Genomic DNA, 72,089 nt, shown 5'->3' on the forward strand with positions numbered 1-72,089 from the left:
CGCCTCTGTAGCGATCGCCATGCGGCACATCAGCTTATGTTTCAAGACATAACACTTTCCCTTTATTTTATTCCTTTCTCCCAAACTTTTACATAACTCTCCATTCATTCCTCTCATTCTTTCTCTGTATTTGTCTTTTTTTTCATTCTGTTTATCTTCCTTCTCTTCTCTCACAGGCCTCATTTTGGGCAGGAGCTCATAGGATTGGAGTTCCAGAACCTCCAAATTTTATTGTGCTCTTTTTTCTTAACCCCTGCCCCCAAATACTTGCTTCTGGGCTCCATAGTTCAAACCCCCCTTGAGAATTTTGCTGTACTCTAAGATTTGACAAACTTTCTAATATTTTCCCCCACAAAAAATGGGGAAATAATTGAAACATATAAAGCAGACAGATGGAAATCTTTATCATGCTACTATGGCCACATAGGAGAAGGTAATTTTAGCTCCATTATTTCAACATAATACCTAGTGCAACATAGATATTGGGAGAAAATATTCCCCACAGCTGGTTTTCAGAAAAACCTGCTTTTTCAATGATGGGAGTAAGATGACAATTAAAATTCAAGAAGCATGTTAAAGTAGATGCTGAGCTGATATAATTTAGTACACCTTCCAGAGATGTCAGGGGTGTGTGGCATATGCAAAGAGTTATGGAAATGAGTTGTGCTAATGAGCTCTGGCACCTCTTCTTCTACAAAATGACCCCTGCTGTCACTCCTCCCCTCACATTTCTACTTTCCTTCTGTTCTCTTTCTCATTCTTTCTCTGTATCTTTGTATCTCTGTTTTTTTTTTATTTCATTTTGGCTGTGATCACACACACTAAATAATGCACTTTCAATTAGGGTTTCCAGGTCCAATTCAAGAAATATCTGGGGACTTTGGAAATAAGGACAGGGGACTTTGGAGGTGGAGCCAGGAGGCATTGGGGTGGGGCCAGGAGCAAAGGTGTGACAACAAGCATAATTGAACTGCGAAGGGAGTTCTGGCCATCACATTTAAAGGGACCATACACCTTTTAAATGCCTTTCCTCCATTGGAAATAATGAAAAATAGGAGCACCTTTTGGGAGGGCTCAGAGAATTGGATCCCCAGGTCAAATCTTTTCGAAACGTGGGCTCTTTTTTCAGGCGAGGCACCAGATGCTACACTGCAAATTTGGTGCTTCTACCTACAAAAACCCCTCCCCTATAGCCCCAGATACCCACAGATCAATTCTCCATTATACCCTATGAGAATTGGTCTCTACAGGGAATAATGGAGTACCCAGCAGACATTCTTCTCCTCCCCACGCACTTTCTGATGACCCTAAAGCAGGGGGAGGGCCTCCAAACTGGGCGATCCCCTGCTTCCACCTGGGGATTTGCAACCCTACTTTCAATACACTTCCAGTGAACTTTTCAACTGGATTACTGTGTAAACTGGCAAAATCCAGATGGAAAGTGCTTTGAAACTGGATTGAAACTGCATTATTTAATGTGTGTGATTGCAGCCTCTGTCTGTCTACCTTCTTTCCTTCCATTTCTCTTTGGCTGTTTCTACACTTGGCAGAAAATCCTGTCTGTGTCTATTTAAAGTAATTGTTTACACTCCATATCGCTGTCACTTCTGTCTTGCTTTGCAATTTCTTAAGACTTCTACATTTTTTAAAAAAAGCAATGAAAACAATTTCATCCTGAAATCAAGTCTGTCTGTCTGTCTGTCTGTCTATCTATCTAACGTATATTCTGCCCTCCCCTAATGGGCTCAGAGCAGCTAACAACATTTAAAAACTGCATAGATTATTAAAAACAATATAAGGTAAAAACAATATACAGTTGACCTGCAGTTCTCAAGAGTACTTTTGAGGAGTTTTCCTGAACATGTGGATCTAAGTTTGTAATTGTAGAACTTTCCTTCCGAGTTTTAAAACTCCTCTCCCCATTTCCCCCTCCCTAAAGCCCCATCCATTGTTCACTTGTGAGAGCACTGATTCAGGAAGTCACTAGGTGTGCTGCTCACAACTGCGTTGACATGTGCTCTCCTCCAAACAGGGCTTCTCTCCCAAGGAAAGCCCAGCTCAGAGGAGAATGCACCCTGCCTGGCTGTTGTCACCTTCAAGGCGAAGGCAGCCAGGAGGGGTGTCGGTGCAGCTTCACTGAGCTGGGCTTCCCTTGCAAGGGAGACCCAACTCAGAGAAGAACATGCCCCACCTGGCTGCTCTTGCCTTCAAGGTGAATGCAGCCAGGTGGGGCATCAGCACAGTTTCTCTGAGCATGACTTGGAGGAGAACGCTTCCACAGTGCATTCTCAGAGGTGCTCTGCACCTCTGAGAGGCACTATGCAGACCCGGCTCAGCCAGAGCCTGTCCATTCCTCCTTCCACACTGCTGCGTCTGCTCTCCACGTGGGCAGGGGTGCAGTGGCAGGGCAGGCTCAGTTGCGGGGCACAGAACACGTGCTGGCCTGGGGTGCCTGAGGCCCTCACACCAGACCTGCCAGGGTCTCAGGCAGGTGAAAGAGGTGATGGCAAAGGAAGGCAGCCTCCAAGTGATAGAGAGGTGCCCCACCATCCCCTTCAGCTGCCTGGGTCCCAGGCAGGTGAAAGATGCAGCTCATGGCAGTAATGTGTGCACTGCCATGTGGGGGGCCAAGAATTCTTGCCTGGGCCTTCTTTATAGAAGTAAAATTCCATAAAAGGTGAGGAGCATAATTTTAAATGTAGAAGCATTGTGAATGATGCAAGTTTGTGGTAGGTGAATTCAGTGCTCAGTAGATCTGGAGCAAAGTTGAATGGAGAAAGGGCCTTTCACTCTTTTCTACCCATCTTTTCCCTATCATTCTTTCTCTCTCTCTTTCATTCTGTTTGTCTATCTTCCTTCCTTCCTGTCACCTACACATTTATTACCCTGCTCCTGAATATTTTTTCTAGGACCCATTGTATTTCTTCCTACAACGGGCTTTACTGCTAGAACATATATATAAATAAATGTCTGTTGTTTGGAGGGGTGTTTAATGTGATCCCTTTCAAGAATAATTATGGCATGTATGAGAATGTACATACCATAATCTCCTTCCATGGAGATTTTTAAACAGAGGCTAGATGGCCATCTGACAGCAATTAAGATCCTGTGAATTTAGGAGGAGGTGTTTGTGAGTTTCCTGCATTGTGCAGGGGTTAGACTAGATGACCCTGGAGGTCTCTTCCAACTCTATGATTCTATGAGAATGCTTAAAACAGTTAATACAGATGCTTGAGGCACAGTGAAATTCTGCATGTCCACATCCATGAGCTCCTTACAATGCCTTGGCTTTCTAACTGAACACTAATACACTATCACCTGTCAGCTGAATTATCTTGAGTACCAGCAATGACTTCCATTATCAACAATTAAACTTAATTAGGCCTGCTTTAAGGGATTTTTATAGTAGGCAGTTTGCAAAAAGAACAAATTTATTTCAAGCCTTGGAAATGTTCCATGTTGAAAAAGCAGGTTTTTCTGAAAACCAGCTGTGGGGAAGGCTCGGCACTTCCCAGCCAAGCCGGCTCGCTGGCGTTTAGGCTGGGGGCCGCATTTGCCCGTCCGGAAGAAGAGGAACAGGTGTAGACAGCACTAGCCCATCCGGGGCTTGAGTGGGGCGCGGCGCCGGGGCTATATAAGCCCTGGCCCCTGTCGGAGCGGGAGTAGCAGAGTGAGGGAGATGACTTGCCCGACACAGGGCTTCAGGAAAGAAAATCAGGCAGACACGTGCAACTAGTGCCAAAAGGTGTATTAACATATATACACAACAAGTGCTCTCTTGTGCAGTCTATACAATATCACCTCCACGGACAAAGTGCTTCGCCTAACCACCATCTCACAGGGAGAGACCTGTGTGATGCACACACAGATCATATATAGTCCAAGCAGCCAATCCTGGCCGTGCTGACTCAGCAGATTGCATCACTTGGCTTCTGCCGGCTCAAGCCGGTCTGCTGATCAGGTCACTGTGACCTAGCCTGGCAGCTAGATCACCAGCTGTCATACTGTAGCTGTCAGACTGGGTTTATGTAGATTCTTGCTCCAACACACCTCCTAATCTATTTAAACCCAGTGCACCAAAACACTTCACACAGTTTACATACATGTCCACCAGCAACATTACAGTTCATATTTACGTAGCTCGGAACCCTTTCCGGAATTCGTTCAGGAACTCATCATGATTGTAAAACACATCATCGTGTTCCTGTTCAGCCAGCTCTTTCAGACGCTTGGCTTCAGCCTCCTTCTCCCTTGCCTCGCACTCTGCCACCCAGGCTTTCCATTTCTTAGCCTTTTCTTTTAACATTTCCTCAAATCCGGGTGGGTCTGGATTGACAGTCAGAGTGACATAGGGGCACTTGTACCTAGCGGGACGTTGGCCTTTGGTGGACCTGGCAGACACCCGTGGCCCTGTGCTTGGACCAGCTTTGTCTTCTTCGGGTTGCTCTGTTCCCACCTCCTGGGCTGGTTGCTCTGCCCCTGTAATTGGGTGTTGAACCTCCTGACTCTCACACTTTACCTCCAGTTCCTGCATTTGAGGCTCTGCCTCCTGACTCTGCTCGTCAGGCTCTGTGCCAGCATTCGGCTCACCTTCTCCAGCCCCACTGGGTGCCACCTCCTGGGCTGGAGTTCTGGGCTGCGCTCCAACATCGTTATCGCTACTTGGCAGCAGGACAAATTGTTTCTGCAAGGAGTGCAACCTTGGCCAGCTGCTTTCTTCATTGAACTGGGCACTCTTATTAAGTGTTATCTTGCTTTTGCTATTGCAGAAACGATAACACCTGGCCCTTGGCTTGTAGCCCAGAAAAATTAGGCTCTCTGCCCGGACATCCCCCTCCCCGCTACTCGTGGAGTGGATGCCAACCCGAGCCCGTGACCCAAAGACTTTTAAAGAACTCAAATCTGGGGTCTTGTTCAACAGTAACCTGTAAGGCACATTTTTCACAGTATTACACCAAACCCTATTTTGCAAAAAAACAGCTGCATGTATGGTTTCTGCCCAATAGGTCATTGGCAGTTGTGCATCCTCTAACATGCAATACATCACATTCTGCAATACAGCCCCATGCCCATTTTCTCGGGGCGTTGCCGGGTTCGTCAGACGGTGGGCAATGCCCTTGTTCTCCAGCCAACGTTTCATCTGGTTAGATAAGAATTCCCCCCCTCTGTCGGTTTGTACAGCTAGGAGATTAACCCCTAATTGTCTCTCCACTGTTTTGACCCACTTGGTGAATGTCTTATACACCTCAGACTTATGCACCATGGTGAAAACCCACGCGTACCTCGTGTGGTCGTCGGTGGCCACCAAGCAGTATCTCCTCCCCGACAGACTCTTTGGCAATGGGCCAATAACGTCTAAATGGACTAGTTCCAGGGCTCGTGTGCTTTCCCTTGAGCTTTCTTTAGCAACAGCACACGCCTTGCTTTTGGTCTTCTTGCAGACCTGGCAATCCAAGTAACATTTGCAAGGATTTATTTTCAAACTAGGCACAAGCTCCAGGGTTTTCTTTAACGCCCTAAATCCGCAGTGCCCAAGTCTCCTATGGAGCAAATGTATACAATTATTGTGCACAGGCTCATTCGACACCTGAGCCACCTGGGCACAATCACTCTGGATCACATACAGTTTACCTTCCCTCTTTCCTGTCACAAGCAACTTTCCCCCACCTCCCAGGATTTTGCAGCAGGTTTTCTCAAATCTCACCTGGTATCCCTGGTCAAACAGTGTGCTAACACTCAACAGGTTAGACTGCAGTGAGGGTACATACAACACATTTTGCAACATACATTTCAGTGCAGGAAATTCCACATTGCCTGAGCAAACAGAATTGGCAGTGGTCCCATCAGCCAATCTCACATACTTATGCTCAGGACTGTCAATGTTTTTCAACAACTCCTTCTCGCAGCAGAGATGGCTCGTTGCCCCGGAGTCTAAAATCCAAGCAGACCCTGTGCTCTCTACTGCAGACGTGACCAGCCGGGTTGCTTCCTCACACGGGCTGGCGGTCCTCCGCTCTCGCCGCACACGCCCCCGCCTCTTCTCCCTCTCAGGGCAAGCTCGGAGCAGGTGCTGCGACGACCCGCATCCATAGCAGCGACGGACTGCAAGCGCAGTCGGCTCCACTTCCTCCACCTTCGGACGCCTGCCAGCAGCAAAAGCTGGCTCATTCTTGGCTGTCTTCCCGGACACACCGATAACAGCACGCTGCCTGGCCGACACCCCCGGACAGCTCACGGCCGCAATTCTCTCTTGGAAGTCAAGCAGGTGGGCACAGACGTATTCCATGGTCAGGGTCGCTACGTCCACCGTCTCCAGAGAAGTTATCAGGGGAGTGTACTCAGGTGGCAACGACGACAGCAAAATGTACACTCTGTCGTCTGGAGCTACAGTCTTGCCTCTTCCCTCCAGCTCAACGAAACAGTCCGTTAGCCGTTTGATGTGATCTTTCACACACCCTCCAGCCGGCATAACGGTGCGGAACATCCTCCTTGTCAAGGCCATGAGGGAACCAGCAGTGGTGCTAACATGCACCGCACTCAACGCGTCCCAGGCAGCCTTGGGAGTGTCCTTCCCTCGCACATAAACCAGCTGGTCATCTCCTATAGACAGCACTATGTTGGCCAGTGCCTTATCCGATAACACAGTCTCGGCAGGAGATAAGTCAGCAGGGGGGTTACTCACGAACAGCCATTGCCCTTCACGCTTGAGGTAGTGTTGCATTCTCAGGCTCCACACCGCGTAGTTGGCTGAGGTGAGCTTCTCAACGGCTACTCCAAGCTGTTGCTGAGCCATCGTGCCGACTCCTCCTCACAGCTGGCTGCCGACGTCCCTCTGGCTCTCAAACAGAGAACGGTGGTGCTTCTGTGTCCTTCACCGGCGTTCCTCGCCTCCGGCTCTTTCCAAACTCACAGTCAGCTCAACTCTCAACTCTCTCCTCCGCGCAGCGGAACCGCCCTGGGCCCATAACCCTGTCGGAGCGGGAGTAGCAGAGTGAGGGAGATGACTTGCCCGACACAGGGCTTCAGGAAAGAAAATCAGGCAGACACGTGCAACTAGTGCCAAAAGGTGTATTAACATATATACACAACAAGTGCTCTCTTGTGCAGTCTATACAATATCACCTCCACGGACAAAGTGCTTCGCCTAACCACCATCTCACAGGGAGAGACCTGTGTGATGCACACACAGATCATATATAGTCCAAGCAGCCAATCCTGGCCGTGCTGACTCAGCAGATTGCATCACTTGGCTTCTGCCGGCTCAAGCCGGTCTGCTGATCAGGTCACTGTGACCTAGCCTGGCAGCTAGATCACCAGCTGTCATACTGTAGCTGTCAGACTGGGTTTATGTAGATTCTTGCTCCAACAGCCCCGCCCCACTCAGTGCGGCTGTCTTCTTGGCTCTCTGAGGGAGAGCCTCTTGCACAGCGTCATCCAGGCCGTGGGGATCGTCGATCGAGGCGGCGGGGTGCTGGATCGGCAGCGCAAGCGTTGAGGCAGCGCGAGCGGCCGGTGTTGATCTGGAGCGCGTGCGGCCGGTGGTGGTTTGGAGCGCGGTTTGTTGGTGGAGCGGGGGCTGGAAGGGCAAGCTATAGGCTTGGTGGAGTTGCTTAAGGCCTGAGGGGACTGTTTAGGCGGGGTACGGCCGGGCTTGGGCTACAGCTTATGCGGCGGGCCATTTGGGGGGGTCGAGCTGTCTTGGGAGAGAGGCGAGCCACGTAGCAGTCATTGGAGGGGCGGCCCCTCCTGATCGGGCCCTGAATACCCCGTGCGGAGCACGAGGAGCATGCGGCGGCCATTTTGAGGCAACGGTCGTCCCGTTCGGCTGTTAGGCGCGGGCGGCGGCCATCTTTTTGGGACTATTTGGGCGGAAAATTTATATTAAAAAAAAAGAAAAAAAAAAGAAGAGGCGCATGCGTCGGCAGAGTGAAGGCGCGCGCGGGGCATATTATACAGGCGGGCGCCTCCCGCCCCCCCCTTACACCCCCCCCTTCTTTTTTCGAGGCTCCTTTGGCAGTGCGGCCTGCGCAAGCGGCGGCCATTTTCTAGTCCTGTCTCAGCGGCCATTTTGAGCACTATTGGCATTATAAGTAGGCTCTGGAATAAGCCCTTGTTTAGGGAGCCATCCAGCCCCCTGGGGTTCCAAGTGTTTTCTTTCACTGTATACCTAGGCAGGGGAAGTGCTGGAAAGCAGTCTTCTAAAACTGAGTTCTTCAGTAAGGGTTGAATCGGTCACTATGGCACCCAAGAAGGGTCAGGACAAAGGCAAGGGCAAGCAGCCCGCACGGCCACCTCGCGTGCGTCCAGGTGGGGAGCACGGTCAGGGGGAACAGGTCCGTTTGGCCCTTCTTAGGCAGGTGGAGGCATTAGAGCAACAGAGGATGGCAGTGGGGGCTCCTATTTGGCAGGGGCGTCGCCGCGCTTCTGGGCGGTCGACGCGCCTTACATTTGAGGCGGAGATGCTGGCACGATTGTCTGCATTGCAGGGCGGTGTGTCGGCGCCTGAACCACAGCCTGAGCCTGAGGACGAGGAGGACCCTGGCGAAGGACCATCAGGCGGACAGCCGAGTGGAGGCGGAACTGGAGGCGGTCCTCTTCAGACTACGGAAGTAGGCGGAGCTTCTGGTGATGTTGGGGGTAAGTCCTTGGGTCAGCAAAACCCAGGGTGGCCTTGGGGACCCATCTAGAATCCAGTTCACCCCCCAAGTTTGGGGAGTGGGAATTGGGGCACAGGGCAGCCTGCGGTACCCGCTATTCAGTGGGGGGCGGGGTTACCCTGGCCTTGGGCCATACAGAGCCCTGTTGCACCTGGATCTGGGGAAAGTAGTGCTGGTTGGCAGGCTGCTGGTTTACAGGTTGTGGCGCCAACTACTGTGGCACCAACTCCAGCAGTTCCCGCTGCACCTCCCCCCCAAGGGGTGCTGCCCTGGGGGGGGACTGCAAGCGGCCCAAATGTTTGGAATGAGTCCCAGTAGTCTGGGAGGGGGTGGTTTTATCCACCTAACCCTTATATGAATGTCCCTCTCCACGCGTTCCCATATGGTGACACCTCGTTGCCTCTGGGGGACCACTTAACGGCAGCTACCCGGGAGAAGATTTTCCGTGGGGAATATGTGGACGTTTTCGGCCTTCTCTACAGAGAGCTCGAGAAGAAAAACAAAGACGAGCTTGATGAGAAGGATAAGGAGAAGATGAAGCGTAGGAAGGTCGATAGGACCTGGGCGAATTGGCTGCCAGGTTTTTTGATCTATGCTGGGGTTATTGCCAGGGCACAGCCTGCCCGGGCGGCCGCTTTTTTTCAATACATAGATATTATTTATAGAGCATCTTCGGATTTCGTCGGTGCAGCCTGGCTGCAGCTGATGTCCCCAGCGAAGCCCAATGCTAGAGACAGGTCGGACAGCGGGCATCTAGTGCAAAAGCATCAGCAGCAGCTCATGACAGATGCCCGCCAGTTGGCGGGCCAGCCGGTTCAATCCCGGCTGCTATGTTGGGAGTTTGCTTCCAAGGGGGTGTGCCCCAGGAAGCAATGTAAGTTCAAGCACGAGTGCCCGCTTTGCAGCGGGCCTCATGCCCAATCCGCCTGCAGCAGGTCTAAGCCTAAACCGTGGGGTAAACGCCCCGGGGGGGGGCAGCGGCCAGCAGCCTCCTGGAAAAGGGGCCCAGCCCCATTCGGCTGAGGGTCCTCAATAATTTATTGAGGAATTACCTGCGTAAGGCCGATGGGCAGTATCTGTGGGAAGGGTTTTCCGTTGGGTTTAGGATTCCTTACCAGGGGCCCAGGGGCCCTTGTTTGTCTCCTAACCTTAAATCAGTGGTGGGTCTTGAACATATCGTTCGAGCGAAGATCGCCAAGGAGTGCCAGGAGGGCAGGGTCCTCGGACCCTTTGATGCGCCTTCGGTCCCAACATTGCGGGTATCCCCATTGGGGGTTGTGCCTAAGAAGGCTCCAGGAGAGTTTCGTCTCATTCATCACCTGTCTTATCCTAAAGGTGCATCGGGTAATGACGCCATCCCTGATGAACTTTGTTCTGTGCGCTACACTTCATTTGACCAGGCGGTCATGGTAGTGCGGGGGTGCGGTATTGGGGCAGAGATGGTGAAATGTGACATCAAGTCAGCATTTCGCCTCTTGCCGGTGCATCCACAGGATTTCGAGCTTCTGGGTTTTTGCTTCGAGGGCAAATTCTATATGGACCATGCCCTCCCTATGGGTTGCTCGGTATCCTGCGTGGCATTCGAGCGCTTTAGCTCCTTCATGGAATGGGTGCTGCGGGATAGGACAGGGTGCAATGACACGGCACATTACCTGGATGACTACCTTCTGGTTGGTCCTTCAGGCACTGGCCAATGCGCTAGGTTGTTGAGGGCCTTCCAAGACTTGGCCGCGGAGCTCGGGGTCCCGCTGGCGCAGGAAAAGACTGAGGGACCCAGTTCGGTACTCACCTTTTTGGGTATTGAGCTGGACGCCCACGAACAGTCTTCTCGGCTGCCAGAAGCTAAGGTACGGGATCTCAGAGCCCAGTTGGCTACATCGAGAGGCCGGCGCAAGGTTTCGTTGCTGGAGTTGCAACAGTTGGTGGGTCACCTTAACTTTGCATGCAAAGTGGTGGCACCAGGTAGGGCTTTCTTACGGCGTCTCTGTGACGCTATGCGCCAGTTGCGTTCCCCCCATCATCGGGTCCGCGTGACCGCTGGAATGCGGGCGGACCTAGAAGTATGGGAGTTGTTTTTGGAGGCTTTCAATGGGGTCTCTTTTTGGAGGGAGGAGTTGAAGATCGAGGCCGAACTTCAGATCTCCTCGGATGCCTCTGGATCTACCGGGTTTGGTGTGTACTTCAGGGGGCATTGGTGTGCAGAGCAATGGCCTACAGAGTGGCTGGATAGTGGGCTCAATAGGGACCTGACCTTTTTGGAATTTTTCCCTATCTTAGTTGCGGTTTGGCTCTGGGGGGAGCAGCTAGCCAACCATTCTGTACGCTTTTGGTGCGATAACATGGCAGTAGTACATGTTATCAACTCCTTAACATCAAAGTCTCTGCTGGTCATGAACCTGGTTAGATGTTTTACGCTGCATTGCCTCCGGTTGAACATTTTGTTCACGGCCAGGCATGTACCTGGGGTCTGCAACGAGGTGGCGGACGCTCTATCTCGCCAACAGATGGAGCGTTTTCGGCAGCTCGCCCCAGAAGCGGACTTGCGGTGGGAGCGGATGCCCTTGGATCTATGGCGGCTTGGGAAGCTGAAGCCGGTAGGGCCATTCAGTTGGCTTTAGCGCCTAGCACGAGAAGGGCTTATGATAGGGTGGCCTCTCAGTTTCGGGAATTTAGGAGGGCTGCCGCGCTGAAGGATTGCTGGCCGATTCCCACGGCCCATATTATGCAATTCAGCGTTTATCAGAAACAGAGGGGCCTTGGGTTAAAGACTATTAGAGGCCAGCTAGCGGCGTTGGCCTTTATTAGCAAAGCCCAGGGGTTTCAGGACAGCACGGCTGATTTTAGGATCAGGAAGATGCTGGAGGGTTGGGCCAGGGAGCGCGGCCCGCGTGTGGATGACCGGCAGCCCATCTCCCCGTCTGTTTTGAAGGGGTTGTTTGGCAGCTGGCCGGCCATTTGTTCTTCCCCCTTCGAAGCCGCTTTGTTTCACGTGGCTTCGTTGGTGGCTTTTTTCGGTGCCCTAAGGATTAGTGAGCTGGTGATGCAGTCCAAGATGGACACGTCAATGCGGGCGCTCCAGGTGGGAGACGTCAAACTTGGTCAGGAGCAGGTAGTTCTGGCGATACGGCGGTCCAAGACTGATCAAGGGAGTAAGGGGTCCGTCATCACTCTGGGACAGTGTACGGTTCATGAGTGGTGCCCGGTTTTGGCTGTTAGGCAGTATATGCAGTATATGCAGTTTAGGGGCTCTGGGGATGGACCCTTTTTCCGGCATGAGGACGCCTCACCCCTCACCCCTCACCAAGTACCAGTTCTGGGCGGTGACGAGTCGGGCGCTGGTCGTGATCGGCCTGAAAGGAGTCAAATTCGGTACCCATTCGTTCCGCATTGGAGCTGCCTCCACTGCTGCTGCAATGGGTTACACACCAGCGTCTATACAGCGCATTGGGCGCTGGCGGTCGGCGGCCTTTAAGGCGTATGTTCGCCCATTGGGGCCATAAAAGGTGGAGGGTCAGGCGTGGTTGTTATTGTTGTTGTTGTTAAGTTCACCGGCCTGACTCTTTTTTTTTGTCTTACAGGTGCTGTGGCTCGTGGTGAGAGGCGGCGTATTCTCATCTGCGGGCACAGCATGGTGTTCTGGGCCGCCCATCAGGCTCGGCGGTCGTCAGTTGGCACCCAGTTGGGCCTCAGTGCATGGGCGGTCGTGGAATGGCTTGGTCGGCGAGGCCTGCGGTGGCCTGGTTTTATGCCCTTATTGTTCAGGGAAAGGGCTGCTCCGCCTCCACACATACTGGTTGTTCACTTGGGAGGTAACGACCTGGGGTTGCTGCGAGGGAAGGCTCTCTCACAGCAGGCGCTGGCTGATCTCCGTGAAATTAAACGGAGATGGCCTGGGGTAACCCTGGTGTGGTCGGCAATTCTGCCACGCAGGGTGTGGAGGCATGCCCTTTCTCCTGGTGGGATTGAGCGCGCTAGGCGCAAAGCTAATAGGGCACTACAAAAAGCCATGGAAGATGGCTTGGGAATTTTCCTCCCTCATCCGGCCATACGGGTCGATGATGCTGACCTGTATCGGTCGGATGGGGTCCATCTGTCTGAATTGGGCAACCGGGCCTTTTTGGACGAGATTCGGCAGGGTTTGCGGTCGGCTCTGGGCCGCCCGGTGGGGCGCTAATGCCTAAGCAGAGGCTTGGCATTGGCGGTGGCCGGGGATGGGTTGGCCACAGTGTTTCAGGGGAGCACCTATGGCCTAGCACTTTTGGTGCGTGTGGTCTGTATGAACCGCAGATGGGCTAAACGGCTCAGTGCGGGGAATGCAGATCACGGGGAGCCTCACCTGGGGCGGATCTTTCCATGGGGGATCGATGCTAGCCCAGGTGGAGAAAGGCTGGAGGCCTGGCCGCTCAGTTACAACCCGAATACGGCGGGTTTGTGCTGGGGGCAGGGTTGCTCGCCCTTTGGACAAGGCGGGGTCCGTGGGTGACCCCAGGGGCTTGTCTGGTTAGGCCTTATCCCTGCCGAGTTCACAAGTTAATTGAGTTCAATAAAGCGGCCCGGTTTAAACCCAATATTTTGTGTCTGTGTCTTATTTCGACTGGGGGGCAAGGCTCGTCACTTCCCAGCCAAGCCGGCTCGCCGGCGTTTAGGCTGGGGGCCGCATTTGCCCGTCCGGAAGAAGAGGAACAGGCGTAGACAGCACTAGCCCATCCGGGGCTTGAGCGGGGCGCGGCGCCGGGGCTATATGAGCCCTGGCCCCGCCCCACTCAGTGCGGCTGTCTTCTTGGCTCTCTGCCCACCCACCTTCCCTTGGCAGTACAGGTTTCAACCGGTCGCCTTGTTGGGGGCCAGGTTGGAATTTTTTCAGCTCCGCATAATTGGCTCATGTGGAGTTGTTTTTCACCTACCTTGTACTGCCTTATAGTGATAGGTTGTGGTATGGATTGTAGTTGGTCGCTGGCCGGGGATGGGTTGGCCACAGTGTTTCAGGGGAGCACCTATGGCCTAGCACCTTTGGTGCGTGTGGTCTGTATGAACCGCAGATGGGCTAAACGGCTCAGTGCGAAGAATACAGATCACGGGGAGCCTCACCTGGGGCGGATCTTTCCATGGGGGATCGATGCTAGCCCAGGTGGAGAAAGGCTGGAGGCCTGGCTGCTCAGTTACAACCCGAATATGGCGGGTTTGTGCTGGGGGCAGGGTTGCTCGCCCTTTGGACAAGGCGGGGTCTGTGGGTGACCCCAGGGGCTTGTCTGGTTAGGCCTTATCCCTGCCGAGTTCACAAGTTAATTGAGTTCAATAAAGCGGCCCGGTTTAAACCCAATATTTTGTGTCTGTGTCTTATTTCGACTGGGGGGGCAATATTTCCTCCCAATGTCTATGTTGCACTAGGTATTACGTTGAAATAATGGGGCTAAATACAAATGAAGAACCATTCACAAAACATAACTCTATGACAATATGAATGACATCTCTAAAGTATATTCAGTGCTGTCCCAGCACCATCCCCAAATGAAGATTCAGGACAACTATACTTTGATTTAATTAGTTTATTTAACTGACTGATTTTTGTCATAGCTTATTATAATACTGGGTTGTGTTAGGTAGCATTCCATGGCTACCATTATTTGAACAACTCTACCCTGACTCCAAATGCAACCAGCATTTGGTGCCAGGGTGTAGTTGTCTAAATGATAATAGCCATCATTTTGCTTATTCCCACCAGCACATGAGCTGTGCTGACAACTGCCAAGATTCATCTTTCTTCCCCATCATGCCATACAGACCACAGATTTGACTGATGCTGCTCAATCTGAAATGGAAAAATGATGGGCAGGAAAAATGTTAATTTCTTTTCCATCTTATTTCCTCCTCCATCCAATATACAACCTCTTTTGCCCATATGCCAGTTTGCCTCCACTACCCCTGTCTTTTCATCATGAAGAACTGAGCACATGTGCAGCATTCCAGCATGGTCTATCTATAGAATGCTGTAAAGTCCATTTTGGTTCTATGCCAGCACACTGATATCAGCACCAGAGTTCTGGTCCTAAGTAGGCAGGACAAAAATTAATGAGCATTGATACTTGCTGTAGAGTTGTTTTCTGCACCTTAATGTGATGGTTCAGGAACCTATACATATTGAATAAAAACCTGTTCTTAGCAAAAGTTTTGGGAAAACTTTTCCTACTACCACTGGTCTATTTTTATGCACAGTTGCTGGTAATGTACAGGTTGGGCCTTTGAGGCATTGACATGTGAAAGTGGGGGATAATGCTAGAACTAGATCTAATTCCACACATTTGTTCAGTCTTAGCCTTCTATTATTTACTTGCCAACAGATATAGTCCTAGGAAAGATTAAGCTTTAACCCCAAAGAAATTTCAGACTCCAGGAAATAAAGGTGTTGACAAATCTCTTAAGTGCTGCAGAACCTCTGGGTTTTGCTAATCCATTAATTTGTCATTTCACATCATCATATAGATCCTCTTTTGGTACTTCTCTAATGGCCTAATTGTAGTCTCTTACTTTTTCCTTGGTATCACATTTGCTTTACCGATTAATATTTACCCATCAAATTCTGCCTGCAAAGGTGGTAAAAAAAATCTTTAAAGCCCTTTTAAAATATTCAATTGCAGGAATACTGCTTAAGGCAAACTCTTTAAAGTGAAGACTGTTTACTAAAAGCTGTTAATAGAAGTGGCTTCAGTTAATAAAGAGTAAAAAAAACCTAAATTTCATCCAGTTTGCAGCTCAATTTTTAGCCGACATTGCTATTAAGATTAGGAATTAGAACGTGGCAGCACTGTGATATGTACTGTTGACTTCTCCTTCTGGATAGTTTTGTGGTTTTCCTTATTAAAGTGAACAAATGTCTTCACTCAATGTGTTTTTTTTTTATGTTGGAAGTCAGAAGTTTGGTAATCAACAGAAATCCTATTCTGTTGTGTCACTGAACAACACAGTTAACATTTGTCATACGTTATGATAACCCCTTTTCATCTGTATTGTCCTGAAGGAAGTGAGGATACTGCTGATGTGTTATACATTGTGTTGGAATGTGTGGTACAATGTTTGGTTGGCTGTGTGGACTGGAACTATTCAGTGTCTGGAACCTAGAGTCCAGGGGCAGGAGGTTGTCCTATAGTCAAAGTGGATTTGCACTTGCAGCTATGATAGGCTGTTTGTTAGCAGCAACTCACACTAACTCAAAGATGTTTTTAAAAAGTAAAGGTGTTTAAAATGTTTTTAAAAAGTAAAGCACCAGTCATTTCCTACTCTAGGATGATGTCGCATCATGACATTTTCACAGCAGACTTTTTTACGGGGTGGTTTGCCATTGCCTTCCCCAGTCATCCACACTTTCCCCGCAGTGAGCTGGGTACTCATTTTACTGACCTCGGAAGGATGAAAGTTTGTGTCAACCTTGAGCCAGCTACCTGAACCCAGCTTCTGCCGGAATCGAACTCAGTTCATGAGCAGAGAGCTCGAACTGCAGCACTACAGCTTTATCACTCTGTGCCATGGGGCTCTTAGATATTTAGGTGATGCAAATTAGACATTCTCTCTCTCGGCTTGACTTCGCGAACAAAGATTTAGGAAGGGTGCAGTAGTCCACGTCTGCTGCAGGCTCGCTGGTGGCTGACAAGACCAATGCGGGACAGGCAGATCCAGCCACAGTGGCTGCAGGGAAAAGTCTGATTTGGGGTTGATGCTGTAGCAGTGCGATTCTTCCTCAATCTCCTTTTGTCCTCAAGACCAGCTATGCGTGCGTTCTCAAAGGAAGAGACAGCATGGTGGATGGTGTGCCTCCATGCTTTGCGATCTGAGGCTAGGTCAGACCACTGGTGATGGTTGATGCAACAGGTGCCAAGGGATTTCTTCAAGGAGTCCTTGTACCTCTTCTTTGGTGCCCCTCTATTTCGATGGCCGGTGGAAAGTTCGCCATACAGAGCAATCTTGGGAAGGCGGTGGTTTTCCATCCTAGAAATATGCCCTGCCCAGCGCAGCTGCGTCTTCAACAGCAGTGCTTCGATGCTTGTAACCTCCGCCCTCTTGAGGACTTCAGGAAATTAGCCATTAATAAATTAGTTAATCCACACATTGGTGTCTTGTGTCCTTATCTGAGGGCACTGGTACAACAGGAAATATTGAGAACAAGGAACTTTGGGAGGAAAACCCACAAAAACAAACACAAACACCAGGTCTGGATTGTGTGGTGATATCTATGGGCTTACAAGTGTTCATGCACAGAAACCTGATATAGATGTTTGGGTCAATGTATGGATGTTGTGAGGTAAAACCAATGGGTGTGATCCACTCCCCTCTACAAGAAATACATGGACAAAACTTTTGCAGAAGGCTTAATTTCCTAAATATTATTGAGTTTTTCCAAATAAAAGTGTGCATAAATTTCTTTGTATTATTATGCCCAGTGGGGCTGTAGTCAAATACTATTCCCTTGCTAGCCTCAGGTATTTTGACATACTTGCACTTGCAAAAAAAAAAGGAACTAGAAAGTAGGGTTGCCTGGTCTGACTCAAGAAATATCTGAGGACTTTAGGGGTGGAGCCAGGAGACTCTGGGGGATGGAGCTGGGAGCAAGGGTGTGACAAGCACAACTGAACTCTGAAAGGAGTTCTGGCAATCACATTCGAAGGGACCACATACCTTTTAAACGCCTTCCCTCCTTTTGGAAATAATGAAGGATAGGGGCACCTTCTTTCGGGGTTCATAGAATTGGACCCCCTGGTCCAATCATTTTGAAACCTGGGGAACTTTTTGAGGAGAGGCACTAGATGCTATGCTGAAAATTTGGTTTCTCTGCTTCAAACAACAGCCTCTCCAAAGCCCCAGATACCCATAGAACAATTCTCCATTATACCCTCTGGGAATTGGTCTCCATAGGGCTTAATGGTGTACCCAGCAGACATTCCCCCCTCCACATTCTGATGACTCTGAAGTAGGGGTAGGTTCTCCAAACTGGGGGATCCCTTGCCCCTAACTGGGGACTGGCAAATCTACTAGAAAGTGATGGTCTGAGTTGGTTATAACTACCAGAAAAGAGATTTTGGGATTATGGTGAATCACTCAGTAAACACATTAATTCAGTCTGCAGTCCTAAAGGCACTTAAGCCCACTGAATGACATGAGACTCACTTATATGTAGACTTTCTTAGAATCACTCTCAGCGTGTATCTGCAATGGGAAAAAGTCATACTCATTGCTGGGAATAGATATATATATCTATATATATCTGTGTATGTGAAGGGTGTGTGTGTGCACCAGGAAATCATGTCATGAACACACACCAGGAAATTATGTCAACCTCTGGTGACTGATCCCTACTGAAGGCATAAAGTCAGAGTTCATTTTGTAGTGGAGTTTCTTTGCATATTAGGGCACACACCCCTGATATAGCTAATCTTCCAAGATCTTACAGTAGGGCCTGTAACAACAGCCCTGTAAACTCTTGGAAGATTGGCTATATCAGGGGTGTGTGGCCTAATATGCAAAGGAGCTCCTGCTACAAAATGAGCCCTGAATAAAGAGGCAGCTGAATAAAGCCTGCCCCTGCCTTCCTGACTTCTGGCATTCTAAGGAGGTCTCCCATCCAAATACTTGCTCAGAAGGGAAAAAAAAAAGAATTACTGTTTCATGCAATAGAAATAAAATTATCTGCTGCAAGATATAGTGAGGCCCTCAAGCTTCCTTCCTGTGTGTCACAGTGATCCCCCCAGCTGATATTTGAGGCTGGGGTAGCCTCATGTCTAAATTACTATGTGGCATATGTGGGAGTGTGGAGGCCAGAGAAAAGAGTTAGGGGAAGCCGACCTCTCTCCTCTTACATGAATGAAAAACTTGTTCTGCTATGCTTACTCTTGAGGATGGATTTTAGAAAAGGTTAGATTTTGCCCAATTCAGCCCCCTCAGTACAGCTCTTCTACCTCATGAGATGTCCTCATCCTTGGTATCAGCTGGTCAGGAGAATGTGGTAGTAGGAAAGATGAAGGGTCACTTGGTTTGTGATTTGTAGTCTAGCCATTGTATTGCATACTAACAGTTTGAAGTTACCAAAAATACACTCAATTGTTATGGAAATAAACCCTCATTATTCTGGATTCTCACCCATCATAATTTACAGTTGTCTTGCAATTTGCTTGATCTTTGATCTTGACAAGGATTGGAAGCCCAACCATTTAGGAAACTACAAGTCTTTGCTAAAGGTCAGATGTTCCTGATAATATGAGGGGCAGCTACATGGTATTGCTGTAAGCAGTACAGCAAGTTCAAGAGCTTTGATGAATAGTTGATAAGAGTAGATTAATTATTGATCTTTGTTCACCCATTTGTCATAGGCCCTTTTCACACTTACCAGTGCAAACCGGAAGGGAGTCGGTATTGTGCCGCTTGCAGTAATCCGAGACAGGGATGGGAGTTTTCAGACACATGTTTTTTTTTCCGGTAGGGTTCCGTGATTGAAGCGAGCCATTTCACACTGTTCCGCTCTTATCTCGCTTCCACCAGCGCCAGCCGTTTTTGCCTGCCAGCTCGCGATCTCCAGCTTATTTTTTGGGGGGGGAACGTCGGGCTAAGATCGCTATAGCGCTATAGCGCTATAGCGACGTATCACAACAGCAACACCATAGAGATGGCTAGGCTCTATTGAGATAAGTTACCAGGTTTCAGCCGTGGCAATATCTGGCATCTTAATGGAGCCCAGGCATCCCTATGGTGATGCTGTTGTGATACGTCGCTATAGCGCTATAGCGATCTTAGCCCGACGTTCCAAAAAAAAAAAAAAAGCCGGAGATCGCGCATGCCGGCGGGCGAAAAAGGGCGCGAAAACTGCTCCCGGGTTAGATACTGGACATTTCACACAGCACCCCATAGCGATTTCAACCCGGAAGGAGGGGTTGAAAAGTGGAAGAAGCTGCTCTTTGTTTGTAACGACTCAGGCACGCCTCACTACCGGGACAGCCGCGGGAGTGTGTGAAAAGGTGAGAGTATTCCGGTAGCAGCCAGTTACTGAATCGGGTCTGTCTGAAATGCCAGCAGAAACCCGTTACTGTTCAGTAACTGACCAGCTTCCATACCGGAATACATAGACTGTGTGAAAAAGCCCATAGGTATGTTACTGTTGTTACTCTGGGGACCTGTATAAGCAATTACATGAACTCTATTTTTAAGACATTCATCAGTTGTGAATATGTAACTCTTAAAATTTATTAAAAATAATTTATTTAAAATAATACTATGAATGTTCCAGATTCTTGTTATAATCAAGTTCTTTCAAATATATAAAGTATTTGCTCCACTGGGCTCAAGGTTATAGCTTTTAGTCATATGAATATTCCTGCCAGAAGTAACATAGAATAAGCTCTTAATTGCTTGTTAGATAATATATATTTGTGCATTATATATATTTGTGCATTTACAATGTGTTTAAACATTAACTAGGCCATTATGTAAATTATTAAAAGCAAAAATGTATACCATAAGCTTGCAAAGAGTCATATTTACCATAAGGAAGAAAAGTCAGTAAAATTCATTGCAACATCAAGGCTGCATTGAACAACGACAGCTGTTTTCTATGCTGCCACAAGAACTTTACTTTGAATACTGCAAACTGGCAGATGTTTATGAGCAATTGGGGGGCTTGCATATTTATTGCACATTTCTCTGAACAGCATTACCTGCTATTAGCTGAGTTTCATACAGAACTGTTTCCTCTGGATCGCACAGCAACTGTTGTTAAAAATAATAAACCAGCCTGTCTGCTATTAGCTAATATATTTAGTCAAAGCTTTGAGAAATCAAGGACATTGTCATAAAATGACAATTGTCATGCTTCTCCATGTTGCTTTCTGCTGCTTATTCCAAAGGTATCAGGACATGGAGGTTATTTTTTTATGCAAACATTTGACTCTAAACTAAAGCACAATTTTTTTAAAAAAAATAAAAGCTGCTAGTGTAAACTGTTCTTCTGAGCAGAAAACAAGCACATTGAATGAACTTTTTATTACGGTCATAGACCAATATAAAAATTATAACACATCATGTAAAACCCCTCCTAAAATATATAAAATACATAAAATACAATACAATACTTAAAACTTTTCCGCACCTATACGGGGATAACTAAAATATAATTTAACCAATTTTAAAATCCAGAATCAGTTCAAATTAATATAAAATCCTTTAAATCCGAATATATAAAATCATTTATAACCTAAAATTCAAACAGATCATACAAAACCTATCATTTCTTGTTTCTTAGTATGGAACTTCACCAGGTAATGGCAGAATTTAGCTATCTGTCTAGAGATAGATGGACTTGCATCCACCAAAAGTTTCTCCAAACACGCCCCGTCGGCATCTGCTATTGGTTTGACTACAAACGGGGGAACAAACCTGTCCCTATATGCTTGGTGGAATGGGCATCGAAAAAACATATGAATCATCGACTCCACCTCTCCCATAGCACAAGAACAGTGTCGATCTTCATACGGAACTTTTCTATATTTCCCTTCTAACACTTTTGAGGGCATGGCTGCACATCGAGCCAATGTAAAGGCTCTTCTGTGAGCTGGTACCTCCAAATAAGAGAAGTACTTGGCCACCCTCATAACATATTTGGTTTCGGTAGACGCCAAGAAAGAAGGGGCCTATTCTAGATCCCTTTGTCTCTCTATATCACAGATTCTTTGTTTGTTAATACTTTTTTGCTTTGGCATTACTCTGCCAAAGCACATTAAGTATCCATACCTAATCGTAGCCTCAATGAATTTTAGACATCAATTACAAAAGTCTGGCATTGTTGGTCAATACACTCACCTCTCGGCACTGAGGTCATGTGAGAATAGAACTGTGTGCTTTGCATCCTTTCTACCATGTGTTTAATGTCATGTCTGACAAAGACACTCAACACAAAAACTACTATACACAATGAGTTGCTTCATATAGTCCTTTTGTATGGGGACCTTCTGGAGGAGTTATTTATCATTTATTGTATTCTGTAGGGAAGTGTCACATAAATCATGCAAGCATATGTTGATCCTCCATGACACACACTGGAATGACACCCAGTGATACCCATAAGCAGAGTATTCCATGACTGTGAAACAATTACAAAAACATTCTACACTATGCTGCTACTAATTATACTTCTTAAAAAGGAGAACCATGGAAAAGCATTCCTGTTGAATACCTTCAGGGTTCTGTATTACATTAATTTTGACTGGATTCACAAATCCCTATAATAGCTTTGTCACTGTGAAAACAGTTCAACAGCATAAATGAAATCAAGTCCTATGTACCCTTCACAGCCTTTACCCCTTCTTTAATCAATCAGTCCTGTGGCTTAATAATGAAAAGGAGAGACCTATACTTTTCACACAAAGACCCTTGGGGGTAACCTTAGCCCATGTTAATTGTATGGGGCGAGCTAAAAATGATCTATTTCATACACACACACACATTATTTCCGTTCTCTTGGCAGTTTTTCAAATGTCATTATGGGCTTTTTCACACAGTCTATGTATTCCGGTATGGAAGCTGGTCACTTACTGAACAGTAACGGGTTTCTGCTGGCATTTCAGACAGACCCGATTCAGTAACTGGCTGCTACCGGAATACTCTCACCTTTTCACACACTCCCGCGGCTGTCCCGGTAGTGAGGCGTGCCTGAGTCGTTACAAACAAAGAGCAGCTTCTTCCACTTTTCAACCCCTCCTTCCGGGTTGAAATCACTATGGGGTGCTGTGTGAAATGTCCAGTATCTAACCCGGGAGCAGTTTTCGCGCCCTTTTTTGCCTGCCGGTGCGCGCGATCTCCGGGTTTTTTTTGGAACGTCGGGCTAAAATCGCTATAGCGCTTTTATCACAACAGCATCACCATAGGGATGCCTGGGCTCCATTAAGATGCCAGATATTGCCACGGCTGAAACCTGGTAACTTATCACAATAGAGCCTAGCCATCTCTATGGTGTTGCTGTTGTGATACGTCGCTATAGCGCTATAGCGATCTTAGCCCGACGTTCCAAAAAAAAAAATAAGCTGGAGATCGCGAGCCGGCAGGCAAAAACGGCTGGCGCTGGTGGAAGCGAGATAAGAGCGGAACAGTGTGAAATGGCTCGCTTCAATCACGGAACCCTACCGGAAAAAAAAACATGTGTCTGAAAACTCCCGTCCCTGTCTCGGATTACTGCAAGCGGCACAATACCGACTCCCTTCCGGTTTGCACTGGTAAGTGTGAAAAGGGCCTATGAAAGGCCTCTGATTTTTAGAGATGATTCTGATTGGCTAGGAGCAGTGTTCCCTCTAAGCTGAGTTAGCATGAGCTAGCTCACAGATTTTTAGCCTCCAGCTCACACATTTTTGTCTTAGCTCAGGAAAAATGGCCCAAGAGCAAACTAATTTATGCCACAGCTCACAACTTTAATACCAGTAGTTCACAAAGTAGAATTTTTGCTCACAAGACCCTGCAGCTTAGAGGGAACATTGGCTAGGAGTATGCAACTCTAAAAGGGTACCATTTGCCCTTAGAATGGTCAGCACACAACTAATTAGATGGATTAAAAAGTGCCAAAGTGGCAGAAGTTCAGTTTAGTTTAGTTTATTAAATTTATACCCCTGCCCTATCTCTCTCTCTGTATCTGGTCTGCTGCTGCAGGCTGTTTCCCTTCCAGAGGAGGATAGAGAGAAGCCCTCAGCCAATCAAGGTAAGGCTTTCTTTGGCTCTTTCTCTCCTCCTCCCTTCCTCAGCCAATTGAGAGAAGGCTTTGTTTCTCTCCTCTACAAAGCAGTGTAATAGGAGGCTCAGCCAATGGGAGAGTAGGGAGAGCCAGAAACTGCCAAAAACCAAGGTTGGTTGCTGTTCACTGGCAGAATCAAGTTGGCTGGCAGGCAACAGCCACTCAGGTGGGAGCAGACTCAACCAATGGCACACAGGCACTCTTGATTGATGGTATGATGGGCCAAAGGTTGATGCAGCATAGTCCCAACGAATCAGGGTGCTCGGTTTTGCCGCCAAAAAAGGACTTCTATTATATAAAGGATTAATACATTCATGTATATCTATATGTATATAAACAAGTGTCCTAACTGACTCATCAATGCCCAGCCCAAATCCCTGGACCTATATACCCAAAATTTAGGACGTCAGCACCCATTTTGAAGGGATTTTTTAGAAATTCCACCCCTAAGGTGGTGAAAAGGGGCAAAATGTGTTTTTGCAAAGAGGTAAAGCTTTGCTGTGTCCTTGGCAGGTTGCTGCCTGCTTGCAAATGCCTCACTTTGGCAGCTATGGAGCTCTGTGTTCTGAGGTGAAAATCAGTTAATGGAGACTGCAGACAGCTGAACAGGTCCTAACTGACTCATCAATGCCCACATCAACCCCCTGAACATAGAAACCCAAAATTTGGGATGTGCATTCTGTCCCTGGTTGGCTGGTTGATAGGGCTGCCGACACCAAATTGGGAAATTCCTGGAGATTTGAGGGGCGGACCATGGAGAGGGTGGGGTTTGAGGAAGATTGGGACCTCAGACAGGTATAGGGTGGCCAGACCGTCCCGGTCTCCCGGGACATTCCCGGATCTGGCCACCCAATCCCGGATCCCGGGCTCCCTATACCGGGACCATTAAAGGTCCCGGTTTAGGCAGCCCAGGAGCCGGTGGGCCGCGGGCGCGGGCGGGGAAGGCGGGGAGTGAGGGAGGGAGCGTCCCTGCGCCTGCGCAGGGCCCCTGCGCACACGCAGGGATGCTCCCTCCCTCACTCCCCGCCTTCCCCGCCCGCGCGCGGGGCCGGCAGCGGTGGGGGAGGCCTCTCCGCGGCCTCCGCTGATCGCTGGGGGCCTTCCAGAGTGTCTGGAAGGCCCCCAGCGACCAGCGGAGGCCGCGGGGAGGCCGCGGAGCACCCGGCGCTGGTCCGGGAAGGCCTTCCAGAGCCTCTGGAAGGCCTTCCCGGGCCAGCGCCGGCCAGCGAAGGCCTCCCCGCGGCCTCCGCTGGTCGCTGGGGGCCTTCCAGAGTGTCTGGAAGGCCCCCAGCGACCAGCGGAGGCCGCGGGGAGGCCGCGGAGCACCCGGCGCTGGTCCGGGAAGGCCTTCCAGAGCCTCTGGAAGGCCTTCCCGGGCCAGCGCTGGCCAGCGAAGGCCTCCCCGCGGCCTCCGCTGGTCGCTGGGGGCCTTCCAGAGTGTCTCCTCCCCTCCCTCCTCCCTCCCTTCCTTTCTTTCTTCCTTCCCTCCCTTCCCTTCCTTCCTTCCTTCCTTCCTTCCTTCCTTCCTTCCTTCCTTCCTTCCGTTGTGGGACCCAGGGGGCCGGCGCAGCCTGTCAGTCACTTCCGCATCTCGACCTGTGTTATTAGTGACAGGCTGCTTCGGCAGGCTGCTGCGCCGGCCCCCTGTGAAGTCACTTCCTGTTTCCGGCAGTGGCATTTGGGGGAAATGATGCCATTTGGGGGAAAATGATGTCACAGGAAGTGATGTCACTTCCTGCTTCCGGCAGGTGGCGCGGGGAAATGATGTCACAGGAAGTGATGTCACTTCCCGTTTCCGGCAGGTGGCGCGGGGGAAATGATGTCACAGGAAGTGATGTCACTTCCTGTTTCCGGCGGTGGTATGACGTCGCCGGAAGTGACGTCGCCGGAAGTGACGTCACTTCCTGTTTCCGGCGGTGGTGTGACGTCGCCGGAAGTGACGTCGCCGGAAGTGACGTCACTCCTGCCTTCCCCCCCCCAAGGTGTCCCTGGCTGGCCTTCAGACATTATGGCCACCCTAGACAGGTACAATGCCATACACTCCACCCTCCAAACCAGCCAATTCCCCCTGGGAAAAGAGTTTTGCCAGTCTCCAGGTGAAGGCTGGTGATCACTCAGAATTACAACTGCTCTCCAAAATAGTTACTGCTGTTCGGAAGCAGATAGGGTTGCCAACTCCACGTTGGGAAATTACTGGATATTTGATAGGTGGAGCCTGGAGAGGGTGGGCTTTGAGGAGGGGTGGAATCTCATAAGAACATATGAGAAACCATGTTGGATCAGGCCAATGGCCCATCCAGTCCAAAACTCTGTGCCATACAGTGGCCAAAAAAAAATGTGTGTGTGTGGCTAATAGCCACTGATGGACCTCTGCTCCATATTTTTATCCAATCCCCTCTTGAAGCTGGCTATGCTTGTAGCCGCAACCACCTCCTGTGGCAGTGAATTCCACATCTTAATCACCCTTTGGGTGAAGAAGTACTTCCTTTTATCCGTTTTAACCTGACTGCTCAGCATTTTCATCGAATGCCCATGAGTTCTTGTAATACTTTCTCCATCCCATGCATTATCTTGTAAACCTCTATCATGTCACCCCGCAGGCGACGTTTCTCCAAGCTAAAGAGCCCCAAGCATTTTAACTTTTCTTCATAGGGAAAGTGTTCCAACCCTTTAATCATTCTAGTTGCCCTTTTCTGGACTTTCTCCAATGCTATAATATCCTTTTTGAGGTGTGGCGAACATAATTTCACACAGTACTCCAAATGAGACCGCACCATTGATTTATACAGGGGCATTATGATACTGACTGATTTGTTATCAGTTCCCTTCCTAATAATTCACAGCATGACGTTGGCCTTTTTTATTGCAAACGCACACTGTCTTGACATTTTCAGTGAGTTATCTACCACGACCCCAAGATCTCTCTCTTGGTCAGTCTCTGCCAGTTCACACCCCATCAGCTTGTATTTGTAGCTGGGATTCTTGGCCCCAATGTGCATCACTTTGCACTTGGCCACATTGAACCTCATCTGCCACATTGACACCCACTCACCCAGCCTCAACAGATCCCTTTGGAGTGCCTCACAATCCTCTCTGGTTCTCACCACCCTGAACAATTTAGTGTCATCTGCAAACTTGGCCACTTCACTGCTCACTCCCAACTCCAAATCATTTATGAACAAGTTAAAGAGCATGAGACCCAGTACTGAGCCCTGCGGCACCCCACTGCTTACCGTCCTCCACTGTGAAGACTGCCCATTTATACTCACTCTCTGATTTCTATTAATCAGCCAGTTTTTGATCCACAAGAGGACCTGTCCTTTTACTCCATGACTCTCGAGCTTTCTAAGGAGCCTTTGATGAGAAACTTTATCAAAAGCTTTCTGGAAGTCAAGGTAAACAACATCTATTGGGTCTCCTTTGTCCACATGTTTGTTCACCCCCTCAAAGAAATGTAACAGGTTAGTGAGGCAAGATCTTCCCTTACAGAACCCATGCTGAGTCTTCCTCAATAACCCGTGTTCATCAATGTGCCTACTAATTCTGTCCTTGATAATGGTTTCTACCAACTTTCCCGGTATTGAAATCAGACTGACTGGCCTGTAATTTCCCGGATCTCCTCTGGAACCCTTTTTAAAGATGGGGGTGACATTCGCTACCTTCCAGTCCTCAGGAACAGAGGCAGATTTCAATGAAAGATTACAGATTTTTGTCAGAAGATCCACAAGTTCAACTTTGTTTTAAACGATTTTATTGATAACATATGGTAACAATTTCCGTACTTTTTTCATCTATCCCATATGCTTCTTTCTAATCACCCCTCCCCCTTTTACTTGACCCCGCCAGTGTTATTTACTCAAAATACTAACATTAAAAGGTATCCTTAATTACTAAGAACTAAAATTAATATTCTTCTTTCTTCTAAAGTTTAATCATTATCAAGTTCAACTTTGAGTTCTTTCAGAACTCTTGGATGTATGCCGTCTGGATCTGGTGACTTATTAGTTTTTTAATTCGTCTATAAATTGTAGGACGTCTTCTCTTGTCACCTCAATCTGACTCAGGCCTTTCAACACCCCTTCCAAAATTAGTGGTTCTGGAGTGGGCAAACACTTCTCATCTTGCACAGTGAAGTTGGAGGCAAAAAATGCATTCGGCTTCTCAGCCATTTCCCTATCCTCCTTCAGTAATCCTTTTACCCCTTGGTCATCCAAGGGCCCCACTGCCTCCCTGGCTGGTTTCCTGCTTCTAATATATTTGAAGAAATTTTTATTGTTGGTCTTTATGTTTTTTGCAATATGCTCCTCATAGTCCCTTTTTGCCTGCCTGATCACAGTCTTGCATTTGATTTGCTACAGCCTATGTTCCCTTTTATAAATCTCACTTGGACTGGTCTTCCACTGCTTAAAGGAGTCCTTCTTACTTTTTACAGCTTCCATTATTTTGTTTGTTAACCATGCAGGCCTTTTCTTATACCTGTTTGTGCCTTTCCTAACTTGTGGTATATATTTTATCTGAGCTTCTAGGATTGTAGTTTTAAATAGCCTTCAAGCTTCCCCAAGGGTTTTGACCGTATTTACCTTTCCTTTCAGTTTCCTCTTCACATGCCTCCTCATCTCAGAGAATTTACCCCTTTTAAAGTTAAACGTGGTTGTGCCGGTCTTTTGGGGCAACTCCCTATTTATACAAATGGTGAAATCAATAACATTATGGTCACTGCTCCGAAGCAGTGCGATCACTTTTACATCTCTCACCAAGTCTTGGGCATTACTTAGGACCAAATCCAGGATCGCCCCACCCCTGGTAGGTTCTGAGACCATCTGCTCCATAGCACAGTCATTGTGAGCATCAAGAAACTCAATCTCTTTCTCTCGACCAGAACACATATTGACCCAATCAATCTGTGTGTAATTAAAATCACCTATTACGACACAGTTTTCGTTTAGCCGCTATCTTTAATTCTTCCATCATATTATAATCGTCCTCTATCTTTCGATTTGGTGGGTGATAACAAACTCCCATAGTTAAATTTCCTTTTGGGCCCTCTATTTCAACCCAAAGCATTTCTAGAAGGGAATCTAATTCTCTGACCTCAGTCTTACTGGACCTTATGCCCTCTCTGATAGACAGAGCCACCCCACCTCCAACCCTTCCCTCCCTATCCTTCTGCTATATCTTATATCCGGGAATCACCGTGTCCCACTGATTCTCCTCATTCCACCAAGTTTCTGAAATTTTCAGAATGTCTATGTTTTCTCCCAACACTAAACATTCCAACTCACCAATTTTACTTTGAACACTTCTAGCATTTGTGTACAAACATCTATAATTTCCCAGGCAAGCTAGGCCCGCCACCTTCCTCCTGCCACCTCGAGACTTTGGCAGGCAGTCCATTCTGTTTGTCACCATCTCAGTGGACAACTCTGATCCATTACCTGGTAGAAAAGTAACAGCTAACCCTCCATCTCTTTGAGATGAGTCCTCCTGAACCAGAGACATTTCATCTCCTGTCGGCTTTCCCCCAAGATTTAGTTTAAAAACTGCTCTGCCACCTTTTTGATTTTAAGCGCCAGCAGCCTGGTTCCATCTGGGGACAAGTGGAGACCATCTCTTTTGTACAGCTTCCGCTTGTTCCAGAAAGCATCCCAATGCCAAACAAACTTAAACCATTCCTCCTTACATCATCGTCTCATCCACACATTGAGACTTCTAATTTGTGCCTGTCTCTCCTGCTCTGCACGTGAAACAGGTAGCACTTCTGAGAGGGCTACCTTGGAGATCCTGGCCTTAAGTCTCATGCCTAGCAGCCTAAATTTTGCCTCCAGGACCTCACGACTGCATTTCCCCGCATCATTGGTGCCAACATGCACCACGACCACCGGTTCCTCCCCAGCACTGTCTCTCAGCCTACTACATGTGTAATGTCCACTACCTTCACACTAGGCAGGCAAGTCACCATTCGGTCTGTTTGCAGTTTTGCCACCCAGCTATCTACTTGCCTAAGGATCGAATCACCAACTACCAAGACCCCCCCTCTCTCCCTGCCCAGGGATGGTTCCTTGGTGTGAAAGGATACCCGCTCACCAACTGAAGAAGAAGTCCCTTCTGAAGGCGCATTCCCTTTATCCTCAGCACGGTGCCCTGTTCCCTCTCAACCCTCACGCTCCCTGACAGCAACAGGGCTGCCACGTTCAAAGCGAGGCTCATTTAACATGCCTCCGAGCGTCTTCCCCGAGTGCCTAACTGACTGTCTCTGCTTCTCCAGGGCAGTCACCTTGGCCTCAAGGGTACGAACTCGTTCCCTGAGGACCAGGAGCTCCTTGCATCGAGCACACACTCAGGACTTCTGTCCTGTGGGCAGATAGTCATACATGCGACACTCAGTGCAAAACACTGGAAAGCCCCCACTCCCCTGTTAGCATTCTACCTTCATGATAGCTTTTTTGTTGTTAAATATACAATCCTCTTTAAATCCTGTTTGTTTAAGTGGCTCCCCTTCTGGAGGGTCAACTTACCTTATTGGGAGAACAAGGAAATTAGGGATCTGGGTTCCTGGTCCTTACAGAGCCCCCAGGCTAAGAGCCACAGGCCAAGATCCCTTTAGCTCTCTGTCAAGGCGCAGCTTAAAATGCAAAGAGGGTGGGGAGCACAGCCACTCCTAAGCAATCAGCACCAATCACTTTCAATCACCTTCACCTTCAGCCCACTCACCCAAACAAACAGCAGTTCCCCAGCTACCACCAGCTGTCTCAGTTTATCTTAGAGCTGCTCTCCTCTGCTCTGCTCTCTCTCAGACCTCTCTGAGATGTGCTCAGCCTTTGGCAAGACACAGCTTAAAATGCAAAGAGGGTGGGGAGCACAGCCACTCCTAAGCAATCAGCACCAATCACTTTCAATCACCTTCACCTTCAGCCCACTCAACCAAACAAACAGCAGTTCCCCAGCTACCACCAGCTGTCTCAGCTTATCTTAGAGCTGCTCTGCTCTCTCTCGGACCTCTCTCCAGATCTCAGACTCCACCCTCCAAACCTGATCCATGTGTAGATACTTCAAAGAATATGCATTGATTCATCTTTGTGAAAAATAGTTGTGATTTTACGAGAGATTGAGCAGACAAAGACTATCAAAACCATCATGAAGTTCCAGAAAGGACAAGTTCTTTTCCTCTCTTCTGTTTTTATACTTTCCTTTGGATTCTTCTGTTCTATGTGCTTTGCTCCAGAACATTTGCCAGCAGTTATCACAGACATTGTTCTGCACAAACTTGTTAATTTTTGGAGAAGCAATGTCAGCACATGGACTTAAAGACTTAAAGAGACAGAGTTTATATAGGCTCTTGGGAATGCAGCTATTGTGATTGATGGAGAAAAGGAGTGTGGCTAGTGTGAATTACTGAGAAAAGTGTACCTTGGTTTGATCTATGTTGTTTGTATTGTGAAGGATATACACTTATTTTGTATTGCTTGAATACACGTTATTATTGTCCTTCAGAGAATTTTCTTGCTGTTGTTGCCAATCACACCAGAGCCTGTTTATTACAACATTTTCTCCAGGAAAACTGATCTTTGCCATCTGGAAAGCAGTTGTAATTCTGAGTGATTTCCAGCCCTCACCTGGAGATTGGCAACAATGATTCCCCAGGCAGAAAGGCTGGTTTGGAGGGTGAAGTGTATGGCATTGCATCTGTCTGAGGTCCCACCCCTCATCAAACCCCACACTCTCCAGGCTCCACTCCTCAAATCTCCAGGAATTTCCCAACCTGGAGTTGGCAAACCTATCTCCTTTCCACTCAACTATCAATCTACCTTAATCAAGCCACCTGAATTCAGCTTTCCATCTCCTCCCCCTCCCTGCAGACTCTACTTAGGAAAAGCAGTCTTTCTTCACAGTAGTGGTGGACCAAAGCAGCTTACATCATTCTCCTCTCCCCCTTTTAATCTGCACAACCCTGACAGATAGGTTAGGCTGAAAGTCTGCGACTAATATTCTCCCTAAGATGAGAACAAAAATCCCACTTTGTGAGCTACTGGCATTAAAGTTGTGAGCTACTGCATAAATTAATTTGCTCTGGGTCCATTTTTTTCCTGAGCAAAGACAGAAATGTGTGAGCTGGAAGCTAAAAAACCTGTGAGCTAACTCACACCAACTCAGCTTAGAGGGAACACTGTCTGTGACTGGCCTGAAATCCCCCAGTCAGCTTCCAGAACTAGAGCCTGGGTCTTGCAGACTCTGCTCTGAAGCACTGACTGCCACATCACACTGGCTGTCATAGGGGGGCTGCTGCTATACAGTAGCAAGCAGCCAGGCTTATGGTAGCCAACCTCCAGGTGGAGCCTGAAGATCTCCTGGAATCACAGCTGAACTCCAGACAACAGATCTCTCTCCCCCTGGAAAAATTACCAACTTTTGAGGGTGGACTCTCCTCTCCCCAGAGGGCTCTCCTCTCCCCAAACTCTGGCTTCCTTAGACTTATCCACCACAAAATCTCCATTTTCCTGCCAACCTAAAGCTGGCAACTGTAGCCAGGACTGGGCCCCAGGAGTTCTCCCTCAAAGGTCAAAACAGGTCTAGAAGAGCCTCCTCACCCTGCCTGTTACTGAAAAAGCCAAGCTTGGTTGTTTTTTACTGGCAAAAGCATTATTGTTTGCGTAGCAACAGCCACTGCCTAACAGCAGGCAGGAGAGAGGAGTGGACTCAACCAATGAGAAGTAAGTACAGTTGAGTAGTGGCTGATCTACCAAAGGCTGATGTGGTACACACCACAGCCAATGGGAGAGCCAGAAAATGCCAGCACGCAAGGGTTTTATAAATATAGGATTCTACTCAGGTCTCAATGGGGCTTACTCCCAGGGAAGTGTTCTAATGGCTATAGGTTTCATTATAAGTTGCTTAGACTTAAATAGACTTAAATAGACTTAGACTTATGGGAAAAGCACTTTCAGAATCCATCTCCAGCCCTCTATACGGAAATTCAACAGTCAACTTTTTAACTGAATTTGCTCAAGTCACGCAAGTTTGAACTTATATATGCCCAGATAAAACACCAGTATTGGGAGTTCGGCGAAAGGCAGGGGAAAATATTAGCCTCAAGGTTAAAGGGCCAACAGGAAGAGAGATGGGTAACTCAGATTAGTGATGACAGGGGAAGTCTTCATGCTACACCTTCTGGAATAGCAGACCAGTTTCGCCTCTTTTACCAAGAGCTGTACAAGGGTCATGTTAAAGAGGTAGATGACAAACAGGACGCCTTTATACGTCAGCTTGACTTACCACAACTGTCGGAAGAGGCTCAAAGGATCCTCTCAGCGCCCCTAAGATTGGATGAGGTAACGGCTGCAATAGAATCACTTCGACATGGTTCAGCCCCGGGGCCAGATGGGTATTCTCCGGTCTGGTATTTCCAATTCAGGGATATTTTAGCTCCTAAGTTGCTGAAGACATATCAAGCAATTTTTGACAAAGGTATGCCCTCAAAAGAATTCAATGCGGCTTGGATTACACTGATTCTTAAACCGGGGAAGCCCGCATATCTCTGTTCAAGCTATCGCCCAATATCCTTGTTAAATGTTGACAACAAGATACTGACGGCTATATTAGCACAACGCCTTCAATCAGTAATAGCTTCGGTGGTGAACAGAGCTCAAGCAGGCTTTATCCGAGGTCGATCGGGAGCTGATAATGTTCGGTTAATTACTGACTTAATAGCCACTTATAATGAGAAGCCGGAATCTGCGTTTCTAATCTCTATTGACGCTGAGAAGGCATTTGATCGTGTGGACAGAGGGTTCCTGAGGAAGACGATGACATACCTGGGCTTTCCGGAAGAATTCCTTCGGTGGACCCAGTTGATATATCAGAATGCGACCTCGAGAATTAGAGTCAATGGAGAGCAGTCTGGAGTAGTCGATCTGGCATGCGGCACAAGACAGGGGTGTCCGCTTTCCCCACTCCTGTTTAACATCTGCATTGAGCCTCTCGCCCAGGCGGTGCGCCAAAGGACGAACATATATGGTATGAAGCACGGTCTCAGCGAATTTAAAATTCTGTTATATGCAGACGATGCCCTTTTGATGGTGACTGAGCCAGAGTCCTCTTTTCCAGCAATTATTAAGCTTACTGAAGAATTCGGCCAACTTGCAGGCTACAAAGTGAATTGGGGGAAAACAGAGGTACTCCAAGTGGGCGGTAAGAAGACTCCTGAGGCAGTGGGAAGGCGGTTTAGACTTCAGGAGGACTCGATTCAATACTTAGGAATACAAATTCCCAATCGAAGTCAAAACTTAGTGGGGATGAATTTTAGAAAGCTCCTGGAGAAAACACAAGCTGACTTTACCCGATGGAAACCCATCACACTGTCATTGTGGGGTAAAGTGAATGCCCTCAAGATGGTTACATTCCCCCGCTTCTTTTATGTTCTCCGAGGTCTCCATCAGTATATTCCACAGAAGTGGTTTAAAAGAGTCAATACTCTAATAACAAACTTCTTGTGGGAAGGAAAAGGCCGGGACTTTCCTTGGCTAGGCTCCAGCTCCCAATTGATCAAGGTGGCTTTGGTATGCCAGACTTAAGTGCATACCATAGGGCCTATATGTTGGCAAGTGTTAGTAAGTGGAGGCAAGACGTAGGGAAGGAATCTCCAGACTGGGTGGCCCTCGAGGCTTCAACAGTGGCCCCTCTTTCTACGCTAGAGGTTTTGGGTTCGAAGCACCACCAAGGGGAAGTATTGCTTCCAGCAGTTCAGGCCACCAGGCGATTATGGCAGCTAATAGGTACCAAGCAAGGCTTTAACGCCTTCTTACATGGATCAATGACTCTTTGGGGAAACCCAGAATTGAGGATTGGAGGGTGCCAAGTGGTCTGGAAGGGTTGGATCGAAAAAGGGATAACAACTCTTGATCATCTACGAGACCCAAACAGAGAAGAATTCTGGACATTTAAGGAGCTTCAAGACAAGTATAATCTTGAATCGAACCAATGGCTACATTATTACCAAATAAAGACGGCGCTGACGCAGTTGCTGGGTCCGGATGCCTTGGCTGCCCCTGATCCACCATCCCTTTTAGCTGTCTTAAGGCGGACATGGCAACAAGATAACCCAGTGCAAGCCCTGTACACGTACTTTCGATATGGGACGCAACAACAACAGCTAATTGAAGAATTACGGGTAAAATGGGCAGATGAACTGAACCTTAATATTCTACCATTCCAATGGTTCACAATCAACAGGGCGATCCGAAAAGTTTCTAAAGATCAACGCTTGATATTAATTCAGCAAAAAATTCATTTCCGTATTTACTGGACACCTGTTCGACTACACAAATTTAACCTCTTGACTTCACCAGCATGTTGGCAATGCCAGGGAAGTGAAGCGGAGCTAAGCCACATGATCTGGGCATATCCGGTGCTGCTTGATTTCTGGGGCGATATACTCAGGTGGATAAACCGCGTATTGGGAGGTCAGCACAGATTCACAGCCATGCAAGTTCTTTTAAACCACTTCCCGTCAACATGGGTGTTGTCTCGCCCACAGCGATATTGGGGATTTCGGGCACTGATGACGGCAAAGAGGATAATCATGCAGATGTGGAGAAGGGATTTTTCAGGAACCGTGGCGCAATGGTTAGAGGACATGCTGCGATTGGCGGTGGATGAAAGGCTGGTCTACCGACGAATGATGCAACAACAACAATTCGAGGACATTTGGGCACCATTTTTGGCGGCTGTCAATAATTTACAGGGTCCGGGATGTGATTTTGAACATAGTTCCCTCTAGGCTGTGGGGGCCAAGGTGGTCCAGAGAGCTATATCAAGTATTAGGCATACAATAGGCAGTGATAGATAAGTATGGGCAACAAGGGTGACGGGTCACAGGGTGTTGGATGAGTGGATAATTATGAACTACGTAATTTTTGCTTGTTTAATTGTTAAATGCTTATTATTACTATGGATTTGTTATATATACTAATCTCAATAAATGATGAATGTTTAAGCAAAAAAAAAAATACTGTGTTATAAAAAAAACCCTGCAAGAAGTATAATGTTTGGTGCAGTCATTAAGTTTGGTGCAGTCATTAAGTGTGTGGACTCTTATCTGGAAGAACCAGATTTGATTCCCCACTCCTCCACTTGCAGCTGCTGGAATGGCTTTAGGTCAGCCATAGCTCTCACAGAGCTGTCCTTGAAAGCATACCTTCTGGGAGTGCTCTCTCAGCCCTGCCTACCTCACAGGTAAAGGAGATTGTGAGCCGCTCTGAGACTCTGAGATTCAGAGTAGGGATGTGCAAAAAAAAAAATCAGAATTACATAAATTCAGAAGTATATGGGGGAAAAAATTTGGAATCCCGTATATTTCTGAATTCCGTAGTCGGAATAGCCGCATATACAGTAGATGTGCGGCTATTTCCAAATATACGCCCCCATTATTCCCTATGGGCCATTGAAATCAATGGCAAATAGGGTGTATTTGAAGCCATCTGGAGGGGAGGGGGTTTGAGGGAGAGCCCCCAAATTTGCAGGAGACCTGCAGGGGACTCTCCCCTACAAACCCCCCAAGTCCCAAAAAGATTGAGCCAGGGAATCCCATTTCAGGGGCACCCAAAGAGGGTGCCCCTATTCCACCATTATACACTATGGGCCATTGAAATCAATGGCAACATAGGGCATAATTAGAGGCTACTGGGGGGCAGGGGGTTTGAGAGAGACCCCCAAAAACTGCAGGGAACCCACAGGGGACTCTCCCCTACAAAACCCCCAAGTCCCAAAAAGATTGGGCCAGGAGGTCCCTGTCTTTGGGCTCCCCAAAAGGTCCAATGCTGGGGAAAGCCCAATTAGCCACTTCCTCCACTATAACTGCTGTGGGGAAAGTGGCTCTGGCCAGAGGGGGGTTTAAGGGAGAGGCCCCAAAACTGCAGGGTAGCTTCAGGGGACTCCCCAGCATGAAACCCCCCTGGCCCCAAAAGACTGCACCCATCTGTGGGCACCCCAAAAGGAACACTGCTCCCAATGGTGAGAAAAAACCAATTAGAGCCACTTCCTCACTGTACTTGTCGTGGGAAAAGTGGCTCTGGGGAGCAGGAGGTTTTGAGCAGAGCCCCCCAAACTGCTGTGCAGCTTCAGGGCACTGTCCCACACAAAACCCACAAGGCAAAAAAAAAATGGGACCAGGGGGTCCAATTCCTGGGGCACCCAAAGCCAAACCTAACTTCACACCAGATAATCTCTATAGGACCCAAATGCACTACATCCCTCTATCTACTCTATGAACCCTGCAGTGCAGGCCTGGAACCAATATAAACCCAGTTGCCAACATCACCACCACACAAAACACAATCTACTCAAGGTCTGCTCTGCAGACCTGGCTGCAGCAAACCCAGATGCCAGCTCTCCAGCCCTGCCCCAAACAACACGGGGAGAGCTGGCCAAACACAACAAGCCTGCTGGTTCTGGGTCTCTCACCCAGGTGCCAGCTTCCCTGCCATAGAACACACAATCTACAGATGCCAGCTCTCCAGCCCTGCCCCAAACAACATGGGAAGAGCTGGCCAAGCACAACAAGCAGCAACAAATCAAACACAGAATCCTTTTAAAACAGTAAAAAACTTAACTTTTAACAATACAGGAACTTTACCAACCCCCCCCCCCCAAAAAAAAACCCTTCACCCTAACCCCAAGAAATCCAAGCCACCCAAATCAGGAAAAGTAAAAGCACACTGCACTTTTAAAAGTCCTCTCTCTTAAGTAAGATATGGGCAAATTGGCAAAATCCCCCCACCCCAGCAAAACCCCCTAACCCCAAATAAGCTAGTACCCACCACCCAAATCTGGACAAGTAAAGAGACTCTGAGTCTTAAAAAGTCCTTTTACCAACTAAAATAAAAACAAGAACCCCAAGACTGTCTTACCTTTTAGACGTGTTCTCTTACACCAAGCAAGTCTGGTAAGGCTGAGGCCAAGGGCCAGCACAGAACAATCTCTCTCACACACAGACAAAAGAACAACATTGTTGCTGATGGTTGGAGGATCAGCTACACAAAAGCCCTTCAAAGCATGCATTTGCAATGCATTTTGCAAATTCATGCTTTGGATTGGCTGCTGGGGCTTCTCTTCCCCCTCCCTGATCCCAGGGAGGCTATGGGAGAGGCGGGAAAATGCTACCAAAGGTAGGAAAGGAGGCTAGTAGCTCCCCTGAGGCTGCAGAAGCCATTTTCCCGCCTTTTGCATTGACATCCGTATACTTCCGAATATTTATACGGAAGTATACGGGGAGCTATACTCGGCTCCCGCATAATGGGCCCCAATTGGAATTGGCTGTATGCGATTCCACATACAGCCAAATCGGGGTGATTCGGCAGTTGATTCGGTTCGGCCGAACCGAATGCACACCCCTAATTCAGAGTGGAGGGTGGGGTATAAATCCAATATCTTCTTCTTCTTAATTTTGGATTTACTCCCCAGAAGCATGCATTGCCTTAGCTACCTTGGAACTTGATGGAAAACACTGGGTCCTCTATACATGCTTTCACATCAGCCAAATTATTCTAACCCAGAACCCAGTGAAGGCAGAACTTCCATAGACAAAATAAACTCAAAAGGAGCATAGTGCAAATGCAGATAACAATTGTACTGCTCTTGTAATCATCCCTAACCTGGAGATAATGAAGCCAGGACTCAATACCAGAATCCAAATGATGTGTTTGACTTAAAGCATGTAGTTCTGCTACAAAATGGCATTTTTCTCATTTCATTGAATAGCAACAATTTTGGATTAGGGGAAAGGCTTTCAAGGCAGGGGGCATGGGGACTCCTGCTATGGTTTGGTTCCTTCTGCATCCACTGCCCAGTGGCTCTTGATGCTGTCCTTCTTCCTCACCTTCCTATCCTTCAAGAATAGAGTGTATGATTGAATCTATAGCTTCTGACAATTATGAAACATTCAAAAAAAGGGGGAGATACAATAGCTCAGACTCAAAATGATAGTTTAAAATGATCTTGATCCATATTTTGACAAGATGCTCCTCTGAGTCTGATACTTATACATTTAAAAGTAATTTGTTATAAAAAAAAAAATACTCACCAGGAACTTCATGTCATTCATGCAGGGAAAATTTGATATATCAAGCGGAAGAGCATAAAGCAGGGGTGGCCAACGGTAGCTCTCCAGATGTTTTTTGCCTACAACTCCCATCAACCCCAGCCATTGGCCATGCTGGCATAGAGAATGGAAGAAATAATTATACACTAATGCCGGTTGCTCCAGCTGCTATTTTTAGACTTGTGACTTGAACAAATTAGCTCTTATGTTGACAAAGTGTATGCACACATGAAGGGCTAATTTGCACAGGCTGTTGTTGAGGTGTAACTTGAGGTAACAGAAAAACCCTGAACTCTCACTGTTTCCTGTCTTCACACCAATATACTTCTGAAGAGTCACCCCATTTAGCTTTTAGAGAGCAACAAACGTTAATTAAGTGAAGCAGTGCAAAAATGATAAACATAATTTTGTAATTATGCCAGAACATCATCTACTATTTCTTTGTACTCCTTGGCTGTCAAATCTAAAATGAATTACCTCCTGTGTAAGTTATTGTTACCTCAAATAGTAAGCTTGACCAGGTTACAGGAGGCATCCTAATATTTCACAGATGGCTGGTACTTTTTTGGGTGAAGTGACATTGTTGACTTGGAAGGACATTCAGATGTTGGTCTTTGAGCATCCAGTCTGTAAGTTAATTAAAGCCAAGGAAGTGTGACACATGATCAGTGAGACACATCTTAGTTTCCTTTCCTCCTGGGTTGGCACTGGAGAAGAGAACAGGACATTTATTGGGATGTGCAGGCAATAGTTTTTCAATGCAATACTCGTGTGCTACTGCAAAAAAAGGTTGATGTGTGGACTGCAGTCATGCATAATGTGATTAGACCTTCTTCCTCTTTCACATAGAGGCTGATACAAAACCAGTTCAGGCAGACTCAGCCGATATATTTGAAATGCAAGGATTGATATTGTTCAAACACTGCACCCAGTTCTCACTTGGAAGGGTCATTAGAATCAAGAAGTGGATAACACAGAAAGACACAATTCTGGTGCCACTGGACTTGAGAACTAATGCTTTGTACGGTTTTGTTGGTCAGAGAATGGGAGAAACAGAGTGAAGCTTATATGTAGGGGTGGGCATGAACTGGCTCATGAATGAAACTTCATGATCAATTTTGGTTGGTTTGTCGTTTGCGAAGTTCACGGCAAGTCAACTGGCACAAACTTTCTGCGAACTTTCAAGCTGTTTGTGGTGGTTCATGAATAGATACATTTCCAGAGAGTCTTCACTCAATCTAAAAGTTTACTGAACTTTAAAGCAAGAGGGGAACTTGGAGACCATCTGGGGAAGGTCCCCTGTGACATTGATGTCTCTAGCTTGCACAGGATCTGTTCTATGTACTCCTGAATCTCCTGAACCTGCACCTGTCATTTCCCCAGAAAGTACTTTCCTGGGGAGCACCTTTTTGGGGGGCCATAACCCAGACCCTGTAAATCCAGTTATGACCAAACTTGGAGGGCAGATAGAGGAGAGTTAGCTGGAGATCATCTGTGAGTTTGGTGCCTCTAACATACTGCAGGTGGGGGGGTAATACCAAATCATAAACCTCACAAGTTTGTTATGGTTCATGGTTTGTGAACTGGGCATGCCATGAATTACACTGAACTGCACTTCCCCTGTTTATGACTATCCCTTCTTATATGCCTGGTTTATATGACATCTCCCCCATGCAAATCAGCTCTTCAATGTGACCAACAAGACATTAAACTTGAATAACTTGTAACCCACCAGTCAAAGCCTACCAGGGGCATGATAACTAACTGCCAAAAATGGAAACACAAAAATGGGGTTGATAGATGTCAACTGCCTGGTAGGCCACAGCATATGACTGATGTGCTATGGTTTAGAAACCACACAAATCTGTGCAACAAAACAAAACCCTGTGCTTTGCATATATGCATATATGCACAGAGCCAGAAGAAAGGCAAATGAAGCCATATAGGGTTTTACAGTTTTTCATGTACATCAAGAGCAAAACAACAAGCTGACTTTCTTTGCAGCAATCTGTACAGATTGTTTAGAGAGTATAATTTGCTATGATAGATTGTATCTGCAATATATAAAATCAGCATAGCAAGAACAGAAACACTACTACTACCAATTCAAAAGGAGCAACTGAATACAACCTTCTGTTAACTATGATCTATATAAGCAATACATGTGATATGTCATGCTCCATTCTATATGCTGATAAATAAAACATAACTGCATTGAGATAGTAAAGCATCTTCCACACAAAAAACCACTATCAATATATCTAATGCTCTACCTGGTCCCAGGGAAAGGAGCTATGCATAGACAAACCTAAGAAAAGCCCCAGATAGCAGAAAATCTGAAATCAAAAAATAAATACAATGAGGGCTAAAACCCCCCACAATAATAAAGGCAGTGCCTGTGCCTTTAAGAAATGTTTTGCCTCCGTCTTCACTGTGGAAGAAGAGAACTTTTTGCCCGCCCCAAAACCACTAATTTTGGAAGGGGTGTTGAAAGACCTGAGTCAGATTGAGGTGACAAAAGAGGAGGTCCTACAACTGATAGACAAATTAAAAACTAATAAGTCACCGGGTCCGGATGGCATACATCCGAGAGTTCTGAAAGAACTCAAAGTTGAACTTGTGGATCTTCTAACAAAAATCTGTAATCTTTCATTGAAATCTGCCTCCGTTCCTGAGGACTGGAAAGTAGCAAATGTCACCCCCATCTTTAAAAAGGGTTCCAGAGGAGATCCGGGAAATTACAGGCCAGTCAGTCTGACTTCAATACCGGGAAAGTTGGTAGAAACCATTATCAAGGACAGAATGAGTAGGCACATTGATGAACACGGGTTATTGAGGAAGACTCAGCATGGGTTCTGCAAGGGAAGATCTTGCCTCACTAACCTGTTACATTTCTTTGAGGGGGTGAACAAACATGTGGACAAAGGCGACCCGATAGATGTTGTTTACCTTGACTTCCAGAAAGCTTTTGATAAAGTTCCTCATCAAAGGCTCCTTAGAAAACTTGAGAGTCATGGAGTAAAAGGACAGGTCCTCTTGTGGATCAAAAACTGGCTTAGTAATAGGAAGCAGAGAGTCAGTATAAATGGGCAGTCTTCGCAGTGGAGGACGGTAAGCAGTGGGGTGCCGCAGGGCTCGGTACTGGGTCCCATGCTCTTTAACTTGTTCATAAATGATTTAGAGTTGGGAGTGAGCAGTGAAGTGGCCAAGTTTGCGGATGACACTAAATTGTTCAGGGTGGTGAGAACCAGAGAGGATTGTGAGGAACTCCAAAGGGATCTGTTGAGGCTGGGTGAGTGGGCGTCAACGTGGCACATGCAGTTCAATGTGGCCAAGTGCAAAGTAAAGCACATTGGGGCCAAGAATCCCAGCTACAAATACAAGTTGATGGGGTGTGAACTGGCAGAGACTGACCAAGAGAGAGATCTTGGGGTCGTGGTAGATAACTCACTGAAAATGTCAAGACAGTGTGCGTCTGCAATAAAAAAGGCCAACGCCATGCTGGGAATTATTAGGAAGGGAATTGAAAACAAATCAGCCAGTATCATAATGCCCCTGTATAAATCGATGGTGCGGTCTCATTTGGAGTACTGTGTGCAGTTCTGGTCGCCGCACCTCAAAAAGGATATTATAGCATTGGAGAAAGTCCAGAGAAGGGCAACTAGAATGATTAAAGGGCTGGAGCACTTTCCCTATGAAGAAAGGTTGAAACGTTTGGGACTCTTTAGCTTGGAGAAACGTCGACTGCGGGGTGACATGATAGAGGTTTACAAGATAATGCATGAGATGGAGAAAGTAGAGAAAGAAGTACTTTTCTCCCTTTCTCACAATACAAGAACTCGTGGGCATTCGATGAAATTGCTGAGCAGAAAGGTTAAAACGGATAAAAGGAAGTACTTCTTCACCCAAAGGGTGATTAACATGTGGAATTCACTGCCACAGGAGGTGGTGGCAGCCACAAGTATAGCCACCTTCAAGAGGGGTTTAGATAAAAATATGGAGCACAGGTCCATCAATGGCTATTAGCCACAGTGTATGTGTGTATATAAAATTTTTTGCCACTGTGTGACACAGAGTGTTGGACTTGATGGGCCGTTGGCCTGATCCAACATGGCTTCTCTTATGTTCTTATGTTCTTAAATGGATGCCTTCTTAGTGGCATGGGGGGGAGGGTTGTTTGGAAAGCCACAACAATATTACCAGCCTTCAAACCATGATTATTGCCAATAAAAGGTAGGAGGTACCCATTCTACAGCTATTTTGGCCTCCTAGTCTACTCTTGCTCTCTCTCTCCTGCTCTGGAGGAAGGACTCACTGGGTCAGAGCCAGCAGCCAATACTAAGCAACTTGCTACATGCAATTTATGTGACTCACCCATGTGGAAGGGTGGTTACTAGATGACTCAAGGCCAAACAACACACCTGAGTCCAGTGGCAGTCTCCACATAACTTGCGCTACGTGCACCACTTGGCCAGGCCCAGCACTGTTCATCACATCTCACCTGAATGACTTTTTACCACATAACTTTTGCAACTTGCCCAGACTTTTCCCAGGGAGAAGCTGCCATGTGAAGGAAATTACATAGACTAGGGAGATTCAAGTTTAAATCCTCTGTTGTGGAAGCTATATATTTAAGAAATTGATGCCCTCTTCAATGACCACTGTGGGGTTGCTAGGCAACAGAACAATATGGCTAGCCTTCAAGCTTTGCTTCTGTCAGTAAAAGGAAGAAGAGGGGGCAAAGCCTTTTCCAGTCCTGTTTTGACTTTTGAGACAAGATTCATTGAGACAAGGCAATGCAACAACCACTGAAAGGCCTGGCTGCTCACTCCTATTCAACAGCAGCTGCCATAAGAAAATCAGTGTGGTGCAGTGGTTAGAGCAGGGGTGAATCTGCCTCTCCCAAGCAACTTCCATCTCCTGCTTCCTTTTCCAGCCGCACCATAGCTTCCTTTTTCCCCAGCTCCCTCAGTGGCTCTTTGCTTCCTATTTCCAGCTTCTTGCCTGCCTGACTCCCTTCCCCCCACCTCTCACACACACAGCTTCTGCTTTCTTCTCTAGGGCTTATATTGGTTTATATTGGCTTATTCTGAAAAGTTTTTTTTTAAAGGTTTAATTTCTCTGTTCCTATCTGCATTTATTTTTTTTCCCAGAAAGACCCTGATTAGGAATTAGAACACATGGATTGGTCCTTGTATCTTGGAGAGTAGAGTGATTTCAGATGCCAAATGGTAATAGCATACATGGGTAAATGAGACAGTTCTTAGTTCAGTCCAGGAGGATGTATTGTCTTGAATTTCATTATCAATTGCAATTCAACCATCTCTCTTTTTAATCTCCCTTTGAAATTCCTTTGTAAGAGCACTGCTACTCTTAGGTCAGCAACTGAATGTTGTGGTTTTTTAAGGTCAAACATGTCCATTAGAGACCTAGGCTTCCTGTCTCATTACCAACACTAGTATCTCCACACCTACTATTCCTCCACATATCATACCTAATCCAATCAAGCCTGCTATTGTCATACATCTGCTATTGCTATTTGACATCTGAAACCACCTTTACAAAGTTTATATCTCTAGTACCTTGTGTTACATTTTAGGGCACACATGGCCTGGCCCAACAAAGTGACATTTATGTCAGATCCAGTCCTTGTAATAAATGAGTTCAACACCTCTGAGTTAGAGTATCAGACTAGGATCTGTTGGACACAGGTTTAAATCTCTACTTGCTATGGAAGCTCGCTGGATGACCTTGGGCCAGACAAACATCCTCAGTCACTCCCCCTCACAAGCTGATTGTAAGGATACATGGAAGAGACTATTATAATGTAAGCAATCTGGGCCCCCATTGGGTAGAAGTGTGGGGTATAAATAAAGTAAATGAAAACTAGCACTGAAGATTGTATAGGGCCAATACAAGAAAGGTTGGTTGGTGAGAGGTAAGGAGAGAAGGAACCAGGAAAAGGACAGAGGGGCTGCCAGAAGGAAAAAAAGAGGAAGTGGTGTGAGGAGGTGACTACAGGGAGAAATGAAGTGACCTCCACAAGTCCTTGCAGATTATCCACTTGTCTATAGTATATTATGATGCAACAGCCAAACAGCAAATATTCCATGTAATTCCCACGTTACTACTTACTAGGGATGCCAGGTCCCAAGGTGGAGCAGGGGATCCCCCAATGTTGTGGATTCCTGACTGCTGCCAGCCAGCTGGCCAGTGGAGGGAAGCCCCATCCCATCGCTACAGCCCCTGTGACATCCCCAATGTGATATCAGGTGGGAGTGATGTCATCATGCTAGAGGTGCAGCGTGGTGACACTCTGGGTTTTGGGCAAAACTCTATGGTTTGAGTCCATTTTTACCAAAGTTTGCCCAAAAAACAGATCATTGCCATATGACATCCCCAGCATGATGATGTCACACCCATATGATGTCCTCAAATTGGGATGTTGCGCATGGTAACATCGCCATGGCCCCCACTCTCAGAAAGTTTCCTCCCACCCCTGCCAGTGAGGAGGTAAGACCTTGCAGCCCTACTACTTACTAACAAGAGATTATAGCATGTCCTACAGCTGCCATTGCTGCAGTCCTTGAGGACTGCACATGACTGCCAGTCACACATCCATAGTGGTCACATGACTGCTACATCTATAGTGGTCACTTTTCTTTCAAACAGTTGAACCACTCTGCTCACAGTCAATGGATTAACTGATTTCACCAGTTTCAAAAGAAATCTTTTCCCTTTGTCAGCACCACATGCTTAGGTATCATCAAAGGCAGAGTGAACTTTCTACTTACCATTACCATGGAAGTTCCCAATACGCCACTACACTTAGCTTATTGTGGTACTAGTTAAAGGTTAAAGGTGAACTTACTCCCATCAGTATTGCTGCTGCTAGCTGGGGCCAAGCCAAGTGCCACTTCTGGAGCTGCTAAATTCAGTTTTCTCCTAGGGCATTTTAGGGGCTAATCCACTTCTAGGTATTTTAGTAACGCTTTTGACAGGATTTCCCATGATTAGGGATGGGCACAGACCCAAATACCAAACTAAAATCAGTTGCTCCAGGCTCAGACAGCTTGGTTTGAAAGTCACATGTTCAAGCCAGGAAGTCTCTGAGCTTTCTGCCTGGCTTGGAAGCTCTTGTGCACACTCAGCAAAGAAACTCCTCCCATAGAGTTTCATGCCCAAAAGTGGATATGGGTGGGATATTTCCAGCCATTGAGGGACCAATAGTAACAGTCTGAAGCTGACAGTAAAGTCTGATTTTCAATGACAGGCATCGATCTGACTTCCTCAGGATGGGAGTGGGGGGTTATATAATCACTGGAGGCGTGTTCCTGTCCTCTGTTTGCATCAGGTTTTACAACTCTTGTTCTCCTTGCACACGAAAGAATATCTTTTGGTGGACTGGGGGGGTGGGATTACTGGGGTGGGCAGAGAAATCTGTTGAATCTCCTGGCCTAAATACAAACTGCCAGAGTAAAAGCATCATCTCTCTATTTTTTTCTCCTTTCCTTGCATTCAGGGCTACATTTCTCTCTCTCTCCCCCCCCCCCATCTTTTCTTTGCTGTGAGGAGTGGGAAAAGTGGATAGATTTCTTTTCTTTTAAAACATGTTTTTAATTTGATTTGGGGATGGACTGTTCACTTCTGTGGGTTCTGAAAACTGCCATTTTCTCTGCATGCTGGCTGTGGGGTCCCCTTTCTGCTCCTCCAAAAAGCACCCTCTTTTCTTCCTGGGTTGCTTCAGTCTCTGCCTGGGGGGGCTTCCTTTCTCCTCTGCCACTCAGGCCCCCAATCTACCTACAAATTGTGGGGGGCTTGGCTACATCCTCGGCTGTGGGTTCCCTTTCTGTTCCTCCAAAAAAAGCATCCTTTCTCCTCTGCCACATAAGCACCTACCCACCATTGTTGTTTCCCCCTGCATATTGTGAAATAATTGTTCTGACCCTACTACTAGTGTCCAATGTTCCTTCTAAGCTGTGGAGTGTTGTGAGCAAAAATTCTACTTTGTGAGCTACTGGCATTAAAGTTGTGAGCTACTGCATAAATTATTGTATTCTGGGGCTATTTTCCTGAGCTAAGACAAAAATGTGTGAGCTGGAGACTAAAAATCTGTGAGCTAGCTCATGCTAACTCAGGTTAGAGAGAACAGTGCTAGTGTCTGATGTGCAGAGTTATGAAAGGGAGCAGAAGCGGTCATGCTCATGGATGCAGGCAGATGGGGAGACTGACCAAAGTGAAACACAGATAGAGGGATAAGACCACCATCTCCCACATCAGTGGCCTCCTCCCCTAGTACCTTGTCAGTGGCCTCCACATCAACTTCTACTGCAGCATCCACAGGACTGGTCCAAGTTGCCACTCAAGAGCTCACACCAGTTCTGGATGGGCTACAGAGGCAAAGTATGAGTGGGAGTGGGAAAGCTGCCATCACTAGTGCTGAGGATTGTGATGCTGACCACAACATGTCTTCCTGTTCTGTGCCCAGAGATTCCCAGTCAAGATCCTTTGCCTGTTCCTCTTCTGTTGGGATCCCAATCATTCAAGTGTCCGGGAATCGCTTGTGTCTGCAAAATTTAGGCATGGCTCCAGTCTCCTGCATGAAAGTACTTCTGCATCCCACCCAGTGATCCCTGCAAGATAGAGTGCCAGGTATGCAAGGCACGTGTTCGTAGGGGGTGAGACCTGCGTCACTTAACCACTAGCGTTCTACAGAGGCACTTGTGTAGGTCACACCCCAGTGGACTTCCAGAGTCTGCTGCTAGGCAAGGGTTACATGCTCCCAGTCAATGTGGAGAGGGGAGCCAGGAGGGGTGAGCCAGTACAATGGGGTCTCCAGCCTCTGCCATGAGATCCTTCAGTACAATGGGGTCTCCAGCCTCTGCCATGAGATCCTTCAAGAGATCATGGTCCTGGGGTCCTCTTCATCACCAGGTGGTTGAGGTCTAGGACTCATGAGGCAATCAGTCAGCACATTGGGCAGATGATCACGCTGGATGGTCAGTCTTTCTCTCTGGTGGAGTATGTGGGATTTCGGGGGCTTCTACAGTGCATGGCCCCTTGGTAAACCATCCCTTCCAGGAGGACCATCAGCCGGCGAGTGGTGCCTTCCATGTATCCCTCCACAGTGCGTCTAGTCAAAGCAGAGCTAGTCAAGGCACAAGGGTGAACTGTCAACCTGACAGTGGACCTTTGGAGCAGCCACCACCATGGCTATGTATCCCTAACTGCACACTGGTGGCAACCGGAGAAGTTCGGGCATGGCCAGGGGGCCATGCCCCAAGCAGGGACAGACATGCTTCCATCTGGCTACAAGGCAGTGCTCCTCCAAGCTCAGGGTATGGATGTGGAGCACACAGCAGTGAATATTGCAGCAACCCTTCAAAGTAGCCTGAGGGAGTGGTGTGGAGAAAAAGGGATCACCCATGGTTTTCTGGTCATAGATGGTTGCCCAAACATGCGTAAAACTGCCAAAAAAGCCAAAATCAAAAACATTGTATGGCACACAAGCTTCACCTAGTGGTGAGGGATGTCCTGGGGCTGGGAAGCAATGTTGGGGCTGGGCTGGAACCCTCTGAGATCAAGTCCCTACTGGAAAACTGTTGGCACTTGGCAGAGCACTTCTCGAGAAGCCTCAGGGCTTCACAACTGCTGAGAGAGAGGCAGGGTGATGTGGATGAGACAAAATATGCCCTCCTCCAAGATGTTGACACGAGGTGGAACTCCACCTATGCCATGATTGCCCATTTGGTGAAGCAAAAGAGTTTGGTGCAGGATGTCTTGTCCTCCGTGTCCATCCAGCAGGGGGAGGCCAAGCTGAGTATCAGTTCCAATGACTGACTCACCCTCTCCCAGATGGTGCATGTCCTGAAACCATTCCTGGACATCACCAATGTGCTCTGTGCTCACACAGCCAGCCTGGGGCAAGTCATTCCCCTCATTTGCAGGTTAGATCGGGCAATGAAGTCTGTGCTGCAGCCAGGCCCTGAAGGAACTGAGGTTTTTCACCAAGTCAGGGCCCTGGTCAACAGATTATGGAAAGGCATTAAGGAGCACTTGCACCCACTATTTGAAGTGTAGGGAGTTCAAGCTCACATCCATGTATAACTCCCATATCAAAGGAAGAATTACCCTCCAAAATATGCAGTTTCATCAGTGGAAGCATGAACTGTGCAACCAGGTGTGACAGTTCCAAAGCTGTCACTTGGGCTGGGGACAATCGAGGGAGGTGGGAGATGCTGAGGATAAGGATGAGGAGTAAGGGAGGCAGCTGGAGGAGGAGGGTGAAGAGGACAAAGAGGGAACACAACAGTGGAGGAGAGGGTGGTGAGGAGACGTGGGAACAAGAATCAGGTGTTCTGGTTATCCGCTGTGAGGTGGGAGGTACAGAGCACTGGTGTGGGTGCCAGATGCAATGGCAGAAAATTCTGCTGATGTGATGGTCTGTGAGTTCCTGGCCGAGCCTTCTGAGCCCACCAATTCAGACCCACTTGAGTACTGGGTGCGTAATGCCACCCTTTTGAAGGTCAATCTGTCAGTGCTGGGCTACCCTGCTCTGGGTGGGCTGGAGTAAGTCTGTGGTCTTCATTCTTCCTTCCTTGTGTCCCTCTTGCCCTTTCCTTCTTGTCTTCCTCTCTGGATGATCCCAGTATGCTGCCTGCAGGGTGTGTCTTTGGTGCTTGAGTGGGAGGAGGGCCAACTCTGCCAGGAGGTGTTCGGCTTGCCCCACAGCCAACACCCATGATGTCAATGTTGGCTCAAAGAACCACTGGGACCAGAATCCTCCTCTTGAATTCCCACAAGGAACCCAATAGGAAACCTGTCATGCGTAACAACTGTCCTCTACCTCTCTGTGCTTTTTCTGCACAGGATCCCTCAAATCAGACTGCTGTGTGTAACCACTGACCTCCCCCTCTTGGCATGCTTCCTCAAACAGGCAACCCAAAAGCATATGTTTGTCTGCTGTGACCATCCTCCTCAACTTCTCTGCATGCTCCCTCCACTCCAGGAAACCCCCCAAAAAACTTAAAAATAAACACTGACGGAATTGAGTGATGCCCTCCCCATCTTTGGATGCTCTATTCAGCAGTTATCCTAGATAGAGATATTTTCCACCCCAGGAAACGCCAAAAAAACTCAAAAGTAAACATTGGTGGATGTGAGTTATACCCTTCCCATCTTTGGATGCTCCATGCAGTGGCCATCCTAGACAAAGACACTTTTCGGAAGCAACCATCCTCTACATCAGGGGTCCCCATCCCCTGGGCCGGGGACCAGTACTGGGTCATAGCCTGTTTGAAATGGTCTGCTCAGCCTTGTCGCACCCCCATCCCCCCCCGGCAGGCACCTCCTCTTGCCTGGCCTTAAAATAGTGAAAACGGGGAGAGGAGGAGAGCACTGGTGTGGATGCCAAAAGGTTGGGGACCACTGCTGTACATCTTTGCCCATTCTCCATCATGGGGAACCCCAAAACTAAAAATGAATGTTGATGGATGCCATCTCTGACCCCTCCTCTCATTGCAGTCACTGCCCAGGGTAAATGAAACAGAAACACCAGGGAACCAGTTTGTTGGACGTGCTTCACATCATTCATGTTCTGAACATCTGCAAGACTTCTGATGATCTGAGGCACTGTAATCAGCATGAGTCAGTCACCCCAGGTCCCCCTCCCAGCAGCACACATGCTCTACCACAGCTGCAAGGCCACCGCAACCAAGAGGTCAGACTATGCTACTGGATTTATGGGCCCTGGGTCAAAGAGCCTGCTGGAAGCCATGGAACCTTTGCACCTCAAGGCCATCATCTGCTCAGCCTTCCCCTCTTCCAGTCTGAGTCTGAACCATAGATGCCTCATCTTACCCCCCAATCTTTTCTCCAAAGACTGCTGGCCTCCAGCCTGACAACATACATGCATGTCTGGCCTCATTGAGGGCACTGTTGCAGTAAATCAGCATTCCACCTCAACAGTGGGGCTTGGAAGTCTTTCCACCACACAGGGAGTCTGGTTGATTGGGTGTGGGTCCCCCCAATGGAGGGACTTACACACTCCCTGAGCTGTGTAGTCCACCAGTGTCCCCTCCCACAGCTATGCAATGAGTCCCGGTTGTCAGGCTTGGTTGTCCCTGTCACCTTCCCAGGAAAGATGGGAGGTTTGTCCCCAATCAGTCATCATATCACCAGGCCTGGGTGGCTGGTCCCAGGAAGACACAGCCACCCACAACCATGTGGGTGGTCCCTGGGGTGCTACTCTGGGAGTTTGATGCCTGTACCTTAACCAGGTCCACACTGTAGTGTCTCAAACAGGTTCTGGACAACTCTCCCAAAAACTGTTTCCTGGGGGAAACTTGCTTGGTGGTCTGCTACTTAGACCCCCCATGTGGGGCATGTGGAGGGTCACCCAGGGAGGAGCTGTGTGAGTTGAAGGCCCCTAACTCACCCAGGTAAGTTTTTGTCACTCTTGAACTAGCGGAGGTGATATCCCATTGAAAAGTATTGTATTGAGTGACTTTTTAGGGGTCTATCACTCAGCCCCCCCCCCCGGTAGTGGAATGTGGATCAATGTGGATTAGCCCCCCCCCCCCCCCCCCGGAGTCCAATGTGGATCAAACTTGATGGGTACATTGTGGAGAGTGGAGATACCCTGCCATTTTGGAGCCTCAAGGTCCAGTGGGAGGCTTTTTAATGAACCAGACTGGTTCATGAACCAGGCTGTGGTTTGGTTCATGAACTGGTACGGAGACCGGTCTGGTTTGGTTCATGAACTGAACTGGCATTTTCTGGTCTTTGCCCATCCCTACCCATGATGTTCTGATAGGTAAACTAAACGACTGTGGACTGGACTCTAGGATAGTTAAGTGGATATCCAGGTGGGAGAATCTCACTCAAAGATTAGTTGTCAATGGCATTTAACCTGAATGGAGGGAGATGTCCAGTGCGGTGCCACAGGGTTCAGTTCTGGGTCCAGTATTTTTCAATATTTTTATCAATGATCTGGATGAGGGTGTGGAGGGCTACTTATTAAATTTTCTGATATCACCAAATTGGGAGAAGTGAACACATCAGAAGACAGAGATAGGATTCAGTGAGATCTGAAAAGTAGGCAGAAGTGAACAAGATGCAATTTAACAAGGATAAGTGCTGAGTTCTACATGTAAGTAACAAAAATAAAGAACACACATGCTGGATGGGGGATACACTTCTGGGTGGCAAGATCTTGGGGTACAGGTAGACAATAAGTTAAATATGAGCAGCCAGTATGATGCAGCAACAAAAAAGGTTACTGTTGTGAGCAAGAGACCCCTAATTTCAGTTATATATGGACATCGTAATCACCCATTTGGTTGCCACGGTGCCTGGAGAATCAACTCACACACGTCTGCTGTGAAATGTGGGTTTTATCTGCCATTTTATAAGAGACAGCCTCAGTGTTAGAACAGCACTCTATATGTTTGGAAGAGTGCTAGCCAGGAGTACAGATGGGTTTCCAGCCGTTCCGTGCATGCACCATTGTGGCCGTTGCAGCGGAAGAAGTCACGTCGCCAGGAACTGTCTGGGCAAGCGGTCTCCAGCCTTGACCATGAAAGCCATGTTGGTAGGCTAACATCATCAGCAACAATCTTCCTGCAGTGCCAGACTTCATGACAGAGAAGCAAGAGGCTCACGTACAACAGCTGCTTCAACTTCTGCATAAGGGAATCAAGCTTATCTTAGGCATGGACCCTGCCAGACTGCCTAAGCTTTTGTCCAACGGAACCCAAGACAAAGGATGGTGCCAGCAGAGGAGTAAAGAGGAAGACCATCTTTACCTAGAGCCAGAGTTCTTTGTATAAATCGGGTGTCACCTTAGGTACCAATTTGGCCCTCTATTGTCACCTTTAGATAAGTTTGGATAGCTTGTTTAATCACCTCCATCCAATGCCTCCACTCATGCCATGCCCTAAAAGTCATTTTGGAGCCTCCCCTTTTCTTGAGGTAAAACACCATGTGACACCTCATCATGCCCATCTGACCCAGCATCATAATCATTTTGCCCTTCTACCCCCTAAGGGCTTAAGGAAGACCTTATAAGCTCTGACCCTACTTTCCACATGTGTGCATCTGACAGTACCACAATCCCACTGTTAGATATGCCCCCGATACCTGATCAGCTGAGGGTCCATCCCCCATCTCCCTTTCGTCACCATTGGAACCTATAGGTAATTATTACCCTGTTTGTCAATCCTTGTGTTTACCCCTGTCTATTTCAACCTTATATTTATTAGGACTGTATGTGTGTTGTGTGACTTTATACCTTTGTATGTTTGCCTTTATTCTATAATAAAACCCTTAATTATTATATTATATTGCCTCGTTATTGGGTAACTTCCAAAGCAGACGCCTTCTGTATAAATAGGTTTTAGATCTCGCTGAAAGGTTAATTGCCCTCCACTCTAAATCCCCCAAAATCCTATTTGTAGGGCAATTGGCTTAATACTGTATCCTTCCTTCCTTCCTTCCTTCCTTCCTTCCTTCCTTCCTTCCTTCCTTCCTTCCTTCCTTCCTTCCTTCCTTCCTTGGGGTGTATCAACAGAGGCATATCATCCAAATCATGAGATGTCATAGTCTTGCTATACATTGCATTGGTCAGGTCACACCTGGAGTATTGTTTGCCGTTCTGGAAGCCTTACTTCAAAAAGGATGTGGGCAGAATGGAGTGGATGCAGAGGAGAGTGACAAGAATGGAATGCGGGGTTCCTCAGGGAGCAGTTCTATCCCCGATGTTGTTTAACATCTATATGCGCCCTCTTACTCAGATTGCCCGGAGATATGGGCTGGGTTGCCACCAGTACGCTGATGACACCCAGCTCTATCTACTTATGGACGGCCGGCCTGCCTGTGTCCCAGAAAACCTGGACCTGGCATTGCAGGCTGTGTCTAGATGGCTCAGGCTGAGCGGGCTGAAGCTAAATCCAACGAAGACAGAGGTCCTTTGCCTGGGTTGCCATGGTCCAGGGAGGGAGATTCCCTTACCAGCCCTCAACAGTGTGCCTCTGTCAGCAGCGCACAGGGTTAGGAGCCTGGGGGTGCTACTGGAGCCTACTCTAACTATGGAGGCCCAGATAGCAGCCACTGCCAAGTCCGCATTTTTTCATCTTAGGCGGGCAAGGCAGTTGGCCCCTTTCCTGGAGGACGGCAACCTGGCAACAGTGATCCATACAACGGTCACATAAGAGCATAAGAGAAGCCATGTTAGATCAGGCCAATGGTCCATCCAGTCCAACATTCTGTGTCACACAGCGGCCAAATACACACACACACACACACACACACTCTGTGGCTAATACCCACTGATGGACCTGTGTTCCATATTTTTATCTAAACCCCCCTTGAAGGTGGCTATGCTTGTGGCCGCCACCACCTCCTGTGGCAGTGAATTCCACATGTTAATCACCCTTTGGGTGAAGAAGTACTTCCTTTTATCTGTTTTAACCTGTCTGCTCAGCAATTTCATCGAATGCCCACAAGTTCTTGTATTCTGAGAAAGGGAGAAAAGTACTTTCTCTACTTTCTCCATCCCATGCATTATCTTGTAAACCTCTATCATGTCACCCCTCAGTCGACGTTTCTCCAAGCTAAAGAGCCCTAAGCGTTTCAACCTTTCTTCATAGGGAAGGTGTTCCAGCCCTTTAATCATTCTAGTTGCCCTTTTCTGAACTTTCTCCAATGCTATAATATTCTTTTTGAGGTGCGGCGACCAGAACTGCACACAGTACTCCAAATGAGACCGCACCATCGATTTATACAGGGGCATTATGATACTGGCTGATTTGTTTTCAATTCCCTTCCTAATAATTCCCAGCATGGCGTTGGCCTTTTTTATTGCAAACGCACACTGTCCAGACATTTTCAGTGAATTATCTACCACGACCCCAAGTTCTCTCTCATGGTCAGTCTCTGCCAGTTCACACCCCATCATCTTGTATTTGTAGCTGGGATTCTTGGCCCCAATGTGCATTACTTTGCACTTGGCCACATTGAACCGCATCTGCCACGTTGACGCCCACTCACCCAGCCTCAACAGATCCCTTTGGAGTTCCTCACAATCCTCTCTGATTCTCAGCACCCTGAACAATTTAGTGTCATCCGCAAATTTGGCCACTTCACTGCTCACTCCCAACTCTAAATCATTTATTAACAAGTTAAAGAGCATGGGACCCAGTACCGAGCCCTGCGGCACCCCACTGTTTACCGTCCTCCACTGCGAAGACTGCCCATTTATACTCACTCTCTGCTTCCTATTACTCAGCCAGTTTTTGATCCACAAGAGGACCTGTCCTTTTACTCCATGATTCTCAAGCTTTCTAAGGAGCCTTTGATGAGGAACTTTATCAAAAGCTTTCTGAAAGTCAAGGTAAACAACATCTATTGGGTCTCCTTTGTCCACCTGGACCTGGCATTGCAGGCTGTGTCTAGATGGCTCACCTCGAGGCTGGACTACTGCAATGCCCTCTACATGGGGCTGCCCCTGTGCCGAACCCGGAAGTTGCAGCTAGTGCAGAATGCTGTTGCCCGGCTGTTGTTAGGGCTCCCTAGACGGGAGCACATTCAGCCGGGGCTTCGGGAACTGCACTGGCTGCCAATGTACCGAGTTCAGTACAAGGTGCTGGTTATGACCTTTAAAGCCCTTTATGATCTGGGACCTGCCTACCTTAGGGACCGTCTCTCCCCACATGTTCCCCAGAGAGTGCTGAGGTCGGGGTCTCAGAACCTCCTTACAATCCCTGGGCCAAAGGAGGCCCGTCTCAAAGCGACCAGGGACAGGGCCTTCTCGATTGCAGCTCCCTGTTGGTGGAATCAGCTCCCGGAGGAGGTGAGGGCCCTGCGGAACCTTGAACAGTTCCGCAGGGCCTGTAAAACAACCCTCTTCCGGTTGGCATATAATTAATTGTGATCGGAATGCCTGAATATTAAATCTCGAACATCAGATTATTGAATACTGGAAAATTTGAAAGACTGATTTAAGGAAAGGTAGCATAGTGTATATCGATGTGAGTTTTATGTATTTTTAGGTTTTTATGTATTTTATTGTATAATTATTAACGTATTTAAACTGATCTCTGTTAGCTTTTTTTTTTTTCTGTTGTAAGCCACCCTGAGCCCACCTCGGTGGGGAAAGCGGGATATAAATCGAATAAAAGAAAAGAAAAGGATGATCAGGGGGCTGGAGACCAAGTCCTGTGAGGAAAAGTTGAAGGATTTGGGAATGTTCCATCTGGACAAGAGGAGATTGTGGGAGAATATGATAGTTCTCTTTAAGTATTTGAAAGACTTAAGTATCTGAAGCGCTTAAAGGAGGGCAGGGAGCTGTTCCTGTTGGCAGCAGAGGATAGGGCTTGCAATAATAGGTTGAAATTAGGGACAGGGAGGTACCTTCTGGATATTAGGAAAAACCTTTTTTAAGAGTTGCTCAACAGTGGGATAAGCTACCCAGGGAGGTAGTGAGTTCCCTTCCACTGGCAGTCTTTAAGCAGTGGCTGGGCAAATATTTGTCAGGGATACTCTAGGCAGATCCTGCATTGAGCAGAAGGTTGGACTAGATGGCCAGAATGGCCCGTTCCAACTGAGATTCTATTCTATATATTCTATTCTATGTATTAGGATAAACTGCTACATTTCTCAAACTATTTTTTTAAAATAGTACAAATAATGATAGGCTCAAAGGGCCACCAGTAGGAATCAGCATTCAGGAAGTTCTTGACCCTGACCCTAGGCTTACAACTAGGACTAACATACAAAAGCTTTGACTCCCACAAAAAAATCTCCCTTTTCAAAATATATGAAAACATGGAAGAAATAACATCCAGTTGGAGTGAAAACAGATAGTACTGGCCTCATCCTGAACTGGTATGGTAATGTTAATATGTAGCTAAATATGATTAGCAACATGACATTTCTTTCAGAGTGAAGAGGCAAAGCTTCATTCACTCTGAATAGGTTTTGTGACTTCATCCCATAGCCAAATATGACTGGCAATAGGGTGCTGTAATGTCAGATTCACAACCTGATCCCTGACTACCTGTCACACATTATCTCCAGGCTCCATGCAGCTGCCAGACCCACTAACTTTTGAAAGAAAGGGAAAGGGAAATAAACAAATGGAAGGAAGGAAAGAAAGAGGGAGGGAGGGAGGAAGTGGAAAGAAAGAGGGGAAGCAAATAGATGAGGAGAGAGAAAGGAAAGAAGCTCCCTGGACCTCCCACATCATTCCCTTCCCACCCAGGCCAGCCAGCAGCCTCTTTCCCCATGGCTCCTGCATGTGTCTCAGGGAAAACCCCAGCATATACTGTGGCAGGAGATTCAAATGGAATTCTAAATTTTACAGCGGCAGTTAATTCAGAAAAACCAAGTTAAGCAGAGTGAGAGGATCAAGGGAAATCCTGAAATCCTGAATTAGGGAAGTGGGACCAGAAGTCCTTTCCTGAGGGAAATAGCTCCTAGTAAAAGGGGATGATCCTTATCAAGTGCTTAAGAAGGAAAATTGGAACTTCTGTGTATGTTTCTGCTATTACAAACAGGATTTCAGGATTTTCCTTGATCTTCTTTTTAAGGCCCTTTACGGCCAGGGGCCTGCATATCTTCAGGCCTGCCTCTCCCTATATGAACCCCCCTGGGCTCTGAGGTCTGCTGCTCAACATCTCATAGTCCCTGGTCCTAAGGATGCCCAGCTGGCTTCAAAGAAGACCAGGGCCTTTTCAGTCCAGGCCTCTACCTGGTGGAATGAGCTCCTGCTGGAGATCTGGGCCCTGCAGGACTTACCAAGGTTTTGCAGGGTCTGTAAGATGAAGGTGTTCTGCCAGGCTTTTAATTAATCCAGTGGGCATCCTTTGAAAGTCATCACTTCCCACAGCATTTCACCATTATGGTGTTATGCTATGCTATTAGCCATCAGCCACATGCTGTTTACCACCTGTGCTGCTTCTGTTTCATAATGTCTGTTTTTATGATATTATTTTAACTCTGTTGTTTTATTGTTGTAAGCCTCCCTGAGCCTATTTGCAGACAGGGTGGGATACAAATCTAAAAATTTATAATATAGTGGGTTCAATTCAAGGAGGAGATACGGTTGCAGTGATCATAGCTCTCTTTATTAGTTACAGCATAGTAACGGCTGAACTAGAAGACTGACAAATGGCGTCAACTATATACAGCGCAAGGTTCCCATGCTAGGATGCCATTGGATCATTCAAACCAGCAGGGGGCTTGTGATTGGGGCAGGGCAGCAGGGATTTGGATCCTACTGCCCATTGTTCCTGAGTCCCCAAACTCAGCCCTAAAGGCTCTAAAGAGCCAGGCAGGAACACTCATAATACACAACATTAGTCCACATGCACAACAAAATTAAATTGAATTAAAGTATTTTTGAGACAAAGAAGCTTATGCCTGTTCATCTAAGCAGTGTCTGCTAAAAGATCATGCACCACAGTTTTAAAGACCTGTTTGCAAAACAAAACACTCCTGTGACAAGCTATCCGTTGTATATAGTTATGCAAAGTTACCTCATTCCTGTTGCCTGTTTACCTGCCAAGTTTAAACCTGATACCTCCCTGATCATTTCCCCTACAAAAGTGAAATAAAGCAGAGATGTGTGTGTAATTGTTTTGAATTACTATCAGCTCTTCTTGTGCCATAATTGAACATATACAAACAAAAGAGCTTTATCAGTTCCTCAGTTCCCTAGCTAGGTCAACACATATCTATATACTTCTAAACAACTGGGTGGGACAGACAGGTAAACAAAGACGAAAAAAAGGGATTGCTCAGCCAAGAAAAAAAGGAAATTTTGGAAAAATGTTACAACATTGTAAGACTTGATTATAGCAGTGAGTCAAGTAATGCAGAAGGGAAGAATACCCAGAGAATATAAGCTGTAGCAATTTAGGACAAAGCTCCAAGCCAAGTAATTTGCTCCATAGGTAGGATTGGAAGCTCAGCTTCCACATCCTCATTATGTGGATCCAAATCTTACCTGCAGTTGTGCCATAATTGAACATATACAAACAAAAGAGCTTTATCAGTTCCTCAGTTCCCTAGGCTAGGTCAACACGTATCTATATACTTCTAAACAACTGGGTGGGACAGACAGGTAAACAAAGCCAAAAAAAAGGGATTGCTCAGCCAAGAAAAAAAGGAAATTTTGGAAAAATGTTACAACATTGTAAGACCTGATTATAGCAGTGAGTCAAGTTATGCAGAAGGGTAGAATACCCAGAGAATATAAGCTGTAGCAACATTAGGACAAAGTTCCAAGCCAAGTAATTTGCTCCATAGGTAGGATTGGAAGTTCAGCTTCCACATCCTCATTATGTGGATCCAAATCTTACCTGCAGTTGCACATATTCCTCATCCTTACTGTATCATAATTCAATGTTAGAAATAGAAGTATTATAACCACTATCTGGAGTTATTAAATAAATCAAGGATGAAAGTCTCCTAAGAAAACAGTTTCTGTTTGCAAACAGAACATTTGGTCCATCATCAATAATGAGAATGAGCTAAAGAAAAGATTATATGACAACTTAATTGGGTTTTGATCAAATGCTTTTGCAGCTTATATTATAGAGTTTGCTTGAATGCTTCAACAATCTTTCTTTTTTCTCTTGAACATTTTCCTTTAGGGAATAATTCAGCAACCTTCACTCACAGAGAGTAGCATTTACTCATTTAAATAGTTCATTCCATCATTTTAACTTATCTACCTGGTTTTCCTGGGTAGTATTTTTATTTGAAAAACAATAATACTAAAAGCACATTCCATTATACTTCTTTATCTTAGATTCACTGCAATACTTGCCACACTAGAACATAAGTTATTAAGTCTTCCTTGTTCAAGAAGAATGACACTGTAAGGACATTTTCCATTGGCAGCATAATAGTCCACACATCCCTGATGTAGCCAATCCTCCTGGAACTTACAGTAGGTCAAGTACTAAGAGCCCTATAAGGTCTTGGAGGATTGGCTACATCATGGGGGTGTGGCCTAATATGCAAAGGAATTCCTGCTACAAAAAAAGTCCTGATCAGCAGCATTTCACAACACAATCCATGTAATTTCTGAAGAGCCTGGATGAGGAAAGCTAAATTCTGTATCCCTCTATTACTTACTTCTGGGGTGGGTTGTAGCTGTGGTAATGGAAGAGAAAAAAATACCCTGATCCAACCAACTATTTGTATTCATAGTCCTGTTGAATGGTAACCCTGACATTTGGCTTCTTTAGACTGTTTTGAAGGCCAGACCAGACCAGAAAATGAAAGTCTGGTGAATGGATTTTCAATCTGATTTTAATGTCAGAATAGCCATAAAGAGACCTAAGTCAGACAGGAGCTACGGTGTTGGGAAAAGGTTAACACCATCTCCCCTCCAACCACCCCACCCCACCCACTTCATATAGGCCTTGGAACTGTTTATTGCTCCATTGGAATAAACATACAATCTGCTGGAAGACTGACTAATTTTTGCCAATGGGATTAATATCACTATTACCCTGGACATTTGAGGTCATGTAAAGGGTACTGGTGGAAGAATTAAATCTGTCCTCTTGCCTGTGGTCCTGAAACTGAATCAAGGCCTCTAGCAACAGTTTGATGTATACATAGTTTCTCATCCAAGGAATGTTGCCTTTTTATAGGCTGAATGCTCTGCTTTTTATGAGCTAGAGCCAGGGCTCAATTTAAGTTTTAAAATGGATCAAAAAGTGTCACTGAGTAGATTCAGGTGGGTAGCCAGATTAGTCTGAAGCAGCAGAACAATCTGGGCTGGCATGCCATTAGGCAGCCTTAGGCAGCTGCCTGGAGCATTGTCCAGGAAGGAGGGCACCAGTTTTGCCCCTCTCCCCTTCCATTGCACCTAGCAAGAGAAATGCACAAGCTCGGCTGGTGGTGGCATGGCTCTTGCTGTGCACAACATGCACCGCCACCTAGCTGCCATAGCTCCACCTCTCACTCTGCATCTGTGCTTCCAGATGTCATGCCTGGGGCACCAGCCTTGTGCTGGCACCTTAGCATCGGTGCTGAGAACAATGTTTGTGTCTAGTGGCACCTTTAAGACCAACATTAGTTTTTATTCAAAGTATAAGTGTTTGTGGGCAAGCATACTATATCTGAAGACTGTGCTTGCCCATGAAAGCTTATACCTTGAATAAATCTTTGTTCATCTTAAAGGTGCCATTGAACACAAACTTTGTTCTGTCTCTGAGCAAATAAATAGTAATTTTGAGTCAATGTTGAATAAAAAGAGATAAATAAATAAAAAGACAAATAAGGAAATAGGGGAATGATTTCTAGAACACAAGGTGTTAAATATCAGATATTTTCTAAACATTACTGGCTAGAGTTCACAGTATCCAAAGCCTTTAAAACAGGAGGAAGGAGCATAGCATGCCTTCTGAATAGCAATATTACATCTAACCAATACTTCTGCATTGAACACACTGCTACTGCTTTTCTGTCTGGCTTTGCAGGGGTGTCCCATCCTGACTAAAATATTATAGGAATTTGCATTCCTCATCCATATAGTTAATTGATCAGTCTAACTAGACAAGCACAAATATCTCTCTGGCTTTCACACAATGTGTTAAAGAAATGGGTGGAGGTATAAAGAGGTTGGTAGCATGGAGAAGTATCTTCAGCAACTTACATTTGTAGATAATATAAATTTAAGATATGCTGTAAACTCAGAGCAAGCAGCAAATAAGAATCAAAAGGACCTGAATCATAGTATATAACTGGGTGTACTGACTTGCCTAATAAAACTTAATATAGTAAACGTAAAGAAATACACACTGGTCACAAATTTTAAATGCACAGGAAGAAAGCAAATTTAGTTAAGAGAGGGAGCTTGTGGAAGAGAAATTAAAGGGATGACATATGCTTACCTGTAAAAATGTCCACTCAATGTGTTGAAGTAGTAAAACTAGAGTTCCCATATATAATTAGCATAGGGTGTTTAACATTTGGTATAAACCACATTTTTAGAAGGTGTCACATAGAATGGCACATTTAAAAGAAAATCAGTTCAAAACATGCATGGTGGTAAAAGTACCATATAAGCCTTTTTTATTAAGACGGGGTGCACTGAAGAGTCATGTAGCATATCACACAGTGTTTCAGGGAATTTTAAAAATTTTGACATCTGAAACAGCATATCTCAGCAAATGGAGAGAAACCCAACACAGGAAGAGGGTGCTTGTAATATAACCCACAGGAACAGGAAAATTAGAAGACATTTTAAGCCTCTTCTACTAAGTAATCAGTTCCAGGATCTCCACATAGATGCTGATTCTGAACCACTGGAATAAGGGTGACTTCCCCAGTCTCCACAACACTTGAAGGAAGTTTCTCAGGAAACCATGGGTGAGAAGACTTGAGCTTCTGCTCCGCAATATAGGAAGAAGCATTTTCTGGTAATTGGGGATTCCTTACTCATAGGGGTAGAGCCCAAAGTGTGCTGACCAGACTTGTCATCTCGTGAGTTATGCTGTCTACTGGGTACACACATCTGAGATGTGACAGAAAGGGAAGAAAGACTTGTCAAGCCCATGGATCCTTTCTTGCTGATCCTTATGGGGAAAAAATGATACTGCCAAGCACAGCTGAAATGTAGTAAAAGAGATTATGTGTCTCTGGGTCAGAAGGTGAAGGAGTTGGGAGCACAGGTTGTATTTTCATCAGTTCTTCCTGTGGAAGGCTGTGGCTTAGGATGGGAAAGAAGATAAATGACTGGTCACGTAGATGGAAAGGTTTGGATTTTTGGACCATGGCTTAAACTTTCAGGATGAAGCTCTTCTATCAGGAGATGGTTTGCACATCACAAAGGCAGGGAAAACGAAGTTTGGTAAGAGCCTTGCTAACCTAATACAGAGGGCATTAAACTAAATTGTATGGAGGAATGAGACAATAATTCAAAGCTTAAAATGATGCCAATATCTGATGATAAGAATGCTAAAGTTTAGCAAGGAATGGCACATATGCTAACTAACATTAACTTGCAGGTAGGTAAGGAAACAAAAACCTCAGGGTGCATAAAACATGAATACCAATGTCTCTACACTAATGTGATCTGAAGACCAGGTTCTATGAGGAAAGGCTGAAAGAGTTGGGTATGTAGCCTGGAAAGGAAACAGCTGAGTGGCAATATGATCACCATCTTCAAGTGCTTGAAAGGCTGTCATATAGAGCAGGGGTGGCCAACGGTAGCTCTTCAGATGTTTTTTGCCTACAACCTCCATCAGCCCCAGCCAGCATGGCCAACCCTACAATGGGGTTGTAGGCAAAAAACATCTGGAGAGCTACCATTGCCCACCCCTGATATAGAGGATGGTGCAGATTGTAGAATTGTTTTCTGTTGCCCCAGAAGGTTGGATCAGAACCAACAGATTGAAATTAAATCAAAAGAGTTCCCATCTAAACATTCAGAACTTCCTAGTGGACCTGTTCCTTGGGAGGTAGTGGGCTCTCTTTCCTTGGAGGATTTTAAGCAGAGACTAGATTGGGGTGGCTGAACTTGCTTAACGTAAGAGCCACATAGAATAAACATCAGATGTTGAGAGCCACAAGACAGGAAGGAAGGAAGAGATTCCAGTAAACGAAGATGACCAGATGAAGTTTATTACTTTAGTTTTCTATCCCGCCCTCTCTGCAAGCAGACTCAGGGCAGCTAACAATCATCTAGAATAGCAGTTTTAGATTACAATTTAAAACAATGAAAATTAATTAAAACAACATTGATGGTGCTAACTCTGAAATTTTTGATATAGGTGGGATCACAACTTTCTTCAATCAGTGGTCCATTCTTTTTTTCTGACAATGATCCTGTGATGGTTACAATTATTTGTAATAGATGTTGCTTAGCAATATAAGTATAAAGTGGCAGTCTTCTCCCATTTAGGTACTATAGGTCTGATAAAATAATTCAGTTTTACAGGCCCTGCAGAATTGGGAAAGATCTCTTGGGGCCCTTATGGCCTCTGGGAGGGCATTCCACATCATTGGTGCTGCCACTGAGAAGGCCCTAGCCCATGCAAAGCACAATCTGGCCTCCCTTGGTCCAGGGATAAATAACAGATTCAATTTGATTTGAAATATGCAAATTAATCACCTAGGGGGCATGTTGTCACAGTTCATCAAAGCTTATCTGCCACACTTTGCCCGAGCTTATAAATCTTTTGGATAAAGTCTATGGGGCTGTTCCAAGTGTATTGTTTCTGTGATTATAGACTGAGCCTGTTAAAAATATTTTCATTGTGGTGCTCTGTAGCAAACTAACCTGTGTATGGTCTTATGAGAGCCAGTTTGGTGTAGTGGTTAAGTGTGTGGACTCTTATCTGGGAGAACTGGGTTTGATTCCCCACTCCTCCACTTGCAGCTGCTGGAATGGCCTTGGGTCAGCCATAGCTCTGGCAGAGGTTGTCCTTGAATGGGCAGCTGCTGTGAGAACTCTCTCAGCCCCACCCATCTCACAGGGTATCTGTTGTGGGGGAAGAAGACATAGGAGATTGTAAGCTGCTTTGAGTCTCTGATTCAGAGAGAAGGGCAGGGTATAAATCTACAATTCTTCTTCTTATCTATAATAAAAAGCAGACCAACTTTTGAATTGTTTGAAGAGCTTTATTATTGCTTTAATAGTTGCATATATAGTATTTCATAGTTTTTTGATAGCCTTATATCATGTATTTTTCCTGTGTGCTGTTAATCTTCTGGGCATGGAGCAGGGGTCATTGGGGATGTATGTATGTGGGCAAGATATTTGTGAAGTTCCTGCATTGTCCTTGGAGGTCCCTTCCAACTCTATGATTCTATTATTCTATATCTAAAGTCTAGTGTCTGTCAATAAAGAAGGTATGAACATTAAATAAAGCCCAAGCAATCCCTGGATATTTTCGTTCACTATAAGCAAAGGACCATTATATAAATTATATGCAACAGAACTGGTTTGCCACTCAGTAGGAAGCATCAAGCCTAAAGCAAATCCCAGCACTCTCATATGGATGTGCATAGATAAGTAAGTGTGCAGCAGTGGTGAAAAAGGCATTTTTTTTTTGCTAGGGGTTATGAGGAAAGAGACTGAATATGAAATGGTTAATATTGTAGTGTCCTTATAAAGGTTTTTTTTTTCTGCTATCAAATTGCAGTTGACATGACAACCCCATAGAGCACTGAGGACACCACCACCCTATTTCCCCACAATAAACATCTCTTGTGTACTGAAAGTTCATCCCGGCAGGACACATATGCCATAAAATCCAGGCCTACCCAGCTGATGGGCCATCCCCTCTACACCCAGTTCAAAACTTGGGAGAGGGTCTTGCATTTGGCAGAAAAGCAGGCAATGTTTTTTGTATGTACCAGGTGGTCTGTGAGGGACTCTAAAAGCAGTATCTGGTGCACTGGAACTGAATTCGGGTCTCCCGATGGCAGCGGCAGATGGCTTAGGGCATCCGCATGGCCCATCACCTTCTCTGGGTGACAATGGAGGATATATTGGTATCCCACAAGGAAGATGGACCACTGCAAGACCTGTGGTGACAACATCTGGGGCGTTTGGTAATCGGGGGCAAATAGACAAAGCAAGGGTTTATGGTCTGCAAGGATGGTGAAGGGCCGGCCATGGAGGTAATCAGGAATTTTTTTTACCTCCGCCACTATAACCAGACCCTCCTTATCAATCTGTGCATAGTTGCACTCTGGTTTCTGCAATGTCCGTGCATAGTAGGCTACTGGCATCCAGCAGCATATGAGCCAGGACTGCGCTCACCCCATAAGGGGAGGTTTCACAGGCCATCATGATGGGCAGCTGCTCATAGAAGTGCACCAGCAAGCTATTTGAGGTTAAAATGTCTTTTGCTACCGTAAAGGCGGCGGCTTGCTGGTGACCCCAAACCCATGGAGCCCTTTTGTTCAGGAGCCTATGTAGAGGCTCTGCTATGACTGCCTTGTGGGGGAGGGTGTGATAAAAGTTCAGGAGGCCGAGGAATGCCTGCAACTCTGCGTTATTGGTGGAGGTTGGCGCATCACAGATGTCTTTGATCTTGTCCTGCACAGGGTGGATTCCACTAGCGTCCACCATGTAGCCCAGGAAGTCAATTGTTGGGACTGCCAACATACTCTTCTCCCTCTTTACCTTAAGGCCCGCCACGTCGAATCACTGAAGCACTGCATGGAGGCAGATGGTGAATTCTTCCTTTGTTGCAGCAGCGATCAGCATATTGTTGAAGAACGGTTGGACCCTGGGGATGCCTTTTAAAACAGAGTCCATTACGTTCTGAAAGATCCCTGGGGCCATGCTGACCCTGAACTGGAAAGCAGCCCAGTGCATCACCATGGCTTGGGCTTCAGCTGTGGTGGTGCCTACTGGGAGTTGTTGGTAAGCCTGAGCCAGGTCCAACTTGCCAAAAATTTTAGACCCTGCCAGTGAAGCTAGAACATGGCTGACCACTGGGACCGGATAGGGGTGGTCCTGCAGGCACCCTATTAATAGTGCATTTGTAGTCCACACAGATGCAGACACTGCTGTTGGGCTTCACTGGGTGTGGAAAGAGTCAAGTCTTTGCTGAAGCTGGGTCAAACCTCACAGGGTGAGTGGTAATCCAGTCTTATGCACAGAGATTTCTGTCACTGCACAGGGTTGTAGTGTGAGTGTGTTCTTCACAGCTACTGCCTGGAAATGTGCAAATGTTGTGGATGAAGAGGCAAAATTGGTTGCATTAAGACATGGAAGCCCCCTGCCCCTCCCACAAAAATTATGGTTATGTGTCCCACTGGACTTCAAATCCTGGCTGTGACCCTGGTGCTTTCCCATTGCAAGTACTATCCAGGGCTGACCCTGCTTGGTTTTCAAGATCTGGCAAGATCTGGCTAGCCTGGACTATCTAGGTATAGTGCACCCAGGGCTTTTTTTGTAGAAAAAGCTCAGTGAGAATTCATCTGCATATTAGGCCACACTCCCTATAACATCATTGTTTCACACAGGGCTTTTTTGTAGAAAAACTCCAGCAGAAACTAATTTGCATATTAGGCCACACCCCTGATGCCAGGCCAACCAGAACTGTGTTCCTGTGCATTCCTGCTCAAAAAAAAAGCACGAGGTGCACCTATAAGTAAGTCATATCAATAAAAGTCTGAGATTTCCTTTCTATTATGAAATATCAATGAAGATGTATATACAGTTTCACAAAACTTCCCTGCTTCCCCCACTCATTGCAATACAGTCCAACTGTGATCACCAGATTACTGAATGCAGAAGCCTGTCCTCACTGGAAGCTTTACCTATGCATCAGAGCACAGACATCTGATGTTTGGGCTGAATGTATGATAGAGGAAGGAGTACGTAAACCTTGTCTCAAATTATTGTAAAATAATGAAAGGATTCATAAAGCTTGTAGTGTGTATATGTGCTGCAGAACACCCTGAAATGCAGATTATGGTAGCAAATCTTATAAATAGATTATTTCTGATTTGCACAGTGAAACATTAAAATATACACTGCAATGTACAATTTAGAGCAGTTAAATGCCTCAGACCTCTATAAAAAGTTTGGTAACACTCAAAAATTAATAACCTACTCATTAATTCCTGCAGTATTTATACAACAACATTAATCAAGATGAGTACATGCTGACATTAATGGGAATACAGTAAAAATGATTTCTTTTCACATTTTATAGAAATGTAATATATTTAATACTTTTTAAAAGTAAGAACATAAGAACATAAGAGAAGCCATGTTGGATCAGGCCAACGGCCCATCAAGTCCAACACTCTGTGTCACACAGTGGCAAAAAATGTTATATACACACATACACTGTGGCTAATAGCCACTGATGGACCTGTGCTCCATATTTTTATCTAAACCCCTCTTGAAGGTGGCTATACTTGTGGCCGCCACCACCTCCTGTGGCAGTGAATTCCACATGTTAATCACCCTTTGGGTGAAGAAGTACTTCCTTTTATCCGTCTTAACCTGTCTGCTCAGCAATTTCATCGAATGCCCACGAGTTCTTGTATTGTGAGAAAGGGAGAAAAGTACTTCTTTCTCTACTTTCTCCATTCCATGCATTATCTTGTAAACCTCTATCATGTCACCCCTCAGTCGACGTTTCTCCAAGCTAAAGAGTCCCAAGCGTTTCAACCTTTCTTCATAGGGAAAGTGCTCCAGCCCTTTAATCATTCTAGTTGCCCTTCTCTGCACCTTCTCTAAAGCTATAATATCCTTTTTGAGGTGCGGCGACCAGAACTGCACACAGTACTCCAAATGAGACCGCACCATCGATTTATACAGGGGCATTATGATACTGGCTGATTTGTTTTCAATTCCCTTCCTAATAATTCCCAGCATGGCATTGGCCTTTTTTATTGCAAACGCACACTGTCTTGACACTTTCAGTGAGTTATCTATCATGACCCCAAGATCTCTCTCTTGATCAGTCTCTGCCAGTTCACACCCCACCGCTTAAAGGAGTCCTTCTTACCTTTTACAGCTTCCATTACTTTGTTTGTTAACCACGCAGGCCTTTTCTTATGCCTGTTTGTGCCTTTCCTAACTTGTGGTATGTATTTTATCTGAGCTTCTAGGATTATAGTTTTAAATAGCGTCCAAGCTTCCCCAAGGGTTTTGACCGTATGTACCTTTCCTTTCAGTTTCTTCCTCACATGCCTCCTCATCTCAGTGTATTTACCCCTTTTAAAGTTAAACGTGGTTGTGGTGGTCTTTTTGGACAACTCCCTATTTATACAAATGGTGAAATCAATAACATTATGGTCACTGCTCCCAAGCGGCGCAATCACTTTTACATCTCTCACCAAGTCTTGGGCATTACTTAGGACCAAATCCAGGATCGCCCCACCCCTAACTCAAAGTACACTAACTCAAAGTTGCTCATTGGAATGAAATGACTTTTAATTAAAAATGGCCTCACCTTGATGCTTTATCAAAGGAACAAAACTAAAAGCAAAGATTTCAATATTGGAGGTTCAGTTTCCCATTTGTTACTCCATACAAGCCTTTCCCTTGACTCATGTGATTATTGAAGGAGGTCCCATGCAGGGTTAGAATACTGTCAATCATTTGAACTAATGATAGGTCTTGCATAAGGAGTATAAAGGGATGCTAGCTGATCTGAAATTCTGTTGGGCTATGGCAGGGGTGTCAAGAAGAGCCCCCAGGGCCCCTTGAGAAAAATTCCTACTATGAGTCTCTTATACCATCCAAATCCAACTCAAACATCACATGCAGACAAACAATATGGCTTGCATAGCCCTTTTTTACTTAGGACCATCAGTGGCCACCAGCAGTAGTAAATGGCTGTCTCTGTTGACTGATGACCAAGAAGGAGACAATTTTTCACTGGAAAGAGTGAGAGGCAAATTTAGAACTGGAGTATGGCTAGCCAATAAGCTGCACACACTGACAGGATAGTCATCATGCACCAGCATGGTCACTGCTCTGTGTCCCACAGCATTAGGCACAGACCATAGTGTTATTATATTTTTGTCCTAGGAACCTCTATGTATTTCCAGACATCCAGAGCAGAGAACTCTATGGAAACACATCAGAATTATAAAAGACACAACCAGAATAGTAATGATTTTTTTTTTTTTAAATTAAACTCAATAGCTCCTTTGGTATTAAAAAATTCTCATTTGTTTTACTAAATCCCGTTTCACACTCTGCAGTGTTCTCTCAGACAGAGTTAATTGCATTTGAAAGGTGAAGATTATCTCCCTTGTGTCAAATTGTATCTTAAAGTAACTGAAATCCATTCTATGCTGAATAATTGTTAAGAGCAAAAAAAAATGCAAGCCCCTTTTGTTAAGAACATTTTGGAAACTTTTCTGTATAAGAAGTTGGTTGTTTTTGTTTTTAACATTGTGAAAGGTGCAAGGGGAATCTCTTCAGATGTCTCCTGACCATCAAGTCTAGTGTTCAGTGACAATAGTCCTAAATTTTACAGTCATGACTGACTGGTGCAAACAGATTTCATTTAAACTCGCAAAAGCTTTCTTTGAATAAGACTGCTGCCAAATAGGTTAATTGCCTTTTTATGTGTTGCAGCTCCTTCCTTTCTCCTTTCTGCTTAGTTTATTAATAATAATATTGCCAGTTTTGTTGCAAAACGATCTACTTTAAGCTCATTGTATTATCATCAGGGAAGAGATTTATGATGACCTTGGACATGGCAGAGAAATGCCAAGAAAACTTGTTCTTGCATCTTGGATAACTTTTGAAAGACAGCATCCCCTGCCATAGGATACAAGAGCTACAGAAGAATCTGAAAACTGAAAACAAATTGAACACATATGGCCAACAAAACCCCCCATATTTACTATATATATTTCTTAAGTCCTACTGCTTCTAAGCACTTGTAAAAGGATCATTTGGGGCTCCTAGAAAAACCTTCAAAGAGCACTGAGATGTGGAATACTGGAAACATGTTGTTTATTTGAGTAGAATAAAAGAAGCAGCCAGATGAATGTCAAGCATGTACAGAGCACCACCATAAATGGAAATATTCCAGCAACTCTGTGCTTATTATGCAATGTACAAAACAGAAATAATTTGGGCAGGGGAACACAAACCGGGGGGGGCACCAGGGAAATCAGAGGTCCATCTAGGAAAAATGTCAAGTCTATGGGCAACTTAAGCCTTCAGATAAACCAAGAGGTTTGGAGTTTCTTGATGAAAGTTTGCAGGCCCAAGCAGGAAACTGGGCAAAAGTTCCAGTAAAATCAAAGGGAGAGAGATCCAGGTGGGAGTTCAGGTAGATTTGCCAACTTCCAGGTGGGGCCTGGAAATTTTCTGGAATCAGGGCTTTAAAAAAAAAAGAAGAAGAAGCAGGAACGCAGTTCCAGCTGGCTTGGTGTCAGGGGGTGTGGTTTAATATGCAAATGAGTTTCCTGATGAGTTTTTTAACCAAATAAATAGCAAATAGCAAGCCTTTATTGGCATAAAACAGATTTATCAGTAAAATAGCAATATAAATAATATAAAATCCTAGATTATAGAGTACCTAGGGAGCTAAAATACATAAAATAGGTAAAATATATATGAGTCGAGTTTAGCCAAATTAAATAATTAAAACAAATAAAATATGGTCATTCCAGAACCATTCTCTGTCGTATTTCCATAGCCTGTTGGTGAAATCTAGCCACCATTAAAGATACCTCAGCGCAAGTGTCATTTTAAAGTTTGTGGACTTTGCCTGAATCAGCACAGCCCAACATATTTCTTTCAAGTATATACAACGAATATCATCATAAAGAGGACAGTTCAGTAATACATGGGAAATAGTTTCAATACACTTGGAATTACAAAGACAGTGTCTATTAGAGTACTCAATCCTGTTAAATCTACCAAATAGGATAGCAGATGGTAATGCATTACATCTCGTTAACGAGAATGCACGCCGTTGCTGTGGAGCTTGCAGAGAGGAGAAATATGACGCTAATTTCCCTACTGAGAGAGGAAGTTCGAAATTCAGCAGGGAGCAGGACTTGTTGGCCAGGCTATATAACATTTGCATTTCAATATCTAGAATTCTGAGCTTAAGTTTCAAAAAGCTTTTTTTAAGGATAGCATAAGAAGTGAATCTAAATCAATGCCCATAGATTTTATTTTCCTCTCAATAAATACTAGCCAATTTGACAAATTAGATTCTGAGAGCAGTTGATATAAAAGGCTCTCTGAGTCAGAGTGGAAATGTAGCCATAGCCAGTATTTAAGTGACATTAGCCATGCTTGTGTTTCCACAAGATTCGTCCCTGTTTCTAAACACAAAACAGCATATGGTACATACTTTGGGAATCCCAGAATTTTCCGTAGGAATTTTGATTGGACACCTTCAATGTTCTTATCCAAGGCTGTGATCCACACTGGGACCCCATATAAAAGCTGCGGTATCACTTTAGCCTTAAAGACTTTTAGCGCGGCTGGGATAAACTGATTGACTCTGCTGTAAAAGAAGCGCTGGATAGCTGCAACGCTAACATTGACTGACTTAATTTTACAGTTACGATGATTAGTCCAAAGTGTGTTATATTGAAAATGAATTCCTAGGTATTTGTAATATTTTACTTGTTCTATCTCTTTGCCGCCTATTGACCATTTAGTTGGTTTCCAAGATTTGGAAAAAACAACAATTTTAGATTTGTCATGAACATATGAAGCTGCCTTATACTGAATCAGACCCTCGGTCCATCAAAGTCAGTATTGTCTTCTCAGACTGGCAGCAGCTCTCCAGGGTCTCAAGCTGAGGCTTTTCACACCTATTTGCCTGGACCCTTTTTTGGAGATGCCAGGGATTGAACCTGGGACCTTCTGCTTCCCAAGCAGATGCTCTACCACTGAGCCACCCTCCCTCCCCAATAAGTTCAATAAGAGCTCTGGAGGGACTGTTTTTTTTGAGGTAAAGACACCAGATTTGCAGCATAGCATCCAGCACCTCTCCCCAAAATACTCCCCAAGTTTCAAAAAGATTGGAACAGGGGGTCCAATTCTATGAGCCTCAAAAGAAGGTGCCCCTATCCTTCATTATTTCCTATGGAAGGAAGGCATTTAAAA

This window comes from Heteronotia binoei, chromosome 4 (genome assembly GCF_032191835.1).
Source record: "Heteronotia binoei isolate CCM8104 ecotype False Entrance Well chromosome 4, APGP_CSIRO_Hbin_v1, whole genome shotgun sequence".
NCBI lineage: Eukaryota > Metazoa > Chordata > Lepidosauria > Squamata > Gekkonidae > Heteronotia > Heteronotia binoei.